The sequence below is a fragment of the Micromys minutus genome (assembly GCF_963924665.1).
Source record: "Micromys minutus genome assembly, chromosome: 10".
NCBI classification, from domain to species: domain Eukaryota; kingdom Metazoa; phylum Chordata; class Mammalia; order Rodentia; family Muridae; genus Micromys; species Micromys minutus.
The window spans coordinates 2,451,263-2,522,116 of NC_137979.1; the positions used below are offsets into that span (position 1 = coordinate 2,451,263).

Sequence of the window (70,854 nt, forward strand, 5' to 3'; positions counted from 1 at the left end):
TGTGTGTGTGTGTGTGTGTGTGTGTGTGTGTGAGAGAGAGAGAGAGAGAGAGAGAGAGAGAGAGAGTTTTGTGTTCTACTAAGGCTAAATTAGACATTTCATTAAAGTAGGGATTGCATTTCTCTCCAGTTTCTACTTCTTGTTGGCCTTCATTTTCTTTTCAAGTAGCATTCCTCAACAATATTTTTAAATCTGCATTTTTTTAGACAGAAAAAATTATGCTCATCTTTCTGAGTTTGTTTCATTTTAATTTCCTTTCTTTTATGAGACACATTTTCCAGTTATTTGAATTGTATGCTTGGACAAAAGGAAAGTCTCTTGTGACCTCAAAATCTCCAAATGTCTGAGACATAGTAGCTGATCAATAGATACCCGTCCATTGAAATCCTGATTCGATTTAAGTGTATCAGCTCATGGTAATTCTTTGCATCACTTTTTAGATAGGTTTAAGACTCATGGTATATATTTGTGCAGCATGCCAAGGTGCTGGATTTAAGATTTATTGCTGCAAACACAATCACTGCAAACTGGCCTTTGTCCAGGCAATGCAGTGGACACATAATAGGTGCCCTAAAGGAAAAGAGAAAATACCAACACCCCAAATCACCATGACTTAGGCAAAAGTTAGAAAAATACTTTAATGCTGTTTTAAAAAAAGTATTTGTTTTTTATTTAAATTGAAACAAGTTTCCAAGTCTGTGCTGAACTTCTAATCCCCCTGCCTCCCCCTGCCTCTACCTCTCAAGTGCTGGGATTATAGCCACGTACCACTTTTCTTAAAGTTTTGGGAAGCAGGTCCTTCATCAGCTGAGCTATGTCCTCAGCCCAACTCTCTCTCTCTCTCTCTCTCTCTCTCTCTCTCTCTCTCTCTCTCTCCCTCTCCCTCTCCCTCTCCCTCTCCTTCTCCCTCTCCTTCTTTCTTTCTCTCTCTTTCTCTATCTTTCTCTTTCAATTGGCATCCTATAAATGCTAGGTTGGCTTTGAACTTGCAGTATAACTGGGGATGATACTAAATTTTTGAGCATTTGGTGTCCACTGCATGAGTCTTAGATTGATAGGCTTTTGTCACCAAAACCCAGATAATAGCAGAACATTTTTCAAAATTTAGTTTTTATTTATTGATAGAATTTCAATAGTTTCTAAAATCAAGCAACTCTTGTTCAAGAAATGTCTGGGACTATAAATCTGTACCCTCACAGACAGGGGTCCAAATCTTGTAGATCAAATTTGTCTCATTTTGGAAGAGCAATGAGTTAACTCTACAGGTTCAGTACTTATTGATGAATGGTTCTGGCTGGTATATAGTGTGTATGATTTGATACATGCAAAACATGAGGGACATATAATGTACATGAGGTTAACAAGGAACACTTTCTGGGAGAAAAGAATCTGGACAGATTAAAATTTGTACAAGGGAGAGAGAGACCTGGGTCACTCCCATCAGGTCTCAGGGCCTGCCCGCAGATTGTTGAGGACCCAGAAGAATCTCACAAGCACTCTCCCACCAAGCCCATGGAGTTACAGCCAAGTCATCACCATCAGAACTCATGACTGCCCAAAAAGAGTAAAAAACCCAAGAGCAACCCCCCTCCTGATCCCACAGACCCACAGACCCACAGGAGAAACTAGGTCCAGTCAGAGACAACAAGACTACCTAAAATCATTGATAACAAGATGGCAAGAGGAAAGGGAAAGAACCTAAGCAATGGAAACCAAGACAACCTGGTAACCTCAGATCCCAGTTCTTCCACCACAACAAGTAATGGTTTCCCAACATGGAGAAAAAGAAGATATGGACTAAAAATCATACTTCATGACAATGATGGAAGTCCTTGAGATGCACATGAATAAGTCCCTTAAACAATTATAGGAGAACAAGGAGACCACATGTAAATAAGTAGAACCCCTTAAAGAGAAAACACAAAAATCACTCAGAGAGCTAGAGGAAAACACAACCAAACAAGTAAAGGAATTGAAAATAGAAATAGAAACAATAAAGAAATCACTAAAAGGGAATCTGAGAGATAGAAAACCTAGAAAAGAAATTAGGAGTCATAGATGGAAGTATCACCAACAGACTACTAGAGAAGGAAGAGAGGATCTCAAGGGAAGAAGACAACATAGAAAACATTGACACAATAGTCAGAAAAAAATGCAAAAACCAAAAAGCTTCTAACCCAAAACATCCAGGATATCCAGGACATATTAAGAAGACAAAACATAAGGGTAATAGGTGCAGAAGAGGGCAAAGACTCCAAACTAATAGGCCCAGTAAATATTTTCAACAAAATCATTGAAGAAAATTTCCCTAACCTTAAGAATGAGATGACCATGAACATAAAAGAAGTCTATAGAACTCGAAATAGATTGGACCAGAAAAGAAACTTCTCCAGCCACATAATAGTCAAAACACCAAATGTTCAAAACAAAGAAAGAATACTAAAAGCAGTAAAGAAAAAGGACAGGTAACATATAAAGGCAGACTGACCAGAATGACACCAGACTTCTCAACAGAAACTATGAAAGCTAGAAGATTCTGGAGTGATGTCATACAGACCCCAAGAGAACAAAAATGCCAGCCCAGGTTACTATATCCAGCCAAACTCGCAATTACTATAGTTGAATAAACCAAGATATTTTAGGACAAAACCAAATTTACATTATATCTGTCCACAAATCCAGCCCCCAAAAGGATAATAGATGGAAAACTCCTACACTAGGAGGGAAACTACAATATAGAAAAAGCAAGAAAATAATCATGCAAAAAAAAAAAAAAAAAAAAAAAGGAGAAAAACACACAAACATAATTCTACCTCTAACAACAAAAATAGAAGGAAACAATAATCACTATTCCTTAATATCTCTTAACATCAATGGACTCAATTTTCCAATACAAAGAAATAGACTATCAGATTGGATACATAAACAGGATTCAGCATTTGGCTGCATACAGGAAACTCATCTCAGCAACAAAAATAGACACTACATCAGAGTAAAAGGCTGGGAAAAAACCTTCTAAGCAAATGATACCAAGAGACAAGCTAGAGAAGCTGTTCTAATATTGCATATAATAGATTTTTCAACCTAAAGTTATCAAAAAGTAAAAGAAAGAACACTTTTTACTCATCACAGGAAAAAAAATCTATCAAGAAGAACTCTCAGTCCTGAACATCTATGCTCCAAATATAAGAAATTTATAAAAGAAACATTACTAAAGCTCAAAGCATATATTGCAACACACACAATAATAGTGGGAGACTTCAGCTCCTCACTCTTGTTAATGGCCAAATCTTGGAAGCAGAAACTGAACACAGATACAGCAAAACTAGCAGAGGTTATGAAACAATTGGATATAACAGACATCTATAGAACATTTCATTCTAAAGCAAAAGAATATACCTTCTCCTCAAAACCTCAAGGTACCTTCTTCAAAACTGACCATATAGTAGGTCACAAAACAGGCCTCAACAGACATAAAAAGATCAAAATAATCCCATGCATCCTATCAGATCGCCATGGACTAAGGCTGGTCTTCAATAACCACAAAAACAACAAAAATCCCACATATACATGGAAGCTGAACAATGCTCTACTCAATGATAACTTGTTCAAGGGAAAAGAAAGAAATTAAAGACTTTTTAGAATTTAATGAAAATGAAGGCACAACATACCCAAACTTATAGGATGCAATGAAAGCAGTGCTAAGAGGAAAACTCATAGCTCTGAGCGCCTCCAAAAATAAACTGGAAAGAGCATACACTAAGATCTTGACAGCATACCTGAAAGATCTAGAACAACAAGAGCAGATAAACCAAGGGGAGTAGATGGCAGGAAATAATCAAACTCAGAGCTGAAATCAACCAAGTAGAAACAAAAAGAACGATACAAAGAATCAACAAAACCATGAGCTTGTTCTTTGAGAAAATAAACAAGATCTATAAACCCTTAGCCAGACTAACTAGAGGGCACCAACAGAGTATCAAAATTTCACTATTTGCAGATAATATGATAGTATAGTTAGGTGACCCCAGAACTTCCACCAGAGAACTCCTATAGCTGATAAACAACTTCAGCAAAGTGGCTGGTTATAAAATTAACTCAAACAAATTAGTAGCCTTCCTCTACTCAAAGGATAAACATGCTGAGAAAGAAATTAGGGGAAAAATTAAACAAGACACCCTGTACAATATTAAAAAAACAATATAAAATACTTGGTGTGACCCTAAGTAAGGAAGTGAAAGATCCTTATGACAAGAAATTCAAATACCTGAAGAAGAAATTGAAGAAGGTCTCAGAAGATGAAAAGATCTTCCATGCTCATGAATTTGAAGGATCAACATTGTAAAAATGGTCATCATGCTGAAACCAATCTACAGATTCAATGCAATCTTAATCTAAATTCCAACTCAATTCTTCATAGAGTTAGAAAGAACAATTTGAAAATTCATTTGAAATAAAAAACGAGGATAGTGAAAACTATTCTCAATAATAAAATAACTTCTGGGGTAATCATCATCTTTGACCTCAAGCTATATTACAGATCAATTGTGATAAAACCCAATGGTATTGGTACAGAGATAGGCAGGTAGATTAATGGAAAAGAATTGAAGACTCAAAAATGAACTCTCACACATATGGTCACTTGATCTCTGACAAAGGAGCTAGAAACATTCAGTGGAAAAAGGACAGCCTCTTAAACAAATGGTGTTGGTTCAACTGGCAGTTATCATGCAGAAGAATGCAAATCGATCCATTCTTACCTCGTTGTGCAAAGCTCAAGTGCAAGTGTATCAACAACTTCCATATTGAACCAGGTACACTAAAAGTATTAGAAGAGAAATTGAGGAAGGTCTTAGAATACATAGGCACAGGGGAAATTTTCCTGAACAGAACACAAATGGCTTATGCTCTAAGATGAAGAATCAACAAATGGGACCTCATGAAATTGCAAATTTTCTGTAAAGCTAAGGACACTGTAAAGAAGACAAAATGGCCACCAATAGACTGGGAAAGAATCTTTACCAATCCCACATCTGATAGAGGGATAATATACAATATATACAAAGAATTCAAAAAATTAGACTTCAGAAAATCAAACTATCCTATTACAAAATGGGGTACAGAGCTAAACAAAGAATTCTCAACTGAGGAATACTGGATGGCCAAGAAGCACCTAAAGAAATGTTCAACATCCCTAGTCATCAGGAAAATACAAATCAAAACAACCCTGAGATTCCACCTTACACCAGTCAGAATGGCTAGGTTCAAAAACTGAGATGACAGAAGATGCTGGCAAGGATTTGGAGAAAGAGGAACACTTTTACATTTTGGTAAGATTGCAAGCTGGTAAAACCACTCTGGAAATCAGTCTGGTGGTTCCTCAGAAAATTGGACATAGTACTATCTGAAGACACAGCTATACCACTCCTGGGCATATAAGCCAAAGATGCTCCAACATATAACAAGGACACATGTTTCACCATGTTTAGAGCAGCCGTATTTATAATAGCCAGAAGCTGTAAATAACTCAAATGTCCTTTAACAGAAGAATGGATACAGAAATTGTGGTACATTTACACAATGGAGTATTACTCAGCTATTAGAAACAATGAGTTCATGAAATTCATAGGCAAATGCATGGAACTAGAAAATATCATCCTGAGTGAGGTAGCCCAGTCACAAAAGATATCCATGGTAGACACTCAACTGATAGGTGGACACTAGCCCTAGAAAACTCTGAATACCCAAGAAACAAATTGCAGACCTTATGAAGCACAAAAAGAAGGAAGGCCAAAATGTGTATGCCCCAGGCCTTGTTAAATGGGAGAACAAAACACTCATGGGAAGAAATACAAGGTCAAATAGAGGAACAGATTTTGAAGAAAAGATCATTCAGAGGCTGCCTCATCTAGAGATCCACCCCATATGCATCCATCAAACCCAAGCACTATTGCTGATTCCAAGAATTACTTACTGACAGGAACCAGATATAGATGCCTCCTCAGGGGCTTTGCCAGAGTCAAATAGGTACAGATGAGCATGTTTGCAGATAACCATCAAACTGCACACGGACACCCCAATGAAGTTGCTATAGAGAAAGGACTGGAGTAACTGAAAGGGGTTGCAACCGCATGGGAAGAACAACATTATCAGGCAACCAAACCCTCCACAACTCCCATGGACTAAAACACCAACCATTGAGCACACATTGAGAAGTCCATGGCTCCAGTTGCATATGCAGAGGAGAACAGCAGTATTTAGCATCAATGTGAGAAGAGGCCTTGGTCCAGTGAGGGCACGTTTTCCCAATGTAGGGGAATGCCAAGGCACTGAGGTGGAATGGGTGATTGGTAGAGGGTGTACTTTGTGGAGACATGTGGAGGGAGTAAGGGGATGGGAGTGGGGAGGGAGAAGGGGATAACATTTGAAATGTAGAGTATCTAATTAAAAATTTCTTTCTCCACCACAAAAATAAATAAATAAATTTTGGGTAGGAAGAGAAGAGGAGCCACACATATATTTAGTACTATAAACCTACAATCAGTTTCCTGGCTGGGGCACCACATAAGAGGCATCAGCCAATGATCAATAAAGTAAGTTACATGCAATCATACAATGAAAAATCTGGCAGCTACTTGGAGATTTCCTTTGGCAGTTCAGGCTCCCAGGGAAGGAAGCCACTCTGTAAAATTCTTTGAAAAAGCTTGTTAACTACAAAATGCTCGTTTTGAGACTTTAGTTCAGATGGTTGTCTCCTAGCAAGTCATCAAAGCAACACCCTTTTTGTCTCTGTCTCACTCTGTCTTCTCTCTCTCTCTCTCTCTCTCTCTCTCCCTCTCCCTCTCCCTCTCCCTCTCCCTACCCCTCTCCTCTTCCTCCATCCCTCTCCCTCTCCTTCTCCTCTCTCTCTGGTGCTAAAATTGAATTTAGAACCCCACACATGATAAGTAGATATTCTACCAATGAGTTCCATCTCACCAATCATTTTTTTAAATCCGTACTTACTGATGCCATTGTTCTCCATGACCCAAACCTGAGAATGAGCAAGCCTCAGCATGCTGGGGCTTCAAAACATTTCCAGCCCTTAGTTCAACCCCTGCACTTTGCTCTTTGCTTTCAAAGAGATAACTGGAGTTTTCAGGAAACAAAATTTTATTACAAATGTGGGCTAAAACTGATGCCCAGCTCAGTACAAAGGATTTGAGTATGATTTATATACAGAATGTAAATGGCATTGCATAAAAGTTGAAATTATGCTGAGGTCTTCAACCTAAATGGGAAACAGGTTAGTCTAAATACTATGAAGCAGGACACCTGCAGTGCCCAGATGACTGGGGTCATCTTAAGCATCATATTGAGATTCAGCCTCAAGCACAGAAAAAACAATAAGAACAATTAGAACCGAGGTGATACACAGTCTCAGTTTTGCTTTAGGACCAAGTACATCCCTTACTCTCATGGGTATCTTCTAAGTCCCACATACAGAATAAGGAAATAACCCATCTTCATCCTGTTTCTCCTGAGTAGTGCAATATTCCATTTTTATTCAGTAAAGCATCCTTAACGAGATTTCACAGGATAAGGATGAGAACTCTCTCAACAGAATTCTAGAGCCTTGCTTTCTGCCATCAGGAAGACTTTCCATTTATCCTAGAAATGGAGGCTGTATCATATAAATAACAGAACAGTGGTAGCTTTATAAACAAAGAAGGCACATGACCAGTATGTAAATTAGAGCAAAATGGCCTCACATGCCTCAGCGCCTGAAACGTTAGAGACTCTGTGAACACCAGTGAGAAGGGCTTAAGTGTTCTGGTAAAGACAACACTCTAACTTAAGTGATAAGTGGTACAATCTCAATGCCCTGATACTGTAGTGCTTGACTTACCAGAGCTTTCTCTTCCCCTGTAAAGTACTTAGAAAGGAGTCTGCAAAAGACTGAGGGAAAAACCCATTTGTCACAAGAGATATACTTAGTACTGGTTTTTGGTTTATAACGACCTGTCCCAGAATGCAGGTGTCACGCACCTCACTGTCAGTGATGAAACTGTGATTGCACACAGATGGTCATGACATGGCTACGATGAGACACAGTCCAACTCCAGAGCTCAGTGCTGGATGCCAGTCCTGCAGCGGTCCAGCCCTTTCTGCAGCGCTGCTTTCACATCTCGATTCCTCAAGCTATAAATGAGGGGGTTGAGCATAGGAGTGAGGACTGTGTAGAAGATGGACACCATCTTGTCCTGGCTTGGGCTCCGGTATTGTCTTGGCCTCAGGTAGATGAACATGGCTGCTCCATAGAAGAAGGAGACAGCTGTCAGGTGGGAGGAACAGGTGGCCAGAGCCTTTTTCTGGGACTTAGCAGAGTGCATACGGAGTACACTTCCTAGGATGCGAGTATAGGAGGCTACAATGATGGAGAAGGGAAACAGCAGCATGAGGACACAGCAAACAAACACTACCTTCTCAAATACAGATGTGTCCACACAGGCCAGCTTCAGCAAGGAGAGCATCTCACAGAAGAAGTGGTCCACCTCTCTCAAGCTACAATAGGGAAAGGTCATTACCACCACCATCTGTACCAGACCATCCACTATCCCAAAGGCCCAGGAGCTCCCAACAATCTGCAGACAGACCTTCTGATTCATGAGGACAGGATAGTGAAGTGGGTGGCTAATGGCCACATAGCGATCATAAGCCATGAGTCCCAGCAAGAGCCCCTCAGACCCCACAAGACAGACAAACAGTCCAATTTGTAGGCCACAACCGGCAAAGGAGATGGACTTCCTGCCAGACAGGAAGTTGACTGCCATCTTGGGCACATTGGTACAGACCAGCATGAGGTCCATGAGGGAGAGCTGACTGAGGAAGAAGTACATGGGGGTATGAAGTCGGGGGTCCGTGTAGATGAGGAGGATGAGGAGGACATTCCCACACAGTGCTGCTGTGAAGACTAGCATGACCACAGAGAAGAGAAGAAGATCTTTCAGGCTGTTGGAGAAGATGCCCAGGAGGATAAAGTCATCTGTGGATGACTGGTTCAGCCACATGTCAATGCTCTGCTGCTGTGCTGGACTATCTGAAAACATAGACAAAGACATATTAGTTGATACACCTCTCTCTTGCATCTCATCCCAGACTGACACTTGCATTTGGCATGAACCATAAATACAACCGCATTTCTTTCTGGTATTATGACTGTAACTCACTAAGCCAAAGTTTTATTTCACGACCTGGAACATACTGTCTCCTCCTCACCTCTTATTTTATTAGAAAAATAAAAATAAGAGAAGAGGAGGTGATGGAAAGGGACAGGGGAAGTGGCGAGATGTTAGCAGACATTGTGATTTGAATGTAAGGTAAATAGACAATTAATTAATTAATTAAAAACAAGAAAAATCAGCAAAAAGTCCTTGATAGAGGAAGAGGATATGCTAATATATAAATAGAAACAGACAAATGAACCAAGTACTGGCAATAGATATTTTAAAAGAGAAAAAGTTTCTGTGTGCATGTGTTTGCTTGGGTTGGGGCAGGAAAGTGCTGTTACTCACCTTTTGTCATGTTTCCTGTAGGAAAACCCAACGACATTTAACACAGATACCCGGTGGAGGAACTCTGACCAATATAATTTTATTGTTTTTTCCCGTGCTTGTACTTACTAGGTGAATGAGGACAGGAAGTAGCTGTTCTCCACAAATCTGATCTCTTCCAGCTGCACCAACTCCTCAACTAGGCTGTGGGTGTTTTACCACTCTCGAGACTGGATTTCAGTGTGTCTCAGATAAGCAGCATCTTCTCATGAGGAGAAAGTTGGTAAAATAATAAATATTTGGCATGGTAGATTTACCACTTTATACAATCTTAGTGTTATATATTGTGTATGTCAAATACTATACTCTGTCTCATAAATAAATATAATTATGATGCATAAAAGATAAGGGGTAGAGGAGAATGTAGACTGAGTTAGTGAGATGGTGGTGATGGATCAGAACTGAAGGTCTGATCCACTGTTGGCTGCCTGCTTCCCCCGCCAATCTGTCTCTTACTTGTCTTGCAGAACTGCCTCTTATTGTCCATGTAGAAGCTCAGTACAAAGATTGAGTAAGAAAGTCTCATGAGAGCCCACAAATGCCCGCTCTGGAACTAGAGTCCCCAAGCTTACAATTAAAATCACTCAAGAGGTTAACTTGGAGACATTAGCAGGTGCAGGGCCAGGGGGACAGACAGAAAGCTACCCAGAGTTTCTACCCTCTGGGATGGCCAGAGCTCAGGAATATGGAAATTTAGTTTCTTCATGTTCTATCACCTTATTCTTGTGCTTGTCAGGAGCTATGATATGACCTCAGCTGTGTCTGTTCCCTCAGATCTTGAAACTGTGACCTAAACTTACCCTTCATTTTCCACGACAAAGTCGGTATATGTCTGCTAGTGGCCCAAGATATGTAGATGATTTGGTGAGGTACAGTCGAATATAATGTGAGCACTGGCTAGCTGTGGTGGTCCATCCTGTGATCTCAGTACTTGAAAAGTTGAGGGAGAATCTAAAGGTCAAGGCTAACATGAGGTACTATCTTAGTCACTATTTCTGTGAAGAGACACCATGACTCAGGCAATTCATAAAAGAGAACATTTAACTGAGGGCTGGCTTACAGTGTCAGAGGATTGGTCTATTATCATTATGATTGAGAGCATGGCCACAAGCAGGCATGGTTCTGGAGAAGAAGCTGAGAGCTGCATCTAGATTCAAAAGGAGAAAAGATAGACAGACAGACAGACAGACAGACAGATAGATAGACAGACAGACAGACAGATAGACAGACAGACAGACAGACAGATAGATAGATAGATAGGTAAACACCCTTTTGATCTGTGGTTGGTTTTTGAAACTTCGAAGCCCAGCCTCTGTGATTCACTTCTTCCAGCAAAGCCATACCTCATTCCTCATTCTTCTAATCCCTCTAAAGTAGTAGCACTCCTTGGTGATTAAGCCACCAAATAAATGAGGCTATGAGGCCATTCTTCTCAAACTACCACAGGTCCCCAGAAACACTGAGAAAACAAAGGAAAAGAAAAGAAGGCCAAAAGGTGGGTACTGAACACTAGCTTGGCTCTGAGGTATTAATAATCTACAGGAAACAGAAGAACTACCGATAAACTCACAGAACTGTTGGTATCTGTCCTTTATGTTACAAAGGTCATTTCCAGAATATATATTACTATTGTTTCCACTTTTCATTTCAGAGAAATTTTCTAGAGCAAGAACTGTGGCTATGTGAGAGGTGGAAATCAAGCACATTGGTGTCAAGAGCAGTGAGGAAAGGATGAATAAGTTCAACACCTTGAGAAATGATGTCAGTGGGACCTTGATCAGAGTGAAGAACACAGCACTGCACACAGAATGATGGAGAGGAGGGGGAAAGGAACAGGACACCAGTCAGAGCAGCATCAGAAGAGGGATAAACATCTGTATCGCAATCTACTTCCTGGTAACCCAAGAGAGTCTGGGACAATTCACCATGTACAGAACACCAAACAGACCTGAACCTTTGTCTTATTGGGGGCATTTTAGAGGCTTTATACCCATAGGAAACTGATGGGCATAGCGACTTCCATCTCTTCTAAGGTGGAATTAAACCCACATGAAGTATATTATAGATAAAAATGGGGACAAGTGGATTATTTTGTTGCAGAAGGGCTTAGCCTTCCATGAGCCTTCCTTCTAACATTTGCCATGTTGAGGAAGTACTTCTATGAGGCTCAAGTCTGTCTTTTAAAAAGACAGTATTTTAACATGGAATAACATTGCCTTGGATCAGGCAACCGGAGCCCAAATCTGTGATATGCTATAGAGCAATTATTGTACTTCTTAGTAGCATCATTAAATATACAAAATATCAACAGCTCCAAATCAACAGCTCCAAAGTACCAATAGGATAGGCTCAAGAGCTCTGTCTGTTGGAGCTGAATACATCATCAATGTTTCAGGATACTTGATCACACTATGAACCCCAAGATTATGTTTCTTACTGGAAAATCCTGGTTCTGGTTCTGGGGTGGCTTAGGCTTCGTACATATGTTTATTCCAAGAGCTTTCTGCTTGTTTTACACAGGATTAAATAAAGTCAATCATAGCTCAAAAGGCAGAACAACCAACCAGTTGACAGGGAGTGATCATGGGAACAGCCACAGAGAGTAAGAGGGGGTTAGTATGACAAAAAAGAGACAAACACAAAGCAGAAAGGAGGGACATTCTGCTTAAAGAATTTTGATGGCTCATGAAGGAAAGCTTTCTTTTTCCTTTGGGACATTGGCTGAAGGAAGTCAGCTGGGTGCTTTCTCTGACTCTGACCTAGCAGGCCTTCCCCCAAACATCTGGCTCCCAAGGCTTTATTGGTAAAATTGAATATTGAGATTTTGTTAAAAGTAACATTTTGCTCTCTAGTATGTGACATGACCACAAAGACAGAGATATCATGACGAGTTAAGACAAACTGAGAAGCCATGAGATTTGATAAGCCACTGAGAAATTCCTCAAGGAGAGTTAGGAATGGGAAATAGAATAGCATCCTACAAGGCATTAGGACCCCGCATAGTGCTACCTTCGATGGATTGACAATAAAAGCAGAAAATAAAAATTTAAATGATTTAATTATGATTGTCTCAATACCAGTTATTATTATTATCATTTTGGTATTTTGTATTTTATTTTTTATTGTATAGGGGCTTTCTGTACCCTCTCAAAGAAAAACTCTTTAGATATACAGGAAAAAATATGAAAAATAGATTGATAAACGAAAAGCCTTAGAGAAAAAAACTAGAGAGACTTATAAATAAAAATGAGAATCTTACTCATATACAGAAGGAATGTAAACAAGAACCTACCATACTACCCATAATGAAACTGAAGAGGGGTGGCCCATAGTTGTTAGAAAACCAACCTTGGTGGCCTAATCAAGCTAGTATAAAAGATCTATAAGGAAATAATATGTACCTCCAAGGTTATGAATAAATCAAATAAAGTCCTAAAAGCGTCCTGTTCCTTGAAGAGATTCAAGGATGCAATCATTTCATATGTTATCAATTCACCCTATTTGAAGCAGATGCTAAATTTCTGGGCAACTGAGAACAGAGTTATCTCTGAAGACTGGAAAGATTTGGCACCAGCAATATTGGAAGCCCATCCTCAGTTATAATTAGGAAAATGGTGGGAAGAGGAATCTAGGTCCACAGAAAAATGCAATAGGGTTAGAGGTATTCATACTATTAAAGTTACACAAGGGCTCAAAAACAGCATTTGATGCTTTTTTATTTATTTATTTATTTTTGCAAAGACTGATTTCAGCTTTATAACAATAATATGACCTTGGCATTTTGTAACAGTCTGATTCAATATGCTCACAATATATATTTTAGTTGTCTTTATGACATTATCTTCTTAGTTTAACACTATGATCGTGCTCTATATAGCTTTTCCATAAAGGCCAGAAACTAACAATTAACATTTTTCCAACACCCCTCAGCATATCTTTCTTTTCTGTAACCTCTTATCTAAGGCAAAGATGAATCTATTTTCTTTTAAGAGCATAAAAAATTTTCTTACTAACTTAACCTAAGAACTAACTTGTCCTACGATGACCTCTTTACCATTGACCTTTAAGCCCTATCTCGTTAGACCCTATCTTCTCTTAGTAGGTTTTGAATTTCCCTTTACTACAATGTATTGGCATGCTCCTGTTCTCAGAAGTAACTGACTTTTCTGAGCTTTTTTCTCCTTCCTCATATATTCCTATCTGTGTTTGAGACCTTTAAAAAAGGTCTTGATCAATCATGTCTTTAACTAACCTCTTTTTTTTAACGTTTTAAAAAATTATTTTTATTTAGGTTTTTTTTTCTGATTCAGCACATAAAGTAAATAAGATATTAACTGGATGTCTTACATCTTTCTAAACGCCCCCAAAACAAAACAGAACAAAACAAAAATCCAAGTATTTTGGCAAACTGCTATAAATGATCTAAGACCAAAGCTTAAGATACAAACAAATGGTATTGCAATTGAAGATTTGATAGTCAAAGGAGCAAATGAAACAATAATTTCACCAAAATATTGGTAATCAGATTGGCCTCTGTAGGAAGTAAATATCAGCTTCTATGGGTACAACATTATTTCAGGTAAAACGAAGTACAAAATAGGATTAGTAGGCCAAATAGGAACATTAAAGCCATATGCTTTAATTTATATAGCTATGAACATATGGGGATGTGTTGCAGCAATGGAAAACAAAGTTTAACAGCCCTCCAATCTCAGAAGCAGACCATAATATAAAGAATGCCTCTTAGAAAAAATTAAAAAGTCTTATCAAGAATAGTCACACACTGTCCAGATGGTCCATAAACAGAACAAGACAGGTATTGTTCTTTTAAAGGCACCAATCACCCTACCCTTAAAATGGTTAACTAACAAATTCACATGGGTGGAACAATGGTCTATTATAAAACAAAAATTACAGATACTAGAAGAGCTGGTACAAGATCAACTAAATGTTCAACACATTGAACAGTTTACCAGCTCATGGAATTCCCCTGTGTTTGTTATAAAAAAAAAAAGAAGTCAGAAGGGGATAGCAACTGAAATGTAAATACAGAGAATATCCAAAAAAAAGTCAAGAAAATGGAGGATGTTAATATATTTACAAACCATAAATAAAATTAATCAACCAGTGGACTATTAACATTCTGGAATCCCATTACCTTCTTTATTTCCTGGGTCATGGTCTATGATAGTAATTGATTTTAACAACTGCTTTTTTTAAATAGTCCCTTAGCATAAGTATGATAGGCAAATGTTTGCTTTTTTAGAACCTACTTATAATAATGGTTGTTCAATAAAGAGATATCATTGAAAAGTCTTACCACAAGAAAGGTTAAACAGTCCTACCATGTGCTAATATTTTGTACAACCACCATTTGAAATAATTCACAACAGTTTTCTCAATCTGAAATTTATTATTATATGGATCATATTCTACTGGTTGATTCAGATGCAAATACCTTAGAAAACTGTTTGATGAAATAAAGAGAATTTTTGCCTTGGTGGGGATTACAAATTGCTCCCGAAAACAGATGGACAAACAATAAACAAATTAAAAAAAAACAAAGAGCAATTATCTAGGACATAAGATATGTTTATTAAAAACTCAGCCACAAAATTATAAAGCAGGAGAGATTAATTACAGACTATTATTTTTTAAATTGCTGGGAGATATTAACTGGCTGTGGCCCACAATTGTGTTAATTGCTCAAGAGCTAAGTAGAAAAGAAATTATACACATGTATTCTATTTGGATGGAAAGCTGGATTGCATGTTGGTTATTTAGTGCTCTGCTCATTCTCCCACAGGAATTCTTATACAGAGCAAAGATAATTCTTAGAATGGATGTTTTAGCACACAGAGTAAAAAACTAAAGACATATAGAAACGGTTTCGGGATTGATTCTGAAAGGAAAAATGAGACTTTGTCAATTATTAGGAATAGATCCAGCAGAAATTGTGGTACCTTTTACTAATGCTGAAATTGTCTAATCATGGCAGAAAAATGAACACTGGCAAAGAGCTTATAGTAAGTTTTTGGGAATGATCAACAATAAATATCCCAAAACTAGAGACTTCAGTGTATAAAAAAATTAATTGGCTTCTCTAGCATATAGTAAAAATGGAAAACAATTTGTTGAGCACCTACATTCTTTGATTATGCAAATAAATAAGGAAAGGCAGTTATGAGTTAGGAAAAATAAGTAAATTATCTTAGAGTCTATATGATTCAGTTAAAAATCAGAACTGTATGCAGTTATAATATCATTTTCCTAAGTTTCTCAATATAGTTACTGATTCTCAAATATGCAGAAAGTTGTTTTACATACTGAAATCACTGATCTTATTGCAAATGAGTCAGAATTAAATTTGTTATTTATTCAACTACAACAAGTAATCAGAAATAGAAATCATTTATTGTATATCACACACATCAGTCCCATATGGGTCAACAAGGCCCTCTAGCTCAATGTAATAATGAAATTAATTAGTTATTAATAGGAAATGTGCTAGAAGCCTCAAAAGTTTAAATGAAGATTTTTCGAACACTTGGCAAAGGGTCAAGGAAATTATAAGGATATGTCCTACTTGTTCTTTGTATAATAAAACTCCATTACCTGCAGGAAGTAACCGAAAAGCACCCAAAGAAAATGAAAGTTAGCATAAGAATGTGTTTCATCTTGAAGAGTTTGGAAAATTAAAGTGTGTGCACCATACCACAGATACATATTCAGGATTTCAATGGGCAACTGTCTTATGTCCTGAAAAAGCTGATTCTATTATTAAACATTTATTAGAACTCATGGCTGTTATGGGCATGCCTGTAAAAATTAAACTGACAATGCTCTACAATATGCCTCTGGTAAAATAAAACCTTTTTTAAATATTACAACATAAAGCATATTATTGGTAAACTACACAGTACTAGGACAGTTATAGAAAGATCTAATCTTACTTTAAAAGATATGCTTAATAAACAGAAAGTGTAAGAGAAAGATATCAGAGATAGATTGCACAGTGCTTTATTAATTTTTACATGCTAATGAGAAAGAAACAACAGCTTCAGAGAGACTTTGGATAGTAGAAAAAAAAACCTGCTGGATTAAACCAGCCTGTATATTTTAAAGATTCACCTCAGAATGAAAACCAGGATACGTGTTATTTTGGGAAAAGGTTTTGTCTTTGTTTCCACAGGAGAGGAAAAGCTCTGGATACCCTAAATACTGATAAAGATTATATTAGAATAGGCGAGAGAGGTGACTATCAAACAGCTTTGTCATTCAGTCTAAACTATAACTTTAAAGATGAACAAATGCCTTGAATCATACTTTACCAAAGGCACACTTACTTTATTGGCATGAAATTAAAAAATCGGTTTTCTTAAATGACATATCTCAATTTCATGTTTGAATGTTAGAGTTTTCTTCTTAAATAAATGTGGAGAGCTTCTTGGCACCACCAAACAGTTGGCAGCGGGAATTTTTGAAATCTCCAGAACAAGTAGAAGTTAATCAAGGCAGGAACCCGAGTCTGTCCCTAAGCTCAGGAAACTGGCCCAGATTAAGAACACTTACATTTGAAGCAGGCTCATTGGATGTAGCTGTGGCAGTCCCTTTGTCTCTTGGAAGTCCCTTTTGTCTCTTGGATTTGCCTACCTAGCTCCCAAAAAGTTGTTTACAGGATTTTTTATTTTTGACTTGCTTGTTCCTTGACTTAGAACTGCATGTAATTAAATAACTGCATGTAATTAAAGTGATTTAAAAGAGAAGTGAAACCATCATTCATCATGACCAAGTAGGCTTCATCCCTGGGATGCAGGGATGGTTTAATATAAGGAAATCCATCAATGTAATCCACCATATAAACAAACTCAAAGAACAAAATCACATGGTCATCTCACTAGATGCTGAGAAAGCATTTGACAAAATTCAATACCCCTTCATGTTAAAAGTCCTGGAAAGAACAGGAATCCAAGGTCCATACTTAAACATAATAAAAGCAATATACAGAAAACCAACAGCCAACATCAAACTTAACAGTGGGAAACTTGAAGCAATCCCACTAAAATCAGGGACTTGACAAGGCTGCCCACTCTCCCCCTACCTATTCAACATAGTACTGGAAGTCCTGGCTGGAGCAATTAGACAGCAAAAGGAGATCAAGGGGATACAAATTGGAAAGGAAGAGATAAAAACATCACTCTTTGCCGATGACATGATAGTGTACTTAAGTGACCCCAAAAACTCCACCAGAGAACTCCCACAGCTGATAAACAAGTTCAGCAAAGTGGCTGGATACAAAATCAACTCAAACAAATCAGTAGCCTTCCTATACTCAAAGGACAAACATGTGGAGAAAGAAATTAGGGAAAAGATACCCTTCACAATAGTCACAAAAACTATGAAATACCTTGGTGTGACTCTAACTAAGCAAGTGAAGGACCTGTACAACAAGAACTTCAAACCTCTAAAGAAGGAAATTGAGGAGGATCTCAGAAAATGGAAAGATCTCCCATGGTCATGGATTGGAAGGATCAACATTTTAAAAATGGCCATCCTACCAAAAGCAATCTACAGATTCAACGCAATCCCAATCAAAATTCCAACCCAGTTCTTCATGGAATTGGAAAGATCAATGTGCAATTTCATATGGAACAACAAAAGACCTAGAATAGCGTAATCCATCCTCAACAACAAGAAAACATCTGCGGGAATCACTATCCCTGACCTCAAGCTATATTACAAGGCAATTGTGCTGAAAACTGCATGGTACTGGTACATAAATAGGCATGTGGATCAATGGAATAGAATAGAAGATCCAGAAATGAGCCCTCACATATATGGTCACCTGATTTTTGATAAAGGAGCCGCAAACATTCAATGGAAAACGGACAGCCTATTCAACAAATGGTGCTGGTCCAACTGGCACTCAACATGCAAAAGAATGAAAATTGACCCTTTCTTATCTCCTTGTACAAATCTCGAGTGTAAGTGGATCAAAGATCTCCACGTTAAACCAGATACACTGAAACTATTCGATGAGAAAGTATGGAAAACTTTAGAACATATAGGCACAGGAGAAAATTTTCTGAACAAAACACCAATGGCTCAAGCTCTAAGGTCAAAGATTAACAAATGGGACTTAATGAGATTGCAAAGTTTCTGTAAGGCTAAAGACATTGTCAAGAAAACAAAACGGCAGCCAACAGAATGGGAAAAGATTTTTACCAATTCCACATCAGATAGAGGTCTAATATCTAAGGTATACAAAGAACTCAAAAAGCTAGACACCAGAGAATCAAACAACCCTATTAAAAATGGGGTACAGAGCTAAACAAAACGTTCTCAGTTGAGGAATATCGAATGGCTGAGAAATATCTGAGGAAGTGCTCGACATCTTTAGCCATCAGGGAAATGCAAATCAAACAACCCTGAGATTCCACCTCACACCAGTCAGATTGGCCAAGATCCAAAACTCAGATGACAACAGATGCTGGCGAGGTTGCAGAGAAAGAGGAACCCTTCTCCACTGTTGGTGGGGTTGCAAACTTATACAACCACTCTGGAAATCAGTCTGGCAATACCTCAGAAAATTGGACATAATACTACCTGAAGACCCAGCTATTCCACTTCTGGGCATATACCCCAGAGACACCTTAGTACACAACAAAGATATATGCACCACAATGTTCATAGCAGCTTTATTTATAATAGCCAGAAGCTGGAAAGAACCCAGATGTTCTTCAGAAGATGAATGGATACAAAAATTGTGGTACATTTACACAATGGAATACTACTCAGCCACCAGAAACAATGACTTGACCAAATTCTTAAGAAAATGGATGCATCTAGAGACTATCATTCTGAGTGAGATAACCCAGTCACAAAAGAACAGACATAATATGCAGTCACTGATAGTGGGATGCTAACCCCAGAGGCTCACACTGCCCCAGAAACAACTCACAGACTGTATGAAGTCCAAGAAATAAAGAAAACAAAACAAAACAAAACAAAAAATCTGTATACAACAAGAAAACTTTGACTATTTCCATGTTACATTTTGTTTTACATGTAATTATGCTCATTGTAACTATTAAGTTTTCAATGCATACTATCAAACCTTTAAAAAAAATCAAGTACTGACTAAAAAATATATTCATACAGTTTTATGTAAAAATTATTTTAAAATCTGAAAAAAAAGTACTGACAAAAATGTATAATTTTATGCAAACAATGCTTAAAATCTGTACATTCATCTTTGTTTTGTAAAATAAAGTTGTTAATAAAAAAATAAAAGAGAAGTGAATAAAAATGACTTTGGTTCAGCCTCAGAACTGGTTGGAGTCATGTTATAATTTTGTTTAATTGTCTCTCTTTTCTTTTAATCCTTGCTCCTGTACTGGGGAACCTGTTGTTTGACCAAACTGGTCCCAGAAAAATAAAAGGGATAATTTTGTTGTTTGTTGTTTAAAACACAGTTAAGAGACTTAAAATGTTTTAAGTACATTCAAAGGGTTCCTACAGTTCACACTTGTTTTCTAAATTTCTAGGAATTGGAGTGATTTGGAGGTAAGATAAAATATTTGAATAGGGGGATGTTTTCCCATGATTTAATCCCAGCAGAGATACTCAGATCTTTTTAAATTAGTTTTTTTTAATTCTAGAATTATAGTGAATAAGGTGGTGGTAGTGCATGCCTTTAATCCCACCAGGAAGGAACAAAAGCCAGATACAGCTCCTAATTGGTATGTTTGCACACTAGAGAAATCACATACCACATTTACAGATTACTGTAAAAACCCTCTCCATGGTTTTTAGAAAAGCATCTAATTTCCACTGGGGACAAAAAGAGCAGTTTTTGCAATTGCTGATAAGTTCATCTTCATGCATGCAAAACTAACCAATATTGAACCATATGATGCCTTAATTATAAATACCATATTTATTGGTTTATTGGCAACTGTGGAGCAAAAGAATTCCACCAACATTTGTCTGTTGGTATCTATTGCAAATGCTTTCTCTATGCAGAGAATAAATATTCTGTCTTTGAGAAACAAATCTAGACATTTTAGGAAGCATGGAGAACCTCATACTCAGTCACTGCCAACCTCTCTTCAGTCATAAGTGAGCTCCTTACAGTGATGGATTGGATCTGTTTGAAGGTAGAGTCCTTTGCATGCTTGGCCATAGAAGGAAAGGGATTGTTGAATCCAATGCCCCCAGCACAGCTGTAGCCATTTTGTTCCATACCTGCCTGAAGTAGAAATTTCTGGTTTCTTTAAAATCTCCATTGTGTCATGAGGTGTTTTTATGGAAGCTGTCCTGTGAGAGGGCATGTGATGTTATGCTGGAAACAGACACTTGAGAGGGTGTGTGACGTTTAGAAAGAATCTTAATAAAACCGAACAGACAGTGAGAGGATGTTCTTGCATTGCAATGCTTTTCTGGTTTTCACTGGTCTTCACTGTTCTTCACTTCATATAGCAAAATGTGGCTAAGAACTTCTTGAGGTATTTTGGTTGATTCCGGCTGATTCTGGCCACTTCTGCTGACTCATGTTGATTCAGAGAAGCCTTACTGTTTCTGTTGGATTGTGCTGCTACCGCTGATTCATGGTTGATAGTTTGCTATTGGACTAGACTGCTGATTTCCTGACAATGAAGAGTGGAAGCACCCCAAGGAGCTACTTCTAAACAGGTCCACAACCCCCTTTTTCTATTAACCTTCCTACCCCTGGTTGGTAAGTAATAGCCCTAAATAAAATACGTTTTAAAAAAATCAAAGCCTACACTTGCCAATCATTATTTCATATTTTTACTGACACAGAAAAATAGCTTGACTCAGAGTGGTGTCCGGCTGGGGTTTTATTGTGCCCAAAGGGCCCAATGTCTGGGGACGTCCACACCCACGGAGACACAGAGACTCAAGATCAATGCAATAAGCAAGAGGTTTAATTATTCCAGTGCACTGAGGTCATCCTGTAAATGGGACAGAGGTGACCCCCAATCCCAAAAATGCATACTTTTTATACATTAGTGAGGCAGACTTAGGTAACAGCATGAGTTGGTTACTTCCCATTGGTGATTAGTGTCAACCTTTTACATGATTGGAGGCCCCTGGTGGAGTGCTACCACACCTGTTACCTGGTTAACACCCACTTTAGGGCTGCTGACTGTTCTTTTGGCAGGAAATTCCTATCACTGTGAGAGTCCTCAAACCATCTCAGGGCTTTCTTCCCTCTGGAAAGTCCCCAAACCTGATTCACTGGATATTCTTTGTCTCTTAGGGCCTCACGGTTTTTAATCTTAAGAAATCTCATCCTCTGCTTCTCCCTGTTTCAGAGACAGCTATGTCTTCTAATGCAGTGCCAGGCTCATCCTATGGATAAGATAGTGAAGGTCACTGTGAACAGATTTCACCATATTGGGCACCCGGTTACCAGGGCTGCCTTCTGCCCTGCATCTGGCAAAGTGGAGATTGTTATCATCAACAACACCTTTATTGACCTCAACTACATCACCTACATGTTCCAGAATGACTCTGCTTATGGCAAATTCAGTGGCACAGTCAAGGCTGAGAATGGGAAGCTCGTCATCAATGGGAAGCCCATCACCATCTTTCAGGAGTGAGATCCTGCTAACATAAAATGGGATGATGCTGGTGTGGAGTATATTGTGGAGTCTACTGACATCATCACCACCATGGAGAAGGCCAGGGCGCACTTGGAGGATGGGGCCAAAAGGGTCATTGTCTCCACTCCTTAGGCTGATGCCCCCATGTTTGTGATGGGTGTGAACCGCAAGAAATATGACAACTCACTAAAGATTGTCAGCAATGCATCCTGCACCACCAACTGGCCCTTGGCCAAGATCATTTGTGACAACTTTGGAATTGTGAAAGGGCTCATGACTACAGTTCATGCCATCACTGCCACTGAGAAGACTGTGGATGTCCCCTCTGGAAAGCTGTCACATGATGGCAATGGGGCAGCCCAGAACATCATCCCTGGATCCACTGGTGCTGCCAAGGCTGAGGGCAAGGTCATCCCAGAGCTGAATGGGAAGCTCACTGGCATGGCCTTCCATGTTCCTACTCTCAATATATCCACTGTGAATCTGACATGCCACCTGGAGAAACCTGCCAAGTATGATGGCATCAAGAAGGTAATGAAGCAGGCATCTGAGGGCCCACTAAAGAGCATCCTGGGCTACACTGAGGACCAGGTTGTCTCCTGTGACTTCAACAGCAACTCCTACTTTTTTACCTTTGATGATGAGAATGTCATTGCTCTCAGCAACAACTTTGTAAGGTTCATTTTCTGGTATGACAATAAATATGACTACAGCAACAGGTGGTGGACCTCATGGACTACATGGCCTCCAAGGAGTAGGAAACCCTGGATCACCCACTACAGCAAGGGCACTGAGAGCAAGAGAGAGGTCCTCAGTTGCTGAGGAGTCCCTGTCCCAACTTGGTCCCCGACACTGAACATCTCCCTCATAATTTGCATCCCAGATCCCCATAATAACAGGAGGGGCCTAGGGATCCCTCTCTACTCTCTTGAATACCATCAATCAAAAGAAGAAGAAGAAGAAGAAGAAGAAGAAGAAGAAGAAGAAGAAGAAGAAGAAGAAGAAGAAGAAGAAGAAGAAGAAGAAGAAGAAGAAATTTCACAACCATAATTTCCACTTAGGACCAATCAGAAGAAAGGTCAGTTAGAACTGTTCCGTCTAGCTAGCCAAAATAGCAGACCACTAGGCAGTGATTCCTGCACCTGTGTATGAGCTCATTTTGGCTTTTGCCACATAAACTTGCCCTGAGAAATATTCGGGGGCCATAGTCAGCTTCCAAGTCTGGCTATGGCCCTGATCGATCAGTCTTGGTTTGTGTATTTAATAAACCATCCCTATTTAACTGAGATCAATGTCTGAGTAATTTGTGTGTCTATTCCCTGACCTCAATACTATTGCAGTGGAACAGGTACCTATCTGAATTCCTTATTGTCCAGGGTGTGGTAACAAAGGGGCTATGTTGTCTCACACTGAGGAAATAGCTCAGTTGCCTATAATCCCCATCTCTAAGTCACTCACCCATCGCCCAAAAGAGGCTCTTATTGAACTGTGGGGACTATCGGGATAGTCACAATACTTCACTAATGCATTGTGTACTGATGGCTCATCAATCCCTGATGGAACCAAAGCTAATGAAAAGCATCAGCATGTAAACCAGGAGATGGAATATCCAACACTGAGGAAGAAACCATAGAATCAACATAACATATTGGCTGAAAGACAGACAACTAAGAAAGCAAAAGAAAAATCTCTTTTTTCAATTTATGGTGTGTATTGCAATGGTATATCTGTATGGTCATCAAAATAGAAAACTGCTAACTGTCAGATAAATGGCAAAGGTCATGGAAGGCATGAATGGAAATGTCAAAATCTAGCAGAACTTAACAGGACATCAAATTTTGTCACTCATACAGACAAGACAGACAAAATGTCTGAAAACTGTGAAATAGTAGACAAATTGGCATCATGCTAATTAAGACTAGGATATCAAAATTTGCCAGAGAACAAATTCAGAATAAATAAACAAGAATGATAAATTACACATTCAAAAGTTTATTCATAACATTAAAAAATAAGGAGATGGAGAACCAAACCAAAAGAGGGCAATCCTATGAGAATAATTATTATAAGGAATCCATAGCCATGTGATATATAGTTATTAATTTACACATAGCTTAGTTTTAAAATTTCAATAGAAAGATAATCCTTTTGCTGTTTCCCCAAACTATTTTGCCCTAGGAAGGAAACAACCTGCCAAAAACGACATCCCTCTGTCCCAAGTTAGGGTTGGGACAGGTTTTTGCTTTTATCTTTCCAGGAGAATAAAAACAATTAACTAAGTAATCCAGAGACCACTGGACAAGTGAAACACCTGAAGGAAGAGGTAAGATCATTGAGAGAATATGTCCCAAGTAAGAGCAAATTGGCCAAGTGTTATCGCCCACCCCAGCTCCTTTCTGCTGCCGTTTACAGGTAGTGGCGGCCCTCTACAGTAGCAAGTGGTTTTTATGTAGTCCCAATTCAATTATAAATTAAAGCTGGCTTTGGGGTTGGAGTGTGGCTTTCTCCTTCTTTAAGCCAATGCATGTTCATTAAAAGGAAAGTTCAAAATCTCTGTCTCATATCAGAAGAGTAACCTGGTATGGGACAGAAGAAAACAAAAATAAGGGACTATCATATTGCCAGGACTATCATAAACTTTTGGTTTTTATTTGACTCTCTAGAACTCTTAGGGTACAAATATTATCTTAAAACACAATGTTATTATGCATAGATAAGCTTTCTGTTGTGATTCTAGTAGTCATACAGAGTATTAATTCTAGAAATAAACTTCATCTAGCTTCCTGTGTCTGTTTTCAGGTTTGAGTCTAAACCAGGCACAAAGTTTGTGCACCTCAGATGCATTTAATAGATTGTGGCCCTCAATTCTTTCTGATGTTTAAGTTTTCTATCATTGCTAACAGTAACCTTTGAGGTCTCCAAGAAGATAATGGGGCCCTGCAACGACCAATCCACTTGGATTGCGATAATGCTAACCACTTGGTGAAACTGCCTCATATCTCTTTGGCCACCAGAATAGGCACCAGAACAGAACAGAACAGTGGATTGCTGTTGTGTTGACTGCTGTGTTCTCCCTAGCCATGATTACCACTAAGCTGACAAATACCACCCAAAGAGCAGCTTTGGGCTACGAGCTGCCTTCCTTTTGCTGGCAGTGAGAATAAACTTGTTTAATCTATACTGAGTCCAAGATTTTACCTTTTCCAGTGGATTCATAAACACACACACACACACAGGCACACAGGCACGCACGAGAGAGACAGAGAGAGAGAGAGAGAGAGAGAAAGAGAGTGTGGGGGGGGGACAATTTTCCCCAAACACCACTGAGTTCATCTTGTGTTGGCTATGGGGCCTGCCCTTAGCGTGGTGAAGACTCAGTTGGAGAAAACTAATTTTCATTTGTGAGTGGTTGTTGATTGGAGATAGCTTCTGGGTTAGGGATGGGGGCTTGCTACGGTCTCTGTGAGCTCCTATGTGCATCAGCCCTGTTGTGTCAAGAAGGCCTTATTTCCTTGGTGACTTCCATCCACATCCTGGCTCTGACAATCTTTCCGCCTCTTCTACAAAGTCTCTGAAGGGCATGAAACCTATGGAAATGTCCAGGAGTGTTTGGGTGACACTCACCCCCTTGCCACTGTCTTGTGGACGTGAGTGCTGCTCCTTCTCCCCTCTAAGGTTAGAAATTTCTTGAGTGTAGGACTCACTTGTGCTTGAATTAGAATTCAAATCACCTCTTCTTTGCATTTCATTCAGGATTGGGAGATGCGAGCTAACTAGATGAGGGCAATTAAAGGAAAGGTGTGGTTTATGGTTTCTGGGAACAATTGAGCAGAGGCACATAGGAGGGACTGGGGGCACTTATGGGGGTAGAGGAGTGGGGCTCAGAAAAAGTGTTAAGATGGGGAAGTAAGTAGAACACCAGGGAAATTTCTTCACATTCCTCTTATGGCCCCATGGCCTTTCCTGACAGGTTTCCTCATTCAGTCTCCTCTGGCCTTGTTTGAGCCATGTTGGGTTTCTTTAATTGCAAACATGGGAGTTTCAATTGCAGTGCTGGAGTTGGTGGGGTCTCTTGGGAGACACTGGCTTCACATTCCTTTCTTAGTATCTGTGTTAAGTACCTGTATGGGCAGTGGGGGATAATTCAGAGACTCAAGTGAAACTGTGTAGGCATGAGTGGTTGAGCTCCGGTGTCCACGGGCTGAGTCTGGCACTCCTGTCCTCCCTTTCCTTTTTTCCCTGATTTTGTTTGGAAGGGGCAGCTGTCTGTCTGAACCATACTATCTGAACTAGAATGGTCCAGAAGGTAATGAATCTACACAGTTTAGCTGAGGGTTGATGGCAAGGGAACTGAGGAAGGAAATCAGAGCTAGGGGCATAGATATCTTCTATCCTTTTTTTCACCAGTAAATGCAACAGAGGACCAATGAAATAAAATTGAAATTATAAGTTTCTCCAAAGGGCATTTTTGCCAATGTTTTTCCTCCCACAGGAGACCCATCAAAAGGTGAGTGAGGCTCATTCTCCTTAAGATAATTTCTCTCATCCTGGATGTTGCTTTATTTCATTACAATATATGTATCAATATTTCTTCTGCTTTATGGTGTCTGGTACTATTAGAATGAATGTTGTTATTTTCTTCTTTTTAATGGAAGAGATTTTTAGTGTAATGTCTCTCCTCTTGTTCCCCAAATAACATTGAAAAGATAAATGGCTTCTTTTATGTTGCTATTTCTAGGAAGAAAAAAAGGAAACCATTACATAAAAAATCAGTTTTTTTAAAAGGTTGGTCTTAGGAGAAAAAAAAACATGTGAAATTCTAAGGGAAAAATCCTGAGTTGTTTTGTATATCAAACAGTCACTCGATAAGTATTTACTGACATCATAAGACATATGTCAACACTGTCACAGGAGTCTGGAAATCTCCTCATGTCTCCAGTCATAACTGGAAACATGGGTTGCAGTTAGGGAAGCAGAAGCCAAATCCTACAAATAGGATGCAGCGTGCATTGTGGTTTTGCCTGATGTAAAAACTCAAGGCAGGAAAGAGATGGAGGATGGTGGAAGAATTTCATGTCTCTGTATTCAGGGAAGTCACCACTGAGAAGGAGACAGGAGTGAAAAAAAAAAAAGCTTATCCATGAGGAAGGACGAATACATGTCTTCAAGGACTCCATGATGGGTGAGCCCATGGTGGGGGAGGAGCCTCAGGGATGGTGAGTCAAGAGAAGTCCAGGGAGCTCTGAAGGAAAGGTCTGGATGGCGATGGAGGGACCAGTGATGAAATCCCCACTTTCTTTCTAAAACACTTTGGGTTTTGTTCTTTTAGGAGAGGATTCACGTCAGTGTTACGTGTGCACTTACTGGAGTGGGAGTCAAGTGCATGCTGGGTGGTGAGTCAATGTGAGGCCACTGGTCCTCTGAGGGCAGTGTTCATTGTGTAACTGTGTAGGAACTCAAGGAATCAGAGATGAAATGATGTGACTCAGGCAGCTAGACTGACCAATTAGTAACTGCACCAAGAGGGAGGCACAGACAGGTGTTCTTTTGGAGGAGACTAATGGTGTTTCCATTTATCCACTGTAGGAAGACTGGGCCATTAAATTCAAGGAAACCACCAAAGATGGAGAAAGAAATGTTGCTTATTAGTTCACAGAATAAGAGAGGTAGGATGAAGAAAAGGGTGGGGATTCTGTGTGGCTGAATGCCTCTCTCAGTAGAACAGAGGTTCTCAGCACACAAGAGGAACTAAAGGAGACCCAAGTAATTTTTCTTTTTTAAAAAATATTTATTTAGTTTATGTATATAAGTACACTGCAGCTGTTTTCAGAAAAATCAGAAGAGTACATCTGATCCCATTACAGATGGTTGTGAGTCACCATGTGGTTGCTGGGAATTGAACTCAGGACCTCTGGAAGAGCAGTCAGTGTTCTTAACCGCTGAGCCATCTCTCCAGACCCCAAGTTATTTTTCTTGTTTGAGACTAAGACCAATATATCTAGGAAGGTGTTTTAAGGCTTTGGAGACAGTAACTCAGTCTTATGGAAAACCTCATTCCTCAGTATTGTTGTTCAGAGGAATACCTGGGCACATATTCTGGCACACCAGACATGTGTTCTGTGGAGAAATGAATGATGTGGTAGCTTCTTGATCACTGGTCTGATGTAGCCCATCCTAATCTAGGGAGTTAGCACAGGTCTTTCTGTACGATGAGCAGGATGTCCTAGGTAACTGTGTCCTTCCACTTTTGCAGTGGGTGGGTTAGGTAGACACCAGCACACCACCAGCACAGACATCCATAGGTTTTATAATAGCAGAGGCTGTTTCCTACACTGCCGCTCGTTTTCTCACCAAGGAAGTAATCATGCAACAAATCCCTGCAGTCAGGCCAAAACAAGCTCCCAGGAGTGAGCTTTTGATTCAGATTTTGGTTTCTAATTTTGGAACTTGGAATTTTGAGTCATGTATTTCATCTGCATTATCTTACTCAGCCAGCCATATTTATTGAGGTCATGCTATGAACTAAATGGCTCTCCTAGGGGCTGTCCAGACACTACTCTAAACAACAGATGATATTTATATCCCAATGAGTTGATATAGACATTAAAATAGCATTTATGCAGTCAAATGAGGTAAATAATAAAAATTAGATCAGGGAAGGACCTTGGGGATGTAAAGTACTTAAATTTTTAATATGTATTTTTTTATTTTTAGAGAATCTGGTACTTGAGCAAGAATAGAGGTGGTTTAGAAATAGTCTGTGCAAAGAGCCTGCCTCAGAGACAAACTTTGAAGAATAAAATACCAAAAATGCAGTTATCTTCAGTTTGACAAAACTCAAGGAAGCACAATGAGCATTGGGGAATGGTGTGAGCTTCAGGACACTAGTGGGTGCAGATGTGCTCATGTGTGCTCATGTGTGCTCATGTGTGCTCATGCGTGTACATACACACATGTATGGGGGGACTTGTCTGTCTGCAAAAACCTGGTTTACATTAGACTAGTTTGGGAATTCATTGATATACTTTCAGTAGGAGTTTTTAAATCACTTCACACTTTAATAGAACTATTGTGAAAATAGACTATAAAATCTCTCTCTCTCTCTCTCTCTCTCACACACACACACACACACACACACACACACACACACACATTTTGAGAAACCTTGCCTTGAGAATCAAGAGGTTTTCAGTTGACTTGAATCTTGACTGAATGATTGAAAGAAACATTGGAATAATAAAGGTTCTAAGACCTGAGGTCAAGGCTAATCTAGACTACATAGTGAGTTTTCAGTCTAGCATGTGGTTTAGGGAAAGACCCTATCTAAAAACCAAACAAAATAACAAAAGACTGAGGAACATCTCAAGCTTTTATTTCATATATGTATGAATACATATATATACACACACACACACATATATATACACAGACATATATACATATATGTGTGTGTGTGAATGTATGTATACCACATGCATGTATGGCACATATATGTGGATGCATTTGGAGGCCAGACAGAGCAGGGCACTGGATCTCCTAGAGTCAAAGTTACAGACATATATGTATTTGTATTGACTAAGGTGGGTTCTTGGAACTGAACTTATGTCCTCTGAAAGACCCACAAATGGTCTTAGCCACTAGGCCATTTCTCCAGGCTCTCATACATAAGTCTTTACTATCTTTCTTCACAATATATAAGCTCTCTTATGCATAGGAAATAGACTCTAGTGTTAAATTGTGATCTCGGCTATTTAAAGATAGTGCTGCATGGTAAAGCCAAGATACCACTGGCTGAAGGAGGGTTGTCAGTTTTGTGACTCAACAAAAATAGATTCTATCATTCTTAGTAGCGATGTATACAAATATGAACATGAAATATAGTTCTGTGAACTAGCAAAGATTGTATCATGTGTGTTGAGGCATGTGAAAGAACATTGCTCTGTATGTTACGAAGCAAATGTTAATTTTGGTGAATTACAAGGCTGTATCTGAGTGAAATTGAAGGATTCGGAAGCAAAAGCATGATGCTTCCTCTCATCTTCTCTGCATCTATTTTCAGGTGACTGAATCACTGAGCCATGGGAATATGGCTGAACGAATCATCTACAGATGGGTTCATCCTCCTCGGCATCTTCTCTCAGAGCCAGACTGACTTTCTCCTCTTCTCTGTGGTCATGCTAGTCTTCACAGTGGCTCTCTGTGGGAATGTCCTCCTCATCCTCCTCATCTACACGGACCCCCGACTTCATACCCCCATGTACTTCTTCCTCAGTCAGCTCTCCCTCATGGACCTCATGCTGGTCTGTAACATTGTGCCCAAGATGGCAGTCAACTTCCTGTCTGGCAGGAAGTCCATCTCCTTTGCCGGTTGTGGCATACAAATTGGATTTTTTGTCTCTCTTGTGGGGTCTGAGGGTCTCCTGTTAGGACTCATGGCTTATGATCGCTATGTGGCTATTAGCCACCCACTTCACTATCCCGTTCTCATGAGCCAAAGGGTCTGTCTTCAGATCGCTGGAAGTTCCTGGGCTTTTGGGATCCTTGACGGAGTAATTCAGATGGTGGCAGCCATGAGTCTGCCCTACTGCGGCTCACGGTATATAGATCACTTCTTCTGTGAAGTGCCAGCTTTACTGAAGCTAGCCTGTGCAGACACATCCCTTTTTGACACCCTGCTCTTTGCTTGCTGCGTCTTTATGCTGCTTCTTCCTTTCTCCATCATTGTGACTTCCTATGCTCGCATTTTGGGGGCTGTGCTCCGAATGCACTCTGCTCAATCCCGAAAAAAGGCTCTGGCCACCTGCTCCTCCCACCTGACAGCTGTCTCCCTCTTCTATGGGGCAGCCATGTTCATCTACCTGAGGCCAAGAAGATATCGCACGCCTAGCCATGACAAAGTTGTCTCCATCTTCTACACAGTCCTCACTCCTATGCTCAACCCCCTCATTTATAGCTTGAGGAACAGGGAGGTGATGGGGGCACTGCGTAAAGGGCTGGACCGCTGCAAGGTAGGCAGCCAGCACTGAAAAGCCATGTCCTAGTGCCTGATGGTGTTGCCTGGCCTCACTGGTAAGTCATCTTTGTTTTGGGACTCTGTTTCTCTATAGATAGAACTATGTCATGGCCCTCTGTCATGGATCTTGTAGGGACTACTTCCAGTGACTCTGAAACCTCATAGGGGAGCATTGCTACATTATTATTGGCATTGTTGATTGTAGCATTCTTGAATTAAATTTGCTCTATTTCTCCGTTGTTCTCAGTGATACGTGTCTTTTATTGAGTGCTTACAAAGGACTGGAATTGTCCTAGTCAGTTCTGTACTGTTTAATAGGAAGTTTAGGATAAGAAATGTGGGTATTTTAAATGAGAATTTTCCAGATGGCAGGAAATAATTTTCCATAACACTTAAATAGTTTTAGCTTTTGAAAGATCCCCTCAGAGGGGAGACCCTCACTCAAATCTCGGGATAACACGACCCCCCAAGAACTCACGAGAGACCGTCCTTGCTGCAATCACACGAGGTTTATTGAAATCCATCTCTGGGGTCAAAACTCGTATCCCACGCAGGGGTAAAGGAGTTTGACCCCGAGAGGCTGGGAGAAGGTGTTTTTAAGGAAAAAAAAAAACCCCACAACCCAGGGGGTACATCATTGGAGAATACCAACAAAACCAGTGAAGAATTTCAAGAGGAACATCCGGTTTCTCAAGATTGTTTATGATGTGTTATTTAAGTTTTATGTTTATGGTCAGTCAGTTTCTGAAACAGAGCCACCCTGACCTTAGGGTCATAAATTCTTTTATGGTCAGCCAGTTTCTGGAATAGAAGGATAATATTGCAGAACTGGCTAGCCTACATTTTTGGCTCTACTCTACTTGCTAAGGGTCTTCTACCTTACCTGTTAGGGGGTCAGGCTTTATCCTGGTCTTTCATTTTCTCTCTGTGTTAGTAGAGGCTATAGAAACGGTCTTTAAAAATGTTGTTTAGGGGACAGTGAAATGGGTCAGCAGGTAAAGGCACCTGAGTTTGATCTCAGAACCCCCACAGTGAAAGGAGAGAACCCACTCCCACAGGTGTCCTCTGGCCCTCATGTGAATTCCAGGACACACACGTACTGACATACACCGGAAAAGATAAGTGCAATCTTACAGGAACATGAGTGAGTGTGTCTTACATTTGGGGGAGGTTTGCTTCTTGGGGTCCTTTACGTGTTTCTAGATTCAGTGTTCATTGTTTTCATGGGTTGCAGTTCTTTGCACCTTACAGAGACATGGGAGGTGCACATCATGTTTCCCCTCCCCTAGACTTTCTTTTTCCTTTTTCTTTTTAACTTTAAGGAGTAAATTTAATGCACAAAAGTCCAGTTTTTCTTTCTGATCGTGGCTTTAGCATCATAACTGAGAATCCATTGTGAAACTTAAGGGAGTGAATATTGACTTCCACATTTTAAGGATTCATTGTTTTCAGTCTTAAATTTAATTCATTGACCCATGATCAGTTCATTGTGATATATCATGCCACGTAGGAACTGAACTTCATTCATCCTTTTCTCGGGTGGATGGGTATCTAACTTTCCTGATATTTATTGAAAAGACAGACTCCTTTGTCCTCTAAATAACATTAGCATCCTTGCCAAAAGTCCGTGCATCATGAACATGTGGGTTTATTTCTGGCCTCAAAGTTTGCTCCAGTTCTCCTTCCACCCATTTCTATGCCAGCAGTACACACTTCTGATTATCCCACAGGACTGCTTTATTTTGTATTTTGGAATTAGCGGCTGTGAATCCTCCAGCTTTGCTCTTTCTCAATATTATTTTCCTATTGGGATTTTTGAAAATCTCCATAAACTTAAGAATTGACTTCTCCATTTTAAAAAAGATCATTGACATTTTGATAGCAATTTCATTGGATCGATATATCACTTTGAGTAATTTTGTCATCTTCATGTCAGATATCTCAATCTGTAAACAATGGACTCAACCCATTTAGTTAAATAGTGCACACCTTTTTGTTTGTTTTTTAGTTTGGGATGAATAGTTGAATTTATAGTCTGCACAATAAGGAGGATATTTGTGTCTTCGTTGTAAACCTAGCCAACTAACCGTGGAAATGGTCATAACTCAAGAGAAGAACCTTTACTGATTATATATATATATATATATATATATATATATATATATATATATACATATACATATACATATATATATATACATACATGTGTGTGTATGTGTGTGTTTGTGTGTCTGTGTGTTTGAGAAAAGCTCTCATTATGTTGCCTTGGCTGACCTGGTACTCACTATATAGAGACCTCAAAACTACAGAGCTCAGTCTGCTTTTGCCTCATAGCGTTGGGATTAAAGCCATGTGTCACCATGCCCAGCTTTTAGTATAATTTCTTACTGCATTCAAATACTTATCCTTATACCCATCAATAGGTATAACTGCCATTTCTCATCAAGGGAGCTCCATTTTGCAGCCAATGGACGCTATTATTGAGATCCACAAATGGTCAAAATGTAGGCAATAAGTGACTACTGGTGCCCAGCCCTAAGTCATCTGCCAAGCAAGTCCTACACCTAATGCTCAGGAAAAGTCATGGGAGAGGGAGACAAAAGATTATGAGATCTGGAGAACCAGGATTTCTGCTGTGAGTTGGTCATGTCTTCTAGATACCACAGAGAATATGGTTGCCTAGAAAGATATGCACAGTGGCAACACCAGTTGATATGCCAGTGCAGATGAGGAAATTTCAAAGTGCTTCACTCCTAGATGAAGAGTCAATCAATGGCTGCCAAGAGTGGGAGAACAAATTTCCTCCAGGGATGAGCACTCTCATAGTTTACCCAGTACCACTGTAGACACAACCCTAAATGGACTCAATAGTATATACATGTATCTGTGCATACACACAATTTGTACACACATGTGACAATAAGAATTAAGGATGAAAAGGTCATAAATTTTAGAGGGAGTTGTGAACATGGGAGCAGTTTGAGGGGTGATAGAGTGGAGTAGAAATTAAATGAATACAGCACTACACTCATACATAAAAAATTTTAATGAAAAATCATACACCACGACCAAGCTAATTTCTTCTCACAATTGGTTCAACATGAGAAAAATGAGTAAATATGCAAATAGAACTTAGGAGAGAGATTAATGATCATCTCAGCAGACACAGAAAAGTTCCTTGGACAAAGCTCAAGATCCTTTCGTAATCAAATCCCTGAAGTCACCAGAATGAGCAGGAACACACTTTAATTTAATAGTAGGTACACCTCACTCACTCACTCACACACACACACCCACACACACACACACACACAGCCACATACACACATGTACAGACACACACATGCATAAAGCACACAGCCACATATACACATGTATAGACAGACAAACACATACACACCCAGCCACAGACACACATGTACACAAACATACACACACAGCCATAGACACACACATGGACACACACAGCCACATTGACACTTGTACAGACAAACAGACAGACAGACAGACACACACACATGTACACAGTCACAGATACACATGTACACACAAACACACAGCCACACATGTACAGACACACACACATGCACACACACACACACACACACACACACACACACACGTACACATGCCAGCAAAGGAATGACAAGCCTTTTTACTAAAGTCAGGAAGGAAGCAAGGTGGCCATCATCACAACTCTTCTAGTAACTAAGTGTTAGAGTGGCAATCGGAGAAGGAAAAAGATGCAAACAGGAAATGAAGAAAGCAGAGTGTCTGTTTGCAGATAATACGGTTGAAAGACTCCCTGACTCCACCAGGAAACCCTCAGATCTGAAATACACTTTCAACAGAGCGATGGGACACAAAATCAATATGCCAAAAGCTGTAGCTTTCTACAGACCAATAGCAATCTTACCAAGAAAGAAATTGGGGTGGAAGTGGGCATGGGTGAACCCAGTCACAAGGGCTTTAAAAATATTTAGAAACAGGGGCTGGGGAATGGGCTCTATCAGTAAACTGCTAGTTTCACAAGAATAAGGACCTGAATTTGCACCTCCATCTCACACATAAAATCCAGATACCCCCACACTTGTCTGTAATCCCAGGGCTGGGAGATAGAGCCTACAGGTTCCAGGAACTCAGGTCAGGAGGCTTCGCTGAATCAGTGAGTTTTAAATTCAGTGAGAGACCTTGTCATAAAAGATAGGGTGGTGAGTGAGTGAGAAAGACTCTGACATCAACCTCTGGCTTTACACACATCTGCACACACCTCCAAGCTCACACACACTTGCGCACATGTGCACACACACATGTACATGCACATGTGTACACAGGCATGCTAGTACACACACATACACACACACACACACACACACAAATAAGAATAAATTTAACCTAAAGGAGTCGAAAGAGCACTACAACTAAAACCTTAAAATACTTTTAAAGATCAAAGGAGATACTAGATGTGAATGTCTCCCGTGCTTATGGATTGGCAGAATGAGTGTAAAAATCAGCTCCTGGCTTCAAAATAATCCACATCAAAATTCCAAGTATTTTTCACAGAACTAGAAAAACAACCCTGAATCCTAAAATCCACATAAAGGATTTCAAATAGCCCCAACAATCCTCAGCACAGAGAACAATGCTGGACTAATGAAGCCCCGGGCTCAGATGATGCCACAGAGTCATCCTGACACAACCACACGCTACGGCACAAGCACAAAAGCAGACATGTCAAAGACACCCAGTGGAATAGAGGGCCCAGAGATAAACACGCACAGCTGTAGCCAACTAACTTTCAACAAAGATGTCAAAACTACATTGGGAAAACAAATGACTACTGGTGTGTGTGTGTGTGTGTGTGTGTGTGTGTGTGTGTGTGTGTGTGTTTTACATGCACCTCTGTGTGCATGAAAAGACCAGAGAAAAAAGCTGAGTGTCCTACTCCATTACCCTCCACTGTGTTCCTTTGAGGCAGGCTATCTCACTGAAGTGGATTATACTCAGTAAGCCCTGGCTATCTCCCTGTCTCTGTCCTCTGTAGAGTTGGGATCACAGGTGTGCTTGGCTGGCCACATGTAGCTCAATGACAGTTCCTTTAACAATGGTGCGAAGAAAACTGATATCCAAATATGGTGGACCGATACTAAGTCCGTTTCTCCCACTAAGTCATTCCATAAGGGATCAAAGACCTTCATATAATGTAGGAAGCCACTGTATTCGCCATTACAAGATGGCGCCCAGCCCGAAGGGAGGGTGGCCAGTTTTGAGATAAACAACCTAAGTGCACATGCATGCCTGCCTGTTTTTGCTGAATCATGGTGACTCCGAGTATGCTAATTAGGGCGCACAGAATGCACCAATCAGGTGGCAACACAGTCCTCCTAAGCATATATAAGGAGGGCTGGTTTCTGGGCTCGGGGTCTTTCGCATCTGCAATCAAACCCGCAATAAACCTTTCTTGCTGGCGAGATCGGCGATCGCTACAATATAAGACCTCAAACTCTGAAGTGGCTACAAGAAAGGAACATGTTGAGATATAGCATATGAACGTATTCTCTAAAAAGGCCTCCAAAATCACAGGGTACAACCCAACAACTGATCAACAGAAATGCATACAGCTAAACAGCGTCTTATATAAACTGCACAGTAAGGGAAGTGATCGCAGAGGGAAGAAACAGCTGAGGTCTGGGGAGATGGCCCAGCAGTTAAAAGCACTTGCTGTTCTTGAAGAGGACTAGAGTTCCTTACTCAGCAACCATATCAGGCAGCTCATAAGTACCTATAGCTCCAGCCTCGGGGGATATGATGACTTTTTATAGCCTCCATAGGCAACTTGTGTGCATACCCTTCCCCACATATGCATGTAGTTTTGATTTAAAAAGATACAGTTAATAGAACATGAAAAAATTGTTAATTATATATTAGGCAGGGGAATAATATCTAGACTATGTAAGGAACTCCTAAAATTAAATACACAAGCCCCCAAATCATTCAGTCATTAAGTGACCTAATAATCCAATAAATGACTCACCAAAGAAGAAATAAAAGTAGCCTACACGCGGTGCTGGGTCCTTCACTCTCTTCAGACGGCCTATGCCCCACAGAAATGCTTTGACTACACACAGTCCTTCGCCAGATGAGACCAGGGTCCCGGGAACTGGCTCCTCATCTCACTCAGACCTATGCCAAAGATGTGAAATTTGGTGCGGATGCTCGAGCCTCAATGCTTCAAGATGTAGACCTTTTAGCCGATGTTGTAGCTGTTACAATGGGGCCAAAGGGAAGAACAGTGATTATTGTACAGAGTTGGGGAAGTCCCAAAGTAACAAAAGATGGGGTCACTGTCACAAAGTCAATTGATTTAAAGAAGAAGAAGAAGAAGAAGAAGAAGAAGAAGAAGAAGAAGAAGAAGAAGAAGAAGAAGAAGAAGAAGAAAAAGAATAAATTTTTTTATTATTTTATTTAAAAGGATAAATACAAAAATATTGGAGCTAAACTTATTATCAGGTTATAACACAAAAGAAGAGGCTGGGGATGGCACCAGCACTGTCACTGTTCTGGCACGGTCTGTGCCAAGGAGGTCTTTGAGAAGATCAGCAAAGGAGCTAATCCAGTGGAAATCCAGAGAGGTGTGATGTTGGCTGTGATGCTGCCATTGCCGAGCTTAAGAAACAATCTAAACCTGTGACAACCTCTGAAGAAATTGCTCAGGTGGCTACAGTTTCTGCAAATGGAGGCAAAGACATTGGGATCATTATTTCTGAGGCAATAAAAAAGGTTCGAAGAAATGGCGTCATCACAGTTTAGGATGGAAAAACCCTGAATGATGAACTAGAAATTATTGAAGGCATGAAGTTTGATAGAGGATATATTTCTCCATATTTTATTAACACATCAAAAGGTCAAAAATGTGAATTCCAAGATGCCTATGTTTTACTGAGTGGAAGGAAAATGTCTTGTGTTCAGTCCATTGTACCTGCTCTTGAAATTGCCAGGGCTCATCGGAAGCCCTTCATCATAATTGCTGAAGATGTTGACAGAGAAGCCTAAACACACTGGTTTTGAGCAGGCTAAAAGTTGGTCTTCAGGTTGTAGAGATCAAAGCTCCAGGGTTTGGGGACAATAGAAAGAACCAGCTTAAAGATATGGTTATTGAGTCACCCCCACACAGCTTAGGCTTTCTGTGCGAGTCAGACATGGTCCGGGCCCACCCTGCTCTGTACTACTACTTGGTTTTCCCATCAAGATGCCTGAGGAAGTGCACCATGGAGAGGAAGAGGTGGAGACCTTTGCCTTTCAGGCAGAAATTACCTAGCTCATGTCCCTCATCATCAATACTTTCTACTCAAACAAGGAGATTTCCCCCAGGAGTTGATCTCTAATGCTTCTGATGCCCTGGACAAGATTCGGTATGAGAGCCTGACGGATCCTTCCAAGTTGGACAGTGGGAAAGAGCTGAAAATTGACATCATCCCCAACCCTCAGGAACACACGCTGACTTTGGTGGACACAGGCTGTGGCATGACCAAAGCTGACCTCATAAATAACTCGGGAACCATTGTTAAGTCTGGTACAAAGACGTTCATGGAGGTTCTCCAGACTGGTGCAGACACATCCATGATTGGGCAGTTTTGTGTCGGGTTCTACTCAGTCTATCTAGTGGCAGAGAAAGTGGTTGTGACCACAAAGCACAGCAATGACAAGCTGTGTGCCTGGGAGTCTTCTGCAGGCGGATCCTTCACCATCCCTGAAGATCATAGTGAGCCCATTGGCCGGGGTACCAAAGTGATCCTTCACCTCAAAGAAGAACAGAGAGAGTACTCAGAGGAGAGAAAGGTCAAGGAAGTGGGGAAGAAACACTTGCCGTTCATAGGCTATCCCATCACCCTCTCCTTGGAGAAGGAATGAGAGAAGGAGAGCAGTGATGATGAGGCAGAGGAAGAGAAGGGTGGGAAAGAGGAGGAAGATAAGGAAGATGAGGAGAAGCCTAAGATTGGGGATGTGGGATCTGATGAGGAGGATGACAGGGGGCAAAGATAAGAAAAAGAAAACAAAGAAGATAAAGGAGAAGTACATTGATCAGGAAGAGCTGAATATGACAAAGCCTATCTGGACCAGAAATCTGGATGACATCTCTCAAGAGGAATATGGTGAATTCTATAAGAGCCTCATCAATGGTTGGGGAGACCACTTGGCAGTCAAGCACTTCTCTGTAGAAGGTCAGTTGGAATTCAGGACATTGATTGCTCTTCATTCCCTGGTGAGCTCCCTTCGACCTTTTAAAGAACAACAAGAAAAATGACATCAGATTGTAAGTTCATCATGTGTTCATCATGGACAGCTGTGATGAGCTGATACCTGAGTACCTCAAATTTATCCTTGGTGTGGTTGATTCTGAGGACCTGCCTCTGAACATCTCCCGAGAAATGCTCCTAAGTCATCCACAAAAACATTGTGAAGAGGTGCCTTGAGCTCTTCTCTGAGTTGGATGAAGACAAAGAGAACTACAAGAAATTTTATGAGGCATTCTCCAAGAATTTAAAGCTTGGAATCCACGAGGATCCCACTAACTGCCGCCGCCTCTCTGAGCTCCTTTGCTATCATACCTCTCAGTCTGGAGATGAGGTGACTTCCCTGTCAAGTATGTGATGAAGGAGACCCAAAGTCCATCTACTATATCATTGGTGAGAGCAAAGAGCAAGTGGCCAACTCTGCCTTTGTGGAAATGGAGGAGAGCAAGAGCAAAGTTTGGGAATCTCTGCAAGCTCATGAAGGCGATCTTGGACAAGAAAGTTGAAAAAGTGACAATCTCCAGTAGGCTTGTGTTTTCACCCTGCTGCACTGTGACAAGCACCTATGGTTGGACAGTCAACATGGAACAGATCGTGAAGGCCCAGGCACTGTGAGACAACTCTACAATGGGCTACATGATGGCCAAGAAACACCTAGAGATCAACCCCGACCACCCCATTGTGGAGACCCTGCAGCAGAGGCTGCGGCAGACAAAAAACGACAAAGCTGTTAAGGACCTGATAGTGCTGCTGTTTGAAACTGCTCTGCTCTCCTCTGGTTTCTCACTTGAGGATCTCCAAACTCACTCCAACCATATCTACCTCATGATTAAACTAGGCCTGGGCATCAATGAAGATGAGGTCACCGAAGAAGAGCCCACTGCTGCTGTTCCTGGTGAGATTAAAGGCTCCTGGGAAGCCTTTGCCCTCTGTATAGTATCCCTGTGGCTTCCCCAACAGTCCTGACTGGCCCTGACCCACCTGAGTCTGCTCATGTCTACAAGAACCTCTTCTATCCTGTCCTTGTGCCGTAAGGCAAGAAGATCCCCTCCCATAGAATAGTAGGGTTGGGTGTTGTATGTTGTGGTTGTTTTTTCTGTTTGTTTTATGCAAAAAAAGAGATATGGCTATTACTACTGGTGGTGCAGTGTTTGGCGAAGAGGGGTTGAGTCTAAATCTTGAAGATGTTCAAGCTCATGACTTAGGAAAAGTTGGAGAGGTCATTGTCACCAAAGATGATGCCATGCTTTTGAAAGGAAAAGGTGGCAAAGATCACATTGGAAAATGTAGTCAAGAAATTACTGAGAGGGCTGGAGAAATGGCTCAGTGGTTAAGAGCACTGACTGCTCTTCCAAAGGTCCTAAGTTCAAATCCCAGCAACCACATGGTGGCTCACAACCACCTGTAATGAGATCTGATGCTCTCTTCTGGTGTGTCTGAAGACAGCTACGGCACTTATATAATAAATAAATAAATCTTTAAAAAAAAAGAAATTACTGAGAAGCTAGACATCACAACTAGTGAATATGAAAAGGAAAAGCTGAATGAGTGACTTGCTAAACTTTCAGATGGATGCGCTGTGTTGAGGTTGGAGGAACAAGTGATGTTGAAGTGAATGAGAAGAAAGACAATTACAGATGCTCTCAATGCTACAAGAGCAGCTGTTGAAGAAGGCATTGTTCTGGGAGGGGGCTGCACTCTGCTTCGGTGCATCCCAGCCTTGGATTCATTAAAGCCTGCTAATGAAGACTAGAAAATAGGTATAGAAATTATTAAAAGAGCACTTGAAATTCCTGCAATGACAATTGCTAATGCAGGTGTCGAAGGATCTTTGATAGTTGAGAAAATTCTGCAGAGTTCCTCAGAAGGTTGTTATGACACCATGCTTGGAGACTTTGTGAACATGGTAGAAAAGGGAATCGTTGATCCAACAAAGGCCATAAGAACTGCTTTACTGGATGCTGCTGGGGTGGCATCCTTGCTAACTACAGCCAAAGCTGTAGTGACAGATATTTCTGTAGTGACAGAAGAGAAGGACCCTGGAATGGGTGCAATGGAAGGAATAGGAAGGGGTATAGGGGGGTGGCATGTTCTAACTCCTAGCGTAGTGCTATGACCTTATCAATGAACTGTAACAGGGAGGTCAAGGCAGGTTCCTCACCGACAACTTCAGAGAAGTCACCTGAAGAGAATGACTGAAGAGAAGAAGGCTGGCTGATCACTGTGACCATCAGTTACTGGCTTTCTTTGACAATAAATAGATAATGGTTTACTGCTGTCATTGTCCATGCCTACAGATAACTTATTTTGTATTTTTGAATAAAGACATTTGTACATTCCTGATGCTGGGTACAAGAGCCATACACAAGTGTCCTGCTTTCAACTTAAATCACTGAAGCATTTCTACTGTTCTGTCAGCATCAGGACTGTAGCTCTGTCACCACGTGAGAAGTTCAGAAGCAGCCTTTCTGTGGAGGGTAGAAATGATTGTGTACAAAGTAGAGAAGTATCCAATTATGTGACAACCTTTGTGTAATAAAATTTTGTTTAAAAAAAAGTAGCCAATATGCATTTTTAATGGGCCCAATATCCATCAAAAAATGCAAAAAGAAATGCCACCAGGATTTTAGTTCTCCCCATCCAGGATGAGCACCATCAAGAAAACAAATAGCAGCAATTGTTGGTGAGGATATGGGGAAAGAAAAGCCCTGATACAGTGCTGGTGGGAATGTAAGATAAAGCTGTCATTATGGAAGTCAGTATGAAGGTTCCTCAAAAACTAAAAATAAAATGACCATACAACCCAGCTGTCCCTCTCCTGACTAGGTACATGAAGGACGGAGTCAGCCATCCATGTTTGCGTTGCTATGTTACTTATGACAGCTGAGGAACTGAGCAAATCTAGATGTCTATCAGTGACCTGACAGATAAAGACGTGCTGCATACACACAGTGTGATTTTATTCAGGTGTAAATAAAACTGAGGTTAACTGGAAAACAACATGCTAAGTGAAATAAACTAGGTTCATAAGGACAACTATGCCATGTTTTCTTATTTATTCTTTCAGAATTTCATTCAGTATATTTTTAGAATATTCTTCTGTGTCCCTCGACTCCCTCCAGATCCCTAGCCACCCACCAATCTGCCCTGCATAGCGGTTCTCTCTCTCTTAAAAGAAGAAAGCACAAAGCAAGCATGGACTCCAGTTTGCATTGGTCTCTAAGCTTGGGAAAGGGGTGGGGACTGCTCAGGAGTGTGGTTCACACCCAGTGTGACGCCACTGAGGAGAAGTGGCTTCCGCTCCCTGCTACCATAGTTTGTGAATAGCTTCTTGGCTAGGAGAGGGGCTGTGCATCTCCTTCGTGCTGGGGTTTTTGTTTGGCTTGAGCTTATGCAGGTCTGACGAATGCTCTCCTTTCCCCTCTCCCTCCTCTCTCCTCTTTCCACTCTCCTCTCTGTGTCTCTGTCTCTGTCTCTGTCTCTGTCTCTCTGTCTCTCTCTCTCTCTCTCTCTCTCTCTCTCTCTCTCTCTGTGTGTGTGTGTGTGTGTGTGTGTGTGTGTAGATTAAAGAGGACCCTGAGAAGAGAGGAACACTTTGCAAAATGAAGGAGACGGGAAGAGAAACAGAGAAGGAGGTAGAATTCATGTATCCAACCAGTTGTCAATATTTGGGAAGGGGGCAGATGACCGGCCATAGGGAAACAAGAGACTTTGGGGGAAGAAAAAGGGATAAGTTACAAGATACTTGCATTCAGATATCAAGGTCTTTCTATAGGCTTTAGAGAGAACAAAGGAAGTGACACTAACAAATGTAACCTTAAGGACTTATAATGAGGACTTTATGTTGTCATTTAATTTTCACAATGTGGGCAATGTATTGGTCACTTGCCTAAGGTCAAACCTAAGTAAGACTCTCATCTAGATTTATCGGATATTGTCTATGTAGCATCTGCTATGCTGAGGGTTTTTGTTGTTGTTGTTTGTATTGCTTTCTGAGACAGGGTCTCACTTTGCCCAGGCTAGCCTCAAAACTACAATCTTTAATCTCCTAAATGTTGAAAATTTCTTAGTATAAATGAAGTCCGTTTTGCTGTGAGCTTACAGGTTTGTGCACAGAAGTCAGACAGTGCCAGAGACAACTGTCCTCTGGGCATGCCTGCTGTCTCCCCCTGGGAGCTGCGCTGAAACACAGTAGAACTGAACTCTGACATAAGGGCCAGTGGAACTACCCTAAAGGTTAGGCAATAGGAAGAAAGTAGACTTCATCCCAACACAAACACCAGCACTACTTGTTTTTGGAATAGACAGAAAATCCATTATTCCCAGGTTGGTCCATAGAAACCCTCTTGCCCGAGTTTCCACTATGTTTTCCCCTGGGATGGAGTTTGTTGCAGCCCCAGAGATGATCAGAGAACTTTGCAGGAAGCTCTCTTCCCTCGGAGGCTTAATTTCCAGAGACTGGGACAGAGGTGTGGCAGGGACAGGTCTCTGAGGACTTATCAAAGCAGAAGCAACTTTCTTTAGTCACAGCAGAGAAGACAGCGGGTGGGAGCTGGCAAGGGATTAAAACCTCGAAGGCAGGATCTGGCCCTGGCCCTGGTAAAGGGTCACATCTGCAGGCAAGAACTCTGTGATTTCTCTATTCCTTCTCTCCTAGTCCGTGGTTCTTCTGTAAGACTAGAGTTGAAGCTTCTGGGAAGCATTTTCCTAATCCTTAAAGATGGTAGCAGTCTTTTAGGGAGGAGTTTTCTATTCTCTGGGTTTGCTGTAACCCTTTTCTCAGCATCTCCTTCCCCTCTTAGAGCATCTCTTCAAAATCTTTCCACAGCCTCTTGGAAGGCATTGTGTCTCCACACTCCTATGTGTATAATATCCTAGAAGATTCCAAGAGTCATTCTAAACAGGAGGTTTTCTCCTCTAAGTTTTTCTTCTGTTTCCTAAGCTTCTTGCTCTTCTGTTTCAAATCATCCTTGCTCAAGGAGATGAAAGTCCTTCAGCATGGAGATCACCCTAAAGGTTTAAGTCACTGACTGGAGCAGCTGCTGCTGGATACTGGTAGTGAATGGCTTCTGCTCATTAAAGCTGCTAAGACACTGATTGAGGCCCTTCCTGGTGCCCCAGAATTTCCTGCTGTCATTGTTCCTGTGTTTGCAGGTGAGTTTCTTCCTCTTTGTATCTTGGTCCTCTCCTTCAGGTCCTTAAAAGCCATCAACATCTGCCAACCCACCCCTAGTCCTGACAGTCTCTTCTCACTCCCCTTCAATTGTAGAAGTCAGTGTGTCTCTGTTTGGCTTCTAACATGATAGGTTCTTTGTTCAAACCCTTTACTCTATGGGTAGAATAGGAGACATGACTGTCTTTGTGGAGGAGTGTCACTGAAGGGAGGTGGCATTCTCAAAGTCCTGTCATAGGTTTTAGGCAGAGTGAGCATGGCTTGGAATTTTCAAGTCAAGGAAGACTGAACAATAGCTAGACTCCTTGACACTGGTGTGTGTTTTCATGAGCCCCACAGAGTGCTGGGAGAGCTGTCTTTTATAATATTGTGGCATCAGATTTTGCCAGAAACACATCCGTGAAATCCATTTTTGTGGACCAATCTACGTGTCTCCTCCTTGGATACAGGGTATGACTCCCTCTTCCTCTAGCACTGGTGTATTTTCCCCGTTTTGATATTCACCCTTTGAAGGATACTTAGGACTCGGCTTGTTTGGAGAAGCATGTGCTGGTTTGTACTCCCTTCTCTTCCATGCACACTGTTCTGTCTCTGCGAGGGAGCTCCTGCTGGGGCAACTTCCATGCTTTCTGATCCCCAGGTGTGCTTCTGTCTCAAATGTACAACAGAGACTTCGGCAACATCTGATCCTACAAAAAGGGAAACTTAAGTTGATACAGCATCATGTCATGTTTTGTTCCCTGACAAGACAAGTTCCTTGACTATTTTTCCAAAATTATTTTAGTGATTTGCTTAATACATCTTTATAAGTGAGTGTGGCAGACTCTGCACTCGTTTATTGGCTTCTGCTCTACAGATTTCCACTATAAAACCTACTGGGCATAACTTTAATATTATATACTTTTATTCATTTGGATTAGGCCATTGTCTCACAAGTTTAAAAATGCTAGAGGTAAAAAATTGTGTCCGGTGAAGACTTTCTTCTCTAACTCCGTGACAGCAATCAGATTCCTAGATTCTTCCCTCTGAGTCAGTCTTGCTGCTTTCTTGCACACGAGCCGGGGTATTTGATTTGTGAGTAAACAAGTTCCTTGCCTTCTATGCACTGTTGCATTTTAAAACAATTTAGAGAGAATTCTGTAGCAATGCACCAAAAGTCTATTTCCTATTCACCCACCCCATTGTCGATTTAATGTTTCCTCTACGAAACAATCAGATTGTTTTTTTTTTTAAACTTTAATCACATCTACATCTTATTTACAAGAAATTTTGCATATGATCAAGTATTTCTGTAAGGTTGCCTGCCAGGGGCGCTATCCTTATCTTGTGTCTTTATTTTCTGAGATTCCGTTTTCTGAATGCTTCTTTTCCCTCTTGTCACTGCCTTTCCACGTCATAACCTTGTGTTTGTCTAAAACACTCCTATCTCACTCAGAGCTGGCACAATTGTCCTAGATGCTGCCCTGAGAAGTCTCCTGTCTCATTTCTACCACCTTGTTAGTTTCCCTTCACTAGTGGATAAGACATTTTTGTCTTTTAGCCCTTGGATGCTGCTCATATTAAAATCTTAAGTATTTGTATTAAGAACAAGTTAGTTAGCAAGGTGGTGGTGGTGCATGCCTTTAATCTCAGCACACGGGAGGCAAGGCAGGTAATCACTGTGAGTTGGAGGATAGCCAGGACCACAGAGAGAAACACTGTCTCAACAAAACAAAGCAAAACAAATAAATACCCAAGTTAGCTCTGAATGTGTGTGGAGTGTGCTCACGTTGAGTTATGCACCTGTATTTTTTTCCCCCGTCTGGCATCAGTAAGTGGCTCCCAAGTGACTCAAAGTCCTGACTGCAGGGAGGGCCATTTAGTTTCCTGCTTGGGAGAAGTGAATCTGGGTCCAGGACGAATGTTCTTCTTTGCTTGTTCTGTGGTTGCTATTCCACCGCACCACACCACTGCAGAGCTCAGCTGTCATCGCTACAAAGTTGGTCTGGGTGCTTGCTCTGCACTTGCTATTCTATGGCCTCATTGTCACTGCAGAGCTCAGCTGTCATCGCTACAAAGTTGCTCCCCTTCCTCCCAGCCGCTCTCGGTTTCTAAAAACAGTGCTCACTGCCGCCCTCACATTTACTTTCAATGTCTCTGGGGCCACTCTTCTCAGAGTGATGTCCTCAATGGGCATGTACAAGCACCCATCTTCCCCCAGAACTGGAGATCTTCAGGTGGTCTATATTTTCAAGGGAACCTTTAGTGATCCTCAGTGGCTGAGGCGGGGCTCTAGGAAGTACCTGGTACAAACCTGCGCTTCTTTCCCTGACACAAAGGCAGACTGTATACAGAGCCCATCTATGTGACTTAACTCAGTATCTTCCCCTGTCCTCGGGAGAGTTTGTGCACCTGTTCTCGATAGTGGGAACCACTGGGTTTGGTTTTGTTCATCTCTCTGGAGAAGGTGCCTCTGGCCTCTATTCACAGATGCTCCTTTCCTACCTTCTCCTTTATTTCTTCTAAGTCTCCACTGCTTCTGCCCCTTCGGGATGCTTTGCATGCTCAGCCTTTAGTACCCAGAATTTCATCTGCTCTCGACCTTCTTACTGCTTTGGGGGAACATATACACATACACATACACATACACATGTATGTATGTATGTATGTATGAATGTATGTATGTATATGACAGGGTCACCTTATATAGCTCTGGCTATCCTGGAACTCACTTTGTAGACCAAGCTGGTCTTGAACTCACAGAGATCCACCTTCTTCTGCCTCTCAAGTGTTGGGATTAAAGGCTTGCACCATGATGCCTAGCTAAAAATATCTTTCAGTTTTTTAACTAAACATCTTTATTCCATATTTGTTGCAATTGTAAATAAATCTTCTGGCTTTGTGTTTTTGCTAATTTTGTTAATTAATTGACAGTAATCATGAGAAAACTACTGAGTTTTAGGTGCTAAATTATACATAATTTAGTTTTCTCATTTTTTGAGCCCCACAATAGCTAATGTAGCATAATTTAAAAATTATATATATTTTCCATGTCTCTTATAGAAAATGTAGAAAGTAAAAAGAGATTTAGAAAAGTGATATTCAATGCCACTCTATAGAAAGGACTACACTGTTAATACTTTGGTATGTTTTCTTGAAGCTTTTAGACATATTTAAAACTATTAGTATTTTTGATATTAAAATGTCATAAATAGCCAAGTGTGGTGACACATACCTTTAATTTCAGCATTCTGGAGTCATAGGTAGGTGAATCTTTGTGAGTTCGAGACCAGCCTGGTCTTCAATCAAAGTGAATTCCAGGACAGCCAGAGAAACTCCATCTTCAGTAAGATAAAATAAAATGTCATTAATATTTTATTAACTAGATACGACTTTACCATATGTCATAGTTTATTTAGTTACTTTTGAATGTTTATTGTAGTGTGTGTGTGTGTGTGTGTGTGTGTAACACACATATGATGGTCAGTAGACAACATGCTGTCTACTGCAGTCATCTTTCTCTCCTAACATTTGGTCCTGGGGATTAAACTTAGGCTGTCAGGCTTGGCTGTAGCCTCTGAGCCATCTCTCTCTGCCCCTTAGTTACTCCCTTGGATGTTTCCGTTGTCTTCAATTCTTCAGTTACCAAACTTCTTACCTTTACAGGCCAGTGAGAATATTCAGTTGGTAAAAGCCTGGAGACCTGAGCTCAAGCCCTGGGACACTTGTGGAAAGAGAGAACTGACTTGTGCAAGTTGTCCTCTGAACTCCACATGGGTGCTAGGGAATGTGTGTGTAGACACACACACACACACACACACACACACACACACACACAGAGTAAATGTAATTAAAATGTGTTTCTTAAGCATACTGTAAGCTCTCATATTTGAAAATAAGAAACCCCCTCCAGCCTCAGCTTTCCATTAATGAAATGGAGTTAGTGACCATCCTTTCTCCACTAGGATTTTGTGTTCATATTTGCTCTAAAATAGTGTCTTGATCTCCCTCCCTTAGTATCCCTGGTGGGCGGGGCCACAGGTGTGCACCACCACAGTGGCTACTTTAAGGGTAGCTATGAGGGTTAGATGTGAAGACAGCGGAGTCCATGCCATGGCTCCCAGCACATGACAAATGCTCCAAGCATGGCACCTACCGTCACTTCACACCAAGTGCTGCTTACGTTCCCACATCTCCTGCCTACCAGCTTCTGTTCTCTCTGCTGTCTCTATCTAAACAACAGAGACTGAAGTATGGAGAGATTGTGTCAGATGCCTGCTTGATCATTCTTAATCTCTAAGTGCTTTTGTTTTAAATAGAGCAAATCCTCAAGTGGATTTGAGACCTTTACTTTATGTTGTCTTATTGTGTGGTGACAGCGTTTGAGCTCAGGGCTTTGTACATACTAGGTAAGTGATCTGTCCCCAAATGGCACCCTTACCCTTGACCTAGAGAGCTAGGTATGAGAGTAGGAAAAGAGAACACAGTTCCAGGACAGTGAGTTCTAGGACAGCCAGGGCAGCACAGAGAAACTCTGTCTCGAAAAACAAAACCAACAAAACGTACAAGATGGGAACACATTGGGCAAAGTTACAATGTCTCAGAACCATATATGTGATAGTGCTGCTGTTCTGAACTTGCTTCCAGATCCCCGTGCTCCCTAACAATGGCCTGGGCAGGCAACCAGACTCTCATCTCTCACTTCGTCCTCCTGGGACTCTTCACCCAGTCCCCACTGCATGTCTTCCTGTTCTCCATCATCATGCTCATGTTCCTGGTGGCCCTCTCTGGCAATGGGCTCATGATCCTCCTCATCCTTACGGACTCGCGCCTGCACAGCCCCATGTACTTCTTCCTCAGTTGGCTGTCCCTCATGGACCTCATGCTCATCTCCACCATTGTGCCGCGGATGGCTGCTGACTTCCTCATGGGCCACGGCTCCATCTCCTTCACTGGCTGTGGGCTCCAGATTCTCTTCTTCCTCACCCTCCTGGGGGATGAGTGCTTCCTGCTGGCCTTCATGGCCTATGACCGCTATGTGGCCATTAGCAACCCTCTAAGGTACTCGGTAATCATGAGCCGCCGCGTCTGCTGGCTCATGGTAGCTGGGTCTTGGCTCTTTGGCCTGGTAGACGGACTGATCCAGGCTGTTTTCACACTTCGTTTCCCTTACTGCGGTTCCCAGGAGATCGACCACTTCTTCTGTGAGGTTCCTGCTGTGCTCAAGCTGGCCTGTGCGGACACCTCTCTCTACGAGTCCATGATCTATGTCTGCTGTGTCCTCATGCTTCTCCTGCCCTTTTCTGTCATCTCGGCCTCCTACCTCCGGATCCTGGTGGCAGTGCTCCGGATGCGCTCCGCAGAAGGCCGGCGGAAGGCCTTCGCTACCTGTTCCTCCCACATGGTCGTGGTCTCCCTCTTCTACGGGGCTGCCATGATCACATACATGCGGCCACAGGCCTACCACTCCTCCAAGCAGGACAAAGTGGTCTCTGCCTTCTACACCATGATCACCCCCATGCTCAACCCTCTTATTTACAGTCTAAGGAACAAAGAAGTGACTGGGGCCCTGAGGAAACTCTTGGGAAAGTGTCCCTGCGGCCGGGGGGCTCTTGGTTGAAGTTGGTGTCAGAAGAGGTGAGGTATGGAACCCGAGAGCCTGCATCTGTCTCAGGGAAACACATGTACCTTACGAAAGCATGTGTACACATTTATTTATGTTTTCTTCATTCTTGATTGTTTTTACTGGGTATAAAATAATGTGCTGACATTTATTTTGTCTTTAAATGTCTTTTTATTAACCTTTCGGGTTACTTCTGATAAGTATTTAACTATGTCCTTTCATGGAGAGCCTTTATTGTGAGGTTATTTTTGGCTACTTTTTTTTTTTTTTTCCAGCAACTTGGAAATGGTATGTCTCTAGTGTGGGCTTGTTTTTAATCAATGGACTTGAGTTCCCCCTAAGATTGTTGGATCTGTGGATTAGACAATAACAATCGTTTTAAAGACAATGCATATGAATACCTAGCAAATTTGAGGGCTTTTGTGAACTTAGTACTTACTTTGTCTTTTTGAGAAGGTCTCACTATGTAGCTCAGGTTGGCCCCAAACTCTCCAGCCTCCTGCCTGAGCCTCATCTGTACTGGGATTATAGCATTTCATGGTCCAACTCTTCCCCCTTAGACTGTGGATAGATATTCTGCAGACACAGATTCATCACAATTATCCCAGGACCTATGAGCTCACTCCAACAATTTAAGACTACCAGGATGCTCAAACATGGGTGTCTTCATTTTCTTTGGTTCTGCAATATTTGATTAGCCCATTTTGTAGTTCAGAGGTCAGTACTCTAACCCACAGACCAAATCTGGCCCACTGGTTGTTATAATCAAACTCCATTAAGCCTTCTTCCTGATAAACAAGAGCTGAATAGTTGTGACATCCCTGTGTGCTCCACAAATCCTGAAATATGAACTGTCTTATCCTTAAAGGGTAAGCCTTACCTGCCTCCCTTGGTTTCCAAGATGGCTCTTATTTCACACCAGAACCCAGCACTGCAGCCACTGTATTTCTCAGGCTGGAGTCTTTTCATTCTTGGGGCCTCCATTTCTGTCTCAGACAGCACTGAAGATCTCTGTGTGCTGAAGTCACCTCATAGTCTTCACATTCATCAAACAGCTCAGGAGAGTTAACACCATGATCTATTCCTAAACTTACGAGATGTCTGTCTGTCTGTCTGGATGGCTTTTCGCTCAACAGGGTCTTGTCTTCTTTGCTTTTTAGCATTTGCTGTATTTTCTGACCGTGTTGTGCACATTGAATAAAAATAATTTTGAAGTCTAAACTAGACAATTCGTGTTCTATTCGTCTTGTTTTGAGGGACAATGCCGCTCTTCAAATTGACTGCCAATCCACTAGTGTTCAGTTTCTCTTGGCTTAACACGAGAAATCTGCCCTTCACTACAACCCTTGATTTCTTTATTGCAGTGTCCACTTGGGGTATTTGGTTGAGCATAGTCGGATTGGAGCTGCCGGGGTTGGAGTCCACCTCCAATGCCATGTGTTTAGTCCACATCAGCATGTGTTTAGTCCATGCTAGCATGTGTTTAGTCCACGCTAGCATGTGTTTAGTCCACATTAGCATGTGTTTAGTCCATGCTAGCATGTGTTTAGTCCACACTAGCATGTGTTTAGTCCGTGCTGGTATGTGTTTAGTCCATGCTGGCATGTGTTTAGTCCACACAAGCATGCGTTTAGTCTACATTAGCATATATTTAGTTCACCCTAGCATGTCTTTAGTCCACATTCACACTAGCATGTCTTTAGTTCACACTAGCATGTGTTTTGTCCAGTCTAGCATGTGTTTAGTCCATGCTAGCATGTGTTCATCCACCTCTGCTAGCATGTGTTTAGTCCACATTCACATTAGCATGTGTTTAGTCCATGCTAGCATGTGTTTAGTCCACAATAGCATGTGTTTATCCACCTCTACTAGCATGTGTTTATCCACCTCCGCTAGCATGTGTTTAGTTCTGCAGGCACTGCCAGCAGGGCCTGGCTCAAATGCAGTTGTGAGAACCTTATCCTTTTCTTTTCTTTTTTTTTAAAAAAGATTTATTTATTTTATATATGTGAGTACACTGTAGCTGTTTTCAGACACACCAGAAGAGGGCATCAGATCTCATTACAGATGGTTGTGAGTCACCATGTGGTTGCTGAAATTTGAACTCAGGACCTCTGGAAGAGCAGTCAGTGCTCTAACCACTGAGCCATCTCTCCAGCCCTTCTTTTGTTATTTTTAAGCTTCATTTTTTTTTGTATCAATTAGCAAACTATCTCTGGGGAGAGTATTTAAATATATTAGGAGACAAAAACAAGAAGGCTGCAAGTTGGAGGCCAACCTGGACTGTTTAGTAAGATCCTCTAGTCAAAGTAAGTGTTTTAACAAAAGCTGCTTATATCTGGGATTCTTCCAGAGTCCAGCCTGTTGTAATCCATTAGTTGTAGAGAAATTTTAATCCAGCTAGGAGTGTGACACAGTGCTAGAACACTTTTCTAGCACACAGGGGTTTCTAGGCTCAGTCCCCAGTACTACATCAAAGAAGACAAAACCCAAAACATAAATTATGTTCCTGTCCCCTGGCATTGCAAATGTCTCTTCCCTGTTTAATGCCAGTGGGCGTATTCAGTGACTAATACATTTTTCCTAGTAAGATCTTAGTTGACCACCATGAATTCTGCTTCTGTTTTTGTCTTCCATCTGTTTCTTCACCTCCAGTCCTGGAATTAAAGGCAGACATTACAACCACCAGGACAGGACTACGTTCCCGAGCTACAGTGCGAATTGTCTATTCCCTGAAGACAGATTTTACATTAGACCCAAAGTCTGTTGTTTGGTTTAATTTTTTTAGTTTAAATTAAAACTGTCTGGGCTTGGGAACTTCTAGAATAGTAGGTGTAAAAACTGTAAGAGCCAGAAAGGACACCAAGAAAACCATATTTTCTTTTTAAAAAGATTTATTTACGTATATGAGTACACTGTAGCTGTCTTCAGACTCACCAGAGGAGGGCATCAGATCTCATTACAGATGGTTGTGAGCCACCATGTAGTTGTTGGGAATTGAACTCAGGACCTCTGGAAGAGCAGTCAGTGCTCTTAACTGCTGAGCCATCTGGGCTGCTGAGCCAACCCAGAAATCATTTTCTAAACACAACTGGATCAACATACATATGAACTCATTTTTAAAAGGAACTGTACCATTTTTGTTTCTAAGTAAGAGATTCAAGGAAGAGAAAAAACACTTTTGCCTCTGGTGTCTTTTAATATTTGTATTTATTGTGTGTGGTGGGGTACGCCATGCGTGAGCATGAACCTGTGGAGGGAGAAGTGTCAGATCCTGGGGAGCCAGAGTTACAGGCATTGGTGAGTCACACAACGGACCTGCTGGGAACTGAACAGAGACTGGGGCAGCACGCACACGCCTGCACAGGTTCAAGTCAGATGGGGTCCCAGCACTGAGACAGAATGTAAAGCCAAGCTCCCACTCTTAACTAAAAAACTACCTTCGATTTACAACTGATTGCAAAGGAAAAATTAGTTTTTTGTTTTTTTTTTTTCCAGTGTGGTCTCACTGGGTATGTAAACCACACAGAAGGGCAGGCTCTATGCCTAGCAGTAGATGGCTAACACTCTACAAATTTATTTTTGGTATTTGGAGATTGTTTTTTTCTTTCATAGGCTTTGTTTTGCCCCCACCCCAAACTGGTCTTGCTTGTATCTCAGAGCTTCCAGATTTGTGTTTTTCTGTTGTGTGTGTGTATGTTTCTGTCTATGTATGTGTGTTAGTATTTTTTGTTTTGTTTTAAATTCTGATATTTTTATTTGTTCTTTCTTTTTGAAAGAATGAGAAAGGTGTGGAGTTGGATGGATGGGGAGGCAGGGCGGTGGAGAGGATCTGGGAAGAGATGGGGAAGGGAAACTGTGATCAGAATATAGCGTATGAAAAAAAGATTTCCAATCAAAAGGGGTTTGGCCTCTTTAAATCTCTACTAGGAGGATATTTTAAACTTTTCTGTAGTGCTGGTATAGAACCTAGAACTTTCACACAAGGTAGACAGGTCCTATATCACTAGGCTATACCTGAAGTCCCCAACTGATTCTACATGTTTGTCTATTAGTAATCACACAATCATATGTGTATACATATACATATACATATACATATACATATACATATACATCTACATCTACATCTACATCTACATCTACATACACATACACATACACATACACATACACATACACATACACATACACATACACATACACATACACACACACACACACACACATACACATACATATACATATACATATACCATGCATATACATATATATACATGACGCTGATGACTCAGTTGAGGTCCCAACGTTGTTCTGCCATCGTCATTCCCAGCCTTCACACGGAATCTTAAGAGCTGTGCCATCCGACCTGTACAGTGGCTTCCGTCACTGCCCAAGCCCTTTATGGAAAGGGTTAACACTAATGTTAGAGCCCGGGAAGCATATATCAGGTCAAAGGAGCTTAGGCTAGCCCAGGCCTTTGCAATGGCTGTCTGTCGCTCAGCATACATACACCTTGTTGTGTCTTGGCCAGGCCTCTACCAGGTACCATGGTGGGTGTTCAGTGCTTAAATGCTTAAGACTCAAAACTGAAAATGCTGAAAGTGAGATTTAGAATTTTCAGTTGCGAACAGAAAGAAGTGAAGAGGAATTTGAAAAGGAAGGAAATGGGCTACTAGGAGGAAGGGCAGAGAGTCCCTTAGGACATGTGAGCGCCATGAAAGGGTGTACCTAGCAGCTCCAGCAGCCGCTGTCTCAGTGCTGCGGTCTCTGAGGTACGTTGTTTGAAGGAGTTGATCCATAGCTGAGGTTGAAGGAGGACAAACAATATGTCGGCCTATTCATTTCCTTATGAAAGGAACTTTTTTTCCAATTTTATTGGATATTCTTTGTATTTACATTTCAAATGTTAGACCCTCTCCTCCCACTCCCCTCCCTCCTTCCCTTCAACTTGCTTCCATGAAGATGCTCCCTCTCCCGATCACCCTCTCCACCTCAATGCCTTCACTGGTTGATGATGTTGTTCTTCAAGGTTGCAAACATTTCAGCTTTTTCAGTCCTTTCTCTAGCTCTTTCATTGGAGTCCCCATGTTCAGTCTTATGTTTAGCTGCAAGCATCCTCGTCTGTATCTGTATGACTCTGGGAGAGCCTCTGAGGAGACATCCATATCTGGTTCCTGCCAGGAAACACTTCTTGGCATCAGCAGTAGTGCTTGGATTTGGTGGCTGCATATGGGGTGGTTCTCCAGGTGAGGCAGTCTCTGTAGACCTTTTCTTCAATCCCTGCTCCTCTATTTGATCTTGTATTTCCTCCTCTGTTTTGTTCTTCCTTCCAAGAAGGACTGAGGCATCCACATTCTGGTCTTCCTTCTTTTTGAGCTTCATAAGTTCTGTGGATGGTCTCTTGGGTATTCCAAGCTTTTTTTGAATGAGGGACACTAATATCTGCTTATCAGTGAGTATATACCATGAGTTTTCTTTTGTGACTGGATTACCTCACTCAGGATTATAGCTTCAAGTTCCATCCATTTGCCTAGGAATTTTATGAACTCGTTGTTTTTAATGGCTGAATAGTACTCCATTGTGTAAATGTACCACAATTTCTGTATCCATTCCTCTGTTGAAGGACATCTGGGTTCTTTCAGCTTCTGGCTATTATAAATAAGGCTGCTATGAACATGGTTGAGCATGTATCCTTGTTAGATGTTGGAGGTATTTTGGGGTATATGTTCAGGAGTGGTATAGCTGGGTCCTCAGGTAGTACTACATCCAATTTTCTGAAGAGCCACCATATTGATTTGCAGAGTCACTATACCAGTTTACAACCCCACCAACATTTCTTTAGGTACTTCTCAGCCATTCGATATTTCTCAGTTGAGAAGTCTCTGTGTAGCTTTGTACCCCATTTTTAATAGGATTGTTTGATTCTCTGGGGTCTAACTTCTTGAGTTCTTTGTATATATCAGATACTAGCACTCTATCAGATATAAAATTGGTAAAGATCTTTTACCAATCTGTTGGTTGCCATTTTGTCCTTTTGACAGTGTCCTTGGCCTTATAGAAGCTTTGCAATGTCATGAGGTCCCAATTGTTGATTCTTGATCTTAGAGCACAAGCCATAGGTGTTCTGTTCAGGAATTTTTCCCTGGGCCTATGAGTTCTAAGCTCTTCCCCACTTTGTCTTCTATCAGTTTCAGTGTACCTGGTTTTATGTAGAGATTTTTGATCCACTTGGACTTGAGCTTTGTACAAGGAGATAAAAAGGGATTGATTTGCATTCTTCTGCATGCTGACTGCCAGTTGAACCAACACCACTTGCTGAAGGGGCTGTTCTTTTTTCACTGAATGTTTTTAGTTCCTTTGTCAAAGATCAAGTGACCATAGGTGTGTGGGTTCATTTCTGGGTCTTCAATTCTATTCCATTGGTCTACCTGACTGTCTCTGTACCAATACCAGGCAGTTTTTTGTAAAATCACAATTGATCTGTAATACAGCTTGAGGTCAGAGATGGTGATTCTCCCAGAAGTTTGTTTGTTTGTTTACTTTATTGAGAATGGTTTTTTGCTATTCTGGGTTTGTTGTTATTCCAAATGAATTTGCAAATTGCTCTTTCTAACTCCATGAAGAATCAAGTTGAAATTTTGATGGGGATTGCATTGAATTTGTAGATTGCCTTAGGCAAGATGGCCATTTTTACAGTGTTGATCCTTCCAATTCATGAACATGGGAAATCTTTCCATCTTCTGAGGTCTACTTCAATTTTCTTCATCAGAGACTTGAAGTTCTTGTCATACAGATCCTTCACTTGCATGGTTAGGGTCACTCCAAGGTATTTTATAGTCTTTGTGACTATTGTGAAGGGTGTCAATTCTCTAATTTCTTTCTCAGCCTGTTTGGAAAGAAACTTTTCATAAGCAAAATTATAAGGCTATCTGCGATGCACTAGGCAGGCTTATGTATGAGGAAGAAATGAGACTAAAATAAAGACATGGAAAAATTAAATCTAAGTCATTTCATTATGCACAGATTTTTAAAATTCGATTAAGAAATATAATTTTTGGCTTCCTCAATGGAGGATTCTTAGGAAGGCATTGTTCCCCATGTAGGCATTCTGAAGACTACTACAACTGGACTCTAGACCTGGCTGGCAGGTGAAAATCAGGTCCCTTTGACCTTTTTCTACCTTTTTTTCCCTTTAACCGTTTCCCAACTCACTCCCTGGGTGGCATCAGAGTCACAGGAAGACAGAAAGTAGACAGAAGACACTGAGAATCACATTTATATTTACTTGTCCTGTTATTCAGATTGACCCAAGGCCTCACATGATGTCACAACTGATGAAATTACATAGTTACGGTGTGTGCACCTGTGAAGGGCAGGACAATCAGTGTGTGCATGAATGTGCCCACATGTTCGCCATCTAACTCTGTCACACGGACAAGACGTTTTTATTTATTTCCGATGTGTGTTTTTGTAGTCTTGTTAGGGTTTTCTTTTTTAACCTAAATTGGCTCACATTTTTCAGCCACAGCTAGAAGTGGCAAAAGATGGTAACTGGCTGTCCTTAACTACAACAATGGGTGTCAGAAGTGCCCTGCTGACCTGTGATGTCTGCTGGGCTCACCACTCTCAGAGCTCCTGCCTGGGACCATGGCTGCAGCCTCAGTATCACTGAGCCTGAAAGAAGTCTTGACATGTCATCTAACCTGGAACTTTTATGCCTAAAAAATGATAATTTATTTCTCTCTCTTTTTTAGCTTCTGAATGGGCACTCAAATGTGCCCAAGTCTTTTTGTGTGTGTGATACATGTATAAAATGCTTCATAGTCAAAAATCTAAGTGGAAGTTACTGTTGTCTGTAAGACAGACAGTTTTAAGTAGAGACGCTGCATTTTAATTGATTATAGAGCTGTTTCTTCCATGGGACTCCTTCAGAGCCTGCAATCGCTTCTCTGAGTCTTTGGTGTGGTTAGACTTCAGCTTCTCCCATTTTTCTACACAACACCATGGCATCCATACCTTAATTGTCAGCTGCTATTTGGAAAGTTCTCTGTTATGGTTCAGGCACAAAAGTTCAAAACACATTTTTCTCATTTTGCCAGGCTTTATAAGGATGGACAAACACACCAACAACTTACTCCACAGCCACCACTTACTTATTTATTCTTGTGTCATTGATCTGTGTTGCCCTTTCGGGGAAATATTTTACTAATATTGTCATACTCAGCATATATTTGTGTTCATTAGGTATTCTTATATAATAATTGTCATTTGAAGATGCCATCCTTCTGGCTTTAAAGGTGGAGGAAGGGGCCGAGAGTGAAGGAATGCTGACAGCCACCCTAAGCAGAGAGTATCTGAGCTGGCACCCAGCACGTCCCAGCAAGCCTCTTGTCTCTGTCCTACTCAGAGCTGCCTGTGTATCGGGTACCAAGCTTGTTATGTGCACCTGAGCTCTGAGCCTCATGACTGCACAGCACGAGCCCTTAACTGAGCTCCTGCTGAGCTGTCTCTCCTGGCTCAAGATTGATATCATTAGCAATAATCTAGGAAGCTAAACAATATTAATGATCACTAAATGACCAAGTCTTGACAAGTATCCTGTCTGGCCTTCTAATTCTTTCCTTGCTTTTGCATTAGAATCAAGTATGAAAGCCCAAGTATATGTCCCAGCTGACTGTGAGTTGGGCAGCTCACTCCTAGTCAGCCACGCTAGCTGAAATCAGGCCCACACCAACATCCTGCAATGAGAACATACCCAGGTCTTACTTACTTTTCTCCCCCTCCCTTTTTAGGAATGGTATCATTGTGCAGCCTCAGATCTGGAACTTGCCGTGTAGTCCAGGATGCCCTGAAACCGAGAGACCCACCTCCTTCTGCTTCCCAAGTGCTGGGACTAAAGGCATGTATCACTAGGCCCAGCTATTTCTCATCCCCACTTCTGAAGCCTCTGACTGCCAATCAAAACTAAAGAGACAGTAGCTGACTCTTTGCTATAGCAACTCTGGGTAAATCACCTTGGGTTTTCTTTGATTGGTCTATATTAATTTCTACAGTGCTCAATATTTATTTGTGTATTAAGTGATTAACCAGTGAGTGATATAGGGAAGTATGGGATGTGAATTTAAAACAGGGGTCACAGAACACGTGACCCGGTCATCCAATAACAAAACCTCCAGAGTACAGGCAGACATTTTGGCACACACTAGTTACGTGGGAAAAGGTAAATGTGGCTCTTGGGGAAGAGTAGCTAGCATGTTAGACAATATCCCATGGGTGTTTCCTTCTGCAATTTAATGGGAGTCTAGAGTATTTTTTTAAAGTTAGTGCTATGGGGAGTGAACTTTGTCCTGGAGCCAATTCATTATTTGGGTTTCCTTTTTTTGGCATGGCATACATATCTATTCCCTGGTCTCATTAATAGCTGGGTCTGGTGTCCCAAGACATCAGCCTTGAATAAACCTGGGACATGAGCTCATTATCAGTTTTGAAAGAAACAGAAGACTACCTTGAGTGGTTAGTTCTATGAATCTTTATCTGGAGTTTTGGGTTGGGGGGAAGAGTATGTAAATGTCCCTTCCAGGACCAAAACTTATACCAAAGACTGGACTTTCAGAGGGAAGTGGAAGGTGAACTGTGGGGAGATGGGTGGGGGGATGGAAGATACTGAGGGTGTGAGGAATGGTCTGAGAGATGATGGGCTGAAGGTGGTCGGGAACTGAGAGGAGCTGTTCTGACGTTAGCTTTTTGCTTCAGGTTCTCTGGAGAAGGTTGGGCTGAGCACAGAGATACCTGTGTGCTTTGACTGGCAAAGGCACCAGGAAGCAGGACGGTGATGCTCTAGGTTTTCACAGTGGTGAAACTGTTCTTTGCTCGTCTACTCTTAGGCTGAGTTCCAAGGTCAGCAAGATGGTCGTTTGAGTCCTAACGGGTTGCATGTGTATCCACTTGTACTCTGACTCTCAGTGTGTTGGCCTGAGCAGATCTTGAACTTCATCCAGGCTGTGCCCTGGCTTCCTTTATGGGTGCCTGTCTGCAGTGATCGCTCCTCACTGACTTCCATCACCTTTTGACTCTATCCAACTTTTCTGCTACTAGTAAGTGAGAACAGGTACAGAGCCAAATTGCCCTGAACGAATGTGAATGTGTGCAAACCTATTTACTTCCCCTGTCGCTCATTCAGATCCAGCAAATAAGGATGGCAGGAATGTACACCAACACATGTGCTTCGAAATTTGGTTTTGGTCTTGTTTTATTTGTTTTCAGAGACAGGCTCTCCTACCCGTAGCCCGGGTCGTCCTGGAACACTCTGTATTCCTCCTGCCTCAGCCTCTTGAAAGCCAGGATTACAGACATAAGTCACCATGCCTGGCATGTTCTGCTCTTTAAAACATGTTCCAAAGTGTCACAGAGACATAACACGATTAAGAACCACAAACATCTTCCTCCCTTAGGAGCACAGAACTGTTTCTGGTTAGAATATGGAAGAAGTTTATTGTTCCTTTCAACAAAGCTTGGTCAGCTAGCAGATGACTGGTCCAATCGCTAAACCAAACGGACTGGAAGTTCTTGTTTCTGCTCATAAAAGTACTCATTTCAAGTCTGTTGCAGCATTCTTTGGCTTGCTTTGATATTTTAAAGTTTATGTTAAGGATTCCTCCCTCTCCATCTTCTTTACTTTTCTCCTCCCACCCTGTGTCTATTTTTATACCAGTGAGTCCAGACAGGCCTCAAACGTGTGATCCTCCTGCCTCAGAGTACTGGAATTATAGGCTTGTGCTACCACATCTGGTTTGTGTTGGTTGACAAATAATGTTTGTGTTTATTCTTTGGGCTATAATCCAATGCTGCGTGGAATACACTTCAGGGTGCTCGAGTCAAGCTAAGGAACGAGCAGATGGGTTCCCTCAAATCCTTTTTTTTTTTTTTTTTTTTTTTTTTTTTTTTTTTTTTTTTTTTTTTTTTGTGGTGAGAACGTGCAAGTGTTGCCAACTCTCAGCAGCTGTGAAACGTGAAACATTACTCTGAACCATGTTCGCTGCGTTGTGCAGTAGAGAAGAAAATGGATTTTCTCCTCGGCGCTGTAACTATGTGCCCTTTGACTCCAGTCTCAGGGAATGACCTGGATTCTGACAGATGCTTCACAATGTGTCTGATAGAACTGGAAGGACATACTTCTTCTCCAGCCACGGAGGATGTGAGCACTGGCCCAATATTTCCCTCATAAATTGGATGACTGTAACCAGGTAGTTCCTGGTTCTGAACAGTTTCGTCCACCTACATTGCACACTAAATAAAGGCAATTATATTTGACGGTGACACACACAGGTTTTCTAGGTCCAGGCATCAGGATAGGATAGTGGGTTGGGTTCCATTCAAGGAAACATATCTAAGGTTCTCAGGCTCCCTTGAAATCTTTGACATTGACATTCATTTTTGTTCAGCACCTACCTCTTTTGAGGACAAAACAAAACCTCTCCCTACCCAGAAAAACAGAACAAGCTCTCAACAAGCACAGAGGAGAAAGACAGCACCTTTGTTATTGAATAAGCCATATGCCAGACATGGTGCCTCACAGGGAGCGGACCATGACCAGAAAGAAGGGAAAGTCAAGCTTCTGTATGCCCAATCCCTTGTAAGCACATACGCCCACATCCTTACACAGCTCTAGCGATGGGCCTGACTGGATAGCAGAGGAATAAACAAAAGACAGACACACGGACATACAGAAAATCTCAGAGTGGGTGGACCAGGCTCTCTGATGGAGAAGCTGCAACTGGAATCTCCTCGTGTTTATTTTATACAGTTAGACAGTGAAACAAGGCTATTGTACAAGCTGGACAAAGAGGTGGGACTCTGAGACCCACATGAATAAGGAGCCCTGGCTATTACACAGCTTAACAAAGAGGCAGGCTCACCTAGCTTGGTAGGTGCGGTCTTGGTGGGGAAACAGTCTTTGGACTGTGACCATCCAAGAAGCAGGAAGCTATGGTGGGCATTTTCTGCATACAGTGTCAATATTTGCACTTGGGTTAGGAGGGAAGGCTTCGCTGTTTCCCTGAGCCTAGCCCAAGGAGGCTTTGCTATGTTCCCTGAGACTACAGCACTGGGATCCTTGAGATGGCAGTGCCCTTGCCAACAACTCACATTTACACAGGATGTCACTCACTCCCCACACAGGTGCATGCATTACCACGCAGTTTCTCTCAGATAAATGGACACTGCTCCTCAAAGAAGAGGATTTGACAGTTGCTTTTCATAGTTTATTTTAAATTTGTTTGTAAATTGAATCAACAGCCAGCTAGATAATTGACTTTGTGCAAAGAAAAATCAAACTTACATCTTCTTGAAAGGAAGCGACTGTGTTTCTGAAGGAAGTGCCAGACTCCAGTTAGGTTCCTACCCTACTAAAGTTCCCAGGACACTGCTGGGGGCAGGGTTCAGAGTGGGTGGGTGGGTGTAAGATCAGGGGGTGGGGGTGGGGGGAAGAACTGGACGTGGAACATGAGAGACAGACTGAGAGGAAACACATCTCAGTTTGGCTTGACCCACTCTGACAACCCGTGACTCTCACAGGCTTTATTTATACATAAAATCATTTCCTCAGAAACTCTATTCTTTTATCTACAGCTTTTCAAAATATATTTTCTTTTGACGTCTTTCTTGGTTACATAAGGACATTGAAAGAGGAGCAAATCAGGCTAACAGCAACTTCACAAGAGTGGAAAATTAACATTATGTTAAAATCAATCTTTTAAGTCAGTATCTTCTTCCTTAAGATTAGTGTCATAAAGCCTGTGGTTACAGAAATGCTAGACATGGTGACTCTGTTTGAATTTGGTTCTGTTTCAATTTGGCAAGGAATTAATAGATCAAAAGTTATTTCCTACTATGTGTTATGTCAAACTTGGCTTTCTGCTAAAGTTCAATCTCTCTGACCCTTATTTAACTCTGGCTTTCCTTCCTGTATATTTCTTTTTATATTTGGCATAAGACCATCATCCTTTTTCTTTGATTTTTAAAATATTGTGCGGCCCCTGGCTTAAGCAAAGGTGTTCTGTTTTCTGTTTTTCTATAATATTAGAAAAGTTCTGGTCTGACGAGTCTGTTAAGGAAGGCAGGCAGCTCATTGGGCCAAAACATTTTCCTTTGTGTCTGTCATGAACCCTTGTCCCAATACGATTCCTATCTTCATCACAGTTCTGTAACGAATAGGGGAACGAGAGGCTTCCTAAAGCGGCTTGCTGTTGCCCTCAGGACGGGACTAAGGCTTGCCATTAACTGTCACAACCTCCTCCATCCATTCCAGTCCCTTATTTCTGAAGCTGAAAATAGAAACCCAGAGAATCTATTACACTTTGTTAGCTTCTAGAATTTCCCAAGTTTTTCTTCTTCAATAATTTTTCTCAAATCCTGTCTCATGCTTACTAATAACACTCACTAATAATCTAAATGTGTATCCAAATAGCTCTTAAGAAAGATGCCGTTTTCTGCATAACTGTTTTTCCTAAGGAACGTTCGTTAATTCCATTCTTATTTACACCAGTTTTTTGTTACCCCGGCTCTAACTTTCATAGGGAGGCCGTTCATGGTGGGAAATACAGGCACAAGCAAAAGATGCAGACTGAATTTCTGCCAAGGGTCGGCCAGGTCTTACAAGCACTAAGCTGTGTCGAACAGTGCCTGCAGGATGATTGGTACCAACACCCCAGAGACTGTAAAGGGCACTGTCTCCCCTTCTTTCTTCTTTTCCATCCTCACTCCTCCTTCCTCCTCCTTCCCTGTTCCTCCTTCCCAAGGAACACACTCAACCCAGGACGTCAAACATACTGGGTAAGCAGTCTATCATTGAGATAGAACGAACAGCAATACCCTTTCTCTCTCTCTCTCTCTCTCTCTCTCTCTCTCTCTCTCTCTCTCTCTCTCTCTCTCTTTCTTCTTCTTCTTCTTCTTCTTCTTCTTCTTCTTCTTCTTCTTCTTCTTCTTCTTCTTCTTCTTCTTCTTCTTTTCTCTCTCTTCTTTCAAGGAGGGTCTCACTCTTTAGCTCTGGCTATACTGGTTCTCACTATGTAGAGCAGGCTGGCCTAGAACTCATAGAGATCTATGTGCCTCTGCCTCCTGAGTGCTGGGACTAATCGTTTTTTCTTGATAACTGCATTTCAAAGGGATCTAGATCGTAGGTCTTGGAAAGAGACATTCCTGGGTCAGAAACATCAGTAAAGCAAGAACTTCACTAAGCTTTTGAAAGATTTAAGAAGATACTGGGAATATGTAAAGTGGATAAATAAAAAAAAATTAGTGGGAAAAAAAGAGCAGGGCATAGTGTCACCCACAGAGATGGAAGGCAGGAGGATCAAGAGTTCAAGACCATCATATATATATATATATATATATATATATATATATATAACGTATATAACAAGTTCAAGGTCAACCTGTGTTAGAGATCCTCTTTCAAAAACAACAGCAAAGTTTTAAAAGAATGACATACATCTCACCTAGAAGGAGCTTACTTAGTTTTCTAAGGTAGATGCTCCAAGAGAAGGGGTGGAGAGGAGTCTCTGCCCTCCTGCATTTTAAAAGAATTAATGAACATATTTGTGTATATTGTATAAGTGGGGGCGTGTGTACCATGGCACATGTATGGAAGTCAGGGATCTCCTTGGAGTCCGTTCTGTCTTGGGCAGGTCTTCTGGAGAACACGGGGTCATTAGTCTTACACAACACAAACCTTTACCTGCTGAGCCACCTCACCAGCCTGCTTCCCTTATTCTTAACAAGGACGTCAGCCTTTTGGGTTTTAATTACCTTAACCCCTTCCATCCGTCTCCTTTCTCCTTCTGTCTCTTGGGCCCTCCCTAAAGGGGAAAGCTATTCCTCCCTGCCTACCTTGTGCTCTCCAGTTCCCCTGCCTGTGCCCTCATTCCTGCCTCTCAAGGGAGAAAAGGACTAATTCACACTTGGTACACTTGAAAGCAGCTGAGAGAAAATGAACTTTGACCGCAGGAGGAAAGGTAGGGCAGTGTCAAAGGGCTAGCCTCTGCCTTCTGAGAGGAAAATGTTTTGTGCTACTGAGATATCCACTAACCCGTTTCGTTTGTTTCTCAGGGTCATGGCAGAGGCGCTGTGGAACCATTCCTCCCTATCCAGCTTCATCCTTGCCGGTCTGTTCAGCCACTCACCTTATGACTCCTTCTTCTTCTCCCTGGTTCTTCTGGCTTTTGGGGCTGCTGTGGTTGGTAACATCCTCCTCCTGCTGCTCATCCAGGCTGATAGACGCCTGCACACCCCCATGTACTTCTTCCTCAGTCAGCTCTCCATCATGGACTTGACTATGACATGCACAGTGGTACCCAAGATGGCAACCAACTTTCTCTCAGGAGGGAAGCTCATCTCCCTGGGAGGCTGCGCATCTCAGATCTTCTTTGTGGTCACTGTAGGAGGAGCTGAATGCTTCCTCTTGGCTGTCATGGCCTATGATAGGTACATGGCTGTCTGCCACCCACTGAGGTACCCTACACTGATGAGTTGGAAGGCCTGCTCGTTCTTGGCCATGGCATCCTGGATGGGTGGCATGGCAGACAGTGTGATTGATGTGGGTGTGGTCTTCAGCTTCCCCTACTGTGGATCTCTAGAGGTGGACCACTTCTTCTGTGAGGTTCCTGCCCTGTTACGCCTCTCCTGTGCTGACACCTCACTATTTGAGGACCTCATCTATGCATGCTGTGTGGTGATGTTACTGCTGCCTCTTGGGGTCATTGTGGCATCCTATGCTCGGGTCCTCACAACTGTGATGAGGATGCCCTCCCATGAGGGGAAACAGAAGGCCCTTGCCACTTGCTCTTCCCACCTGGCTGTGGTGGGCCTCTACTATGGGGGAGCCACATTAAGCTACACGCAGCGAGCCTCAGCTAGGACCCCACTGGGGGATAGAGCCACCTCCATCTTCTACACTATCGTCACCCCAATGTTCAACCCACTTATTTACAGCCTGAGGAACAGGGAGGTGATGAGTGCCCTGAAGAAGGTGCTGGAGAGGTGGAGCATGTAGGCATCCCCACCCCCCACACCTTACTCTAGGTTCTTGTCTCAACTGTTCCTTCCTCTGCCTTTTCTTCTCCGCCATTCCAGTTTTTTCTCTATGCCATTGGGGGTCTCTCTGGTATGTACAGGTAGGCTTTAAGCTGAGAGTAACATGCTAACATAGGATCCCCAGAAGGCTGGTAGGAGAGTAACAGATGGGTCCTTAGCTTCCTGGGACACTATCCTCCTTAGAGAACCATTATTTTGAGGATTCAAAGGCCACTGTGAATTTAAGAATCAGGAGACATCTTGTTTATGTTGGCCTGAGATTGGCAGGCATAGCCTTTCCTCTAAGCTACATGTTAAGCTGGGCACGTGGCTCAATAGGCAGAGAACTTGCCTAGCATGCATAAAGCACTTGATTCCATTCCCAGCACACCAACCAGACATGTTAGCCCATGCCTATGATCCTTCCTCTTGGGAGGAAGAGGCAGGAGAGCCAGAAATTCAAGGTCATCCTTAGCTACACATTGAGTTTCAAGCTCAAGCTCAGAGCTGGCCCTGTTAAAAACAAAAACAAACACAAAGACACCTCAGGGAACCAAAGCTGGAAACCTATTCACAACTCATTTTCACTTTGAAACGGAATCAATCACCTTGAAATGTGGTACATAGCTTGGTTTATGTAAACAAAAATATGAAACTTTGAGCAAGGTTACTTCTCTGTGGACTTCATGTTTCTTATCTATACAACCATGGTTGCTGATAAAAATCACACCCAGAGATTTCTTGCCATTCCCTAATAACTGCTTACTTTCTGAAACTCCATTTTATGTGTCTTGTTATTAGGAAATATAGTTTTGTATCTTTCCACACCCCTACTTTATCTTTTCTATTAAGAAATGGAGGGAGTTTCAGTGTGTTGCTTAGGATGATCTGGGCTCAAGTGACTTTTGAAGCCATTGGCACTGATGCCGGACAGTAGAACCGTGTAATATGGCAACAATAGTTATGAAACCAAGTCACACATTGTGAGCAAGACAGGCAAACTGTGCTGCGACATCAGTCTGAGCTGGCTGGCCTCAACTACAGCTAAAGAGACGCTCTGAACCTCGGTCTGAACCAGGCTGCTGGTCACCAGACAAAATAGAGCAGCAGACTTTCCTTAATCAGTGTTGGGGATCATAAGCTGAAGAATGTTAATTGTCATGTCAGAGCCATATTATCAAAAGTTTGTCACCTTACCTGAAAGCTTTGTGACCGTGTACTTGACAAGCTAATGAGCAGTAGGCATCCCTCAGGACCTGCTGGCAATCAGGGCTCCTGTCTTGTTTAATCTCCCAGCTTTGTGACAGGGCTGGGGACTTACAGTGTTCATGTTGACAAAGAAAGCATAAGGTCAAGGTGGAAGAAACACATGCCAAGTTCTAATGGACAACAGGCCAAGTTAATCCTGCTGTTAGTCCTGGACACATTTCTCAAATGGTCACAGCAGAGCTAAACTGATTTTGTTCAAAGGTTCTGAAGCAGCAAAGAGCATAGACATGCTACAGAGACAGAGATGTCATGCCTTTCATCCTAACCAAGCCATCTGTCAACATCTACATGTTTAAATGAAGGATCAGTGGGTTTTTTGTTTGTTTGTTTTTGTTGTTTTGTTTTAATTTTTAGCAAACTTAACCTTCAGGTTTTTGCAGAGAAACCTTGCCAATGACTACCATAATTGGCCTGTGAGAACTGTTATCTATCATGAATCTAGTGGGCAGCCAATGGTGTACTGCACAGCTGTCCTGGAAACACTGTCTTACATACTGATTCACTGTTGTATAGCAACGCTGTGGAGCAAATATGGGATGACCCCTGAAACCATTGAAAAATTCAGATATCTACATCACTATTCATAACAGCAGCAAAACCACAGGAAAACATGGCATCATGTTTCTAATGTGTAACATGTTAGGAGCCCAGAGTTCATTTCATCGCTTTGGGTGGTCCCTGCTGCAGGGCTACTGACACCCCTTGCCTTTAATTTATTTCTGTTGTAATTGAGATTGGGTCCATGTTTTATGCATGGTAAGTGAGGGCCTTACTCTAAGCTGCACTCCTAGCTGGGGCTTTGTACCTTAAGCATGGAATCAATGCATAGAAATGTTAAGAAAGCCACAAGATATTGATTCCTAAGTTGATTTTCTGCTTTTAGCAGACATAATTAACAAGTAAACACAGTATGTGCTAGTGGTGTGTGAGGTGATGTTTGGATCTGGAAACAATTTCCCATAGAATGAGGCAGTCTCTCACAGCTGGAGTTTAAGATGTGGAAAATACAGAAAGAATAAATAACTCACTCTACAGTGGTTCTCAATTTATGGGCCATGACCCCTGAGACCATCGTAAAATTCAGATATTTACATCACTATTCATAACAATAGCAAAAACCACAGTTATAAAGTAGCAACAAAAATAATTTATAGTTGAGTGCCACCAGAACATGAAGAACTGGATTAAAGAGCCGCTGCTGTAGAGAGGCTAAGAGCCACTCCCCTACACAATCAAGAGAGGTCACAGGCAGAGTGACGTGGGGCTGTAGTACTGGAGGCTGAACCCCATGTTAAATGCACATCCCACAACTAAACTAAAACCCAGATCCCAGGTTGTTTCTTTATCACTGAAACCAAAGGGAAAACAGGAGTGACGTGGTAAGACCACTGTAGACAGAGATCAGCATTTGCTTTAGTTTTTGTTGCAAGTGCTTTGTATTGTTTTGCTTTATTATCTCAAGTGCCTGGTGTCACTCTGGCTGACTTCAAACTCTGTACAGCCAACAGTGACCTTAAACTCCTAGTCTCTCTGTTTCTCCTATGTGCCAGGACTATAGGCAGGGCCACCACACCGGGCACAAGCACGGGGACTGACTTTTTATCAGGACAGAATATTTATGAAGACAAATATTCAGAAGGGACTTGGGAAAGTGTTCCTCAAGTGTTTTGACTTGAGACAATGTCTTCTCTCACTATATAGCCTGGTCTAGCCTTGATCTTATGATGATCCTACTCTCCTGCCTCAGCAATCCCACCCCTAATTGCTGAGATTGCAGGTGTGTCTAACTACACCCAAGTCAAGAGATAATCTTTGATCATTGTTATCAATAAATACATTTCCTCTAAACACATTTAACCAAAAAGGAAAAAAAAAAATGTATACTTAACTATTTCAGAACAAGAGATCTCCGCCAGTTTCCTGGTGCACCGCAGCCGTCAGGTAGCATGTGGAGATGCTGATGAAAAAGGAAACACGGTCCAGCCCTTGGGAGCTAAGAGTCTGGGCCATAATTCAAAGTATTAGCTAGAAGCGGCATCTGAGACTGAGTTCTAGAGTGAGAGGCAAGAGAGAGGATGAGAACTTGCTGGCCAAAGAGAACCAGGCCCACCTTGTGTAGGGTCTTGTGAGCCGGTGTGAGGAGTTAGGTCTCTGAACAATGAGAGAGGGAATTTGCCCTGTGTCAGTTGGTTTGTTTGTGTTTGGGAGCCAGGGGCCTCGTATAAAACTTAAATTGGCCTCAGTCTCATTATTTGCCCACTTTTAAAATCATAGGTGCTCACCTACTGTAGTATTTTCATGGGAGTTCTGCCCCATTCTTGCCCATTTCACTCCCAAGGAAATGGCATAGAAACAGAAACACCATCACTTATTAATAAGCTGTCAGCATTCTTCTGGGCAGATTCTGAGCTATTCTAACCTACATCCCAGCCATAGGTCCTGTGTTACTTCTCAACTGAGAATTGCTCTGTTTGCTCTGTTTTATGTGTGTCCTTGGGGCCATTTTCTCTTGTCCAGATGCTAATGGCTCATCTTCACTGTCCATCCTGCCTCATGGCATCTTCCTTCTTCTTCTACCTTTCTCCTCATGGACCCTACCTGAGACCTCCTACACTATCTCAAGTCTCACCTTCCTCTCTCTTTCCTGCTCAGCCACAAGCTCTAGCCTTATAAAAGATTCATAGAAGATTATTGGGGAGCATTCTTTACTGCACATCAGTCAATATAATGCCCATGTCCCAATTGCAACCTGATCGTGGGCACGGAATTTGATTACACAGCAACAAGACCAAGCCCAACATATACCAACATACCAGCTGATCTGTTTTAATAGATCGATTTAGGAAGTCCCTGCACTAATTGAGTGGAAGGTTATGGAATTCAGATTTGGGCAGAAAGGAAAATGACCAGCAGTGAACAGGTTTTAAATACATTTAGAAGTTTAAATAAAAAGGATTTTCTACCTTATTATCAGAGGAGAAAGTCAAGATATAGTGGCATTAGTTTAGAAAGTTTATGATAGCCAAGGATCAAGAAATGGAACTTAATGAGATTGTAAAGTTTCTGTAAGGCTAAGGACACTGTCAAGAAAACAAAATGGTAGCCAACAAATTGGGAAAAGATCTTTACCAACCCCACATCTGACAGAGGTCTAATATCCAATATATACAAAGAACTCAAGAAGTTAGACTCTAGAGAATCAAACAATTC

General features: G+C 41.5%; 4 protein-coding genes and 2 pseudogenes across 6 annotated transcripts; 5 read left to right on the forward strand and 1 right to left on the reverse strand.

Moving 5' to 3' along the window:
• Window positions 1-8,108: 8,108 nt before the first annotated feature.
• Window positions 8,109-9,050, reverse strand: LOC308426699 (olfactory receptor 2V2; the record flags this gene model as incomplete). Its single annotated transcript, XM_080924592.1, has 1 exon — window positions 8,109-9,050. One exon carries the CDS (start codon window positions 9,048-9,050, stop codon window positions 8,109-8,111), a length of 942 nt encoding a protein of 313 aa, XP_080780718.1.
• Window positions 9,051-30,300: 21,250 nt separating this feature from the next.
• On the forward strand, window positions 30,301-31,248 carry LOC308426043 (olfactory receptor 2V1; the record flags this gene model as incomplete). The annotated part of the gene is made up of 1 exon (XM_080923752.1): window positions 30,301-31,248. The coding sequence occupies one exon, from the start codon at window positions 30,301-30,303 to the stop codon at window positions 31,246-31,248; it is 948 nt and encodes a 315-aa protein (XP_080779878.1).
• A 6,111-nt stretch (window positions 31,249-37,359) lies between these two features.
• Window positions 37,360-47,050, forward strand: LOC308426269 (60 kDa heat shock protein, mitochondrial-like; annotated as a pseudogene). Its single transcript has 6 exons — window positions 37,360-37,620; window positions 37,708-38,394; window positions 40,664-40,855; window positions 41,051-41,601; window positions 44,612-44,683; window positions 46,737-47,050. The product of its transcript is annotated as a 60 kDa heat shock protein, mitochondrial-like (transcript).
• LOC308425747 (heat shock protein HSP 90-beta-like) lies at window positions 38,485-40,495 on the forward strand (annotated as a pseudogene). Its single transcript has one exon. The product of its transcript is annotated as a heat shock protein HSP 90-beta-like (transcript).
• Window positions 47,051-49,347: 2,297 nt separating the features above from the next.
• On the forward strand, window positions 49,348-50,301 carry LOC308426042 (olfactory receptor 2V1-like; the record flags this gene model as incomplete). The annotated part of the gene is made up of 1 exon (XM_080923751.1): window positions 49,348-50,301. The coding sequence occupies one exon, from the start codon at window positions 49,348-49,350 to the stop codon at window positions 50,299-50,301; it is 954 nt and encodes a 317-aa protein (XP_080779877.1).
• Window positions 50,302-65,416: 15,115 nt separating this feature from the next.
• On the forward strand, window positions 65,417-66,355 carry LOC308426044 (olfactory receptor 2M3-like; the record flags this gene model as incomplete). The annotated part of the gene is made up of 1 exon (XM_080923753.1): window positions 65,417-66,355. The coding sequence occupies one exon, from the start codon at window positions 65,417-65,419 to the stop codon at window positions 66,353-66,355; it is 939 nt and encodes a 312-aa protein (XP_080779879.1).
• Between the last annotated feature and the right edge of the window lie 4,499 nt (window positions 66,356-70,854).